The 72,089-nt window shown below is 36.6% G+C and overlaps 1 long non-coding RNA gene across 1 annotated transcript; it reads right to left on the reverse strand.

Annotated features, from left to right (window-relative positions):
- Positions 1-6,003: 6,003 nt before the first annotated feature.
- Positions 6,004-17,806, reverse strand: LOC115923045. The gene is made up of 3 exons (XR_004063739.1): positions 17,705-17,806; positions 7,714-7,885; positions 6,004-6,691 (listed from the first exon to the last, which is right to left on the reverse strand). It is a non-coding gene; the product is annotated as an uncharacterized LOC115923045 (long non-coding RNA).
- Positions 17,807-72,089: the final 54,283 nt, after the last annotated feature.

A 72,089-nucleotide genomic window follows, 5' to 3' on the forward strand; every position in this document is an offset into this window, starting at 1 on the left:
ACTACAGAAAAAAATAAACCTTGTCGTGCAATTCAACAGGGAGAGTCATCATTGTCATCACCAATGTCATCATCACCCCTCCCCCTCTTCTCTCTCTCTCTCTCTCTCTCTCCCTCCCCCCCTCTCTCTCTCTCTCTCTCTCTCTCCCAAGGCGGTATAAATCACATGAAGATAAATGTTTGTCACATTTTAACAATAAGTTGATCGGCATTGATGACCAAATAATAATCACCATAGTTGTTCAAGCAATCAATGTACGAGAAATTTTGTGAAAAAATAGCTTAATATTCAGGTGGCTTAGTGAAATTACCGTTACTTGCCAGATCAAAAGCACCATTTTTGGTATAGTGCTTCCTTAGGACCTACTGAACGATAGTAGGGTAGGAGCCTCGGCAAAAATATCATTTAAGGGTGTGGGCGGGGGCGTCGCCTCGTAGACCACATAAAATTCATAAGGTATTATAACATTGAGATTTGTAGTACAGTCATCCTTTTTGGTACAGGGCTTCATTAGGACCTGCTGAATCAGTGGTGGATCCAGGGAGTGGCCCGGGGAGCCCGAACCCCCTCCCCCTTGAGGTGAAAATTTTTAAATTTTCGACACTCCACCCCCCCCCCCCCCCCCCCACTGAGCGAATTTTCGGCCGGCGCGATTTTCTAATTTTGGGGAGCAAAACAAATTTAAAAATAGTGCTCACTACCCCCCCCCCCCCCCCCCCGATCCGCGCCTGTGCTGAATGATGGTAGGGTAGAAGCCCCCGGCATAATTATTCATATATGTGCGATTGGGGGCCCCATGGGTTTCACAAAAACCCAATGTTATATTATCTTATAAAATATTTGGGGGCTACGAGGCGACGCCCCCACCCACACCCTTATATGATATTTTTGCCGGGGCTCCTTCCCTAATATAGTTCAGAAGGTCCTAAGGGAGCCCTGTACCAAAAATGGCATTTGTACAGCAACAAATCAATGTTGTAAAATTATTTGGGGGCTCCAAAAAGACGCTCCCGCCCCCACACCCTTTAATCGATTTTGTTGCCGGGGGCTCTTAGCCTAATATCGTTTAGTAAGTCCTAACGAAGCCCTGTACCAAAAATTGTGCTTTTATCCAGCAAATAACGATAATCGATAAATTTGACTATATTCGGGTATAGCGGCGACTAAACAGCTTTGTAAAAACTTCTTCCTTTCATTTTGTTGTTGTCTTTTCTTGTTCTTTCTTTTCTACACTTTACAATGAATATGTCAAATAACGCTTCATATAGTAAATGAGCCTGAAGAAAGAGACTATGAGCCACTTGCGTAGTTCAATTTCTTTATTTGCGTCGATTGCAAAAGAGTCAATAGAGGGCTTTTTCCACTTTAAACAACGGTACGTAGTCTCATAATTCTGTCGCTGTAAAATTGGAAGTAAAATATCCGAAGTAACTGAGACAAACCCCTATTTTTTTTCTTCAAATTTATCTTTAATTTTGTTTTGCAGATGAAAAATTTCGGGATGGGTCGCATATCATGATTGTTGAATAATAACAACACTCTCTATCATGATATTTCAAAGTGCATGTGTATTTACGTTTTTAATACCAATGGTTTAAAAAAAGGGTACTTTTCCGCTTTTTCTTGTTAGTGTCATAAACTTATCAATTGGCTTCATTTAAAAGAATTTTTTAACAGTTTTGTTTGTTGCATGATGCCTAATCTGCAAATTATTCATCAGGATAATCTTCCATTTAAAGAAAATATTTGTTCTTCTTGTTTTGACATTTGATCGATGGTCGTCTAATCGGACATATACAAAAGGAGCGGGGGTTCATTAATTTTTATTAATAACATCAGCTAAAACGGCCTATAGGGCTTAACTGCAGAATTATCCACCATCCATGATAATGAATTAGGGTTAGGATTAGGGTCAGTGACAGGGGCTGGGTTAGAAGTAGGGTTAAGCTAGGATTGGGGTAAGGTTAAGTGTTATGACAAGGGTTAGGGGTATGACTAGGGTTAGGGCAATTTTAGGACTACGGTTGAGGTTACAATTAGTGTTGCTCTGTTCAACCCATGCAGCTCATTTTGGATTACCTAGAAATCCTTTTTTAAGCAGGTTAAATTTAAGATTAAATAATTTGAAAATATTAATACATTGAGGATTGCCGTCTTTATCCAATTTTGTTTCCCTGATTATCAAAATTAACTATTTTTCAATCAAAATGCAATTGTTGATGAAAAATTCAAAAAAATATCCATACTGCCCCCCCCCCCCCGTAACACGCATCCAACACAAATTATCCCCCCTTCTGAATTTGATCGCCGTAAAGTCGATCGATCGACACAAATAAGGAAGTGGCGGGTAGCATTTTATTTAAAACATCAGGCAAACTGCAGAATAATCCACCATCAATAATAATGATTTTAGGGTTGAGGTTATGGTCAGGGAGAGGGTTGTTACTGGGGTGAGGTTCAGGGTTTAGAGTTAGGGTTAGGACAAGGGTTAGGACTAGGGTAAGGTTACGGGTTAGATCTAGGGTTAAGGATTATATCTAGGTTTAGGACTAGGGTTAATGTTACAATTAGTGTTACAAATTGGTTTACGTTCAACCCGTTCAGCTCGTTTCGGATGATTTATAAATTCAGTTTTTAAATAGGTTCAGCAAGGATGAATTAATTTGCAAATAGTAATCAATGAAGATTGACCGATCTTGTTTCCCCGATTATCAAAATTAACCATCTTTAATTAAATCTATCATCTTTACTTAAATCTAATTGCAACTTTTAATAAAAAAAAGCATACCCACCGTGCCCCCCGTTAATACACATCCAAGCCCATCCAAGCTCATCCAAGACACATAAACGGACACCAATCCCCCCCCCCCCCGAGGCCAACTAGCTATAATGACCATTATTCATAAAGACCGCTATTTATTAGGACCATTATTATAAGAACCGCTATTTATAATTTGAGAAAAGGGTAATTATTCATAAGGATAGCTAATCTTAATCGAAGAGTGTCGATATTTATCATTTGAGAAGAGAGTAGCTATTCATAAAACAGAATGAAGGTCGCTCTTTATAATGCGGAATGGGGGTCGCTATTCATAAAAAAAAATGAATAAGCAACAAAATGACAAGAGAGTTAATTGTTGGCTAGGAGCACCCCTATGGCTGTGGCGTATTTATTATGGAAAGCAACGCTTTTTTCGGATTATGAATATCGACCCTCTTCTCATATTATGAATAGCGACCCTCATTCTGCATTAATTATAAATAGTGCCCCTAAATTTATCTTATGAATAGCGGTCCTAGTGACCCCCAATATAAATTATGAAAAGCGACCCTCATCTCACATTATGAATAACGGTCCTCATGCTTTTATCAATAGTTACCGCCTTCGTGTTTTATATATGCAGTTCGACGTTATGAATAGCGAGATTACCCCCACACCCTCTGGTGTTGAAGATTGGAGGCCTAACCAAATATTGAAAGGGGAAAAGACGGGGGAAAGGGAAAAATCAGAAAATCAAGGAAGATAAGAAGTGGAAGAGAAAGTAAAAAGGAGATGATACGACACCCTACGGGCCCCGTCCGACGCCCTGCAACTCACTCCTACACCCCAAACTCTCACTTTTGCTATGCTACATCATCGCATGCCCTCATTACAACATACAGAGCCACAAACTGACTTATACACACAATCGCTTTCCCTCTGTCGTCTTACTTCCATCATTATTCTTCTTCTCCATGTCTTCACAGTTCATCTGTTCCATTCTTCTCCACCCCCTCCCTCTCTCTCTCTCTCTCTCTCTCTCTCTCTCATGCATTTCTTCCTTCTTCTTTTTTTTCTAACTTAACCCTCTCTCTTTAAATTGTTCTCTCCCTGACACTTTCTCTCTCTTTCAGTATTGTTCAATTATGTTTCTATGATAGATCCTCATATATTGTGTGTGACTGTCATGAATTACATTATAGAATATGAATAGGCAATAAATTTGCATTTTAATATGGTTCAAAATCAAACAAATCTTCAGTATTTACTTGTCACACACTCAATTAATCAGTCTCGATTTCTATTTAAAATATGAATATTCCTCACTTAACAATAATTATAAAAAATAATACTAATGACGAATCTATTCTATTTTTATCATCAATTTGTTTGCAAGTATGGAATAAGTAATAAGTTGTCACCTATTGTACTGTGTATTATTTGTACTTGTCTATATTAAGTTTTGTTGAGAGGCTTTTTAAAACTGAGCTTGTAAAACTAATTCTACTACTACCACTACTACTACTACTACTACTACTACTACTACTACTACTACTATTACTACTACTACTACTACAGTCAGAAATATCAACATGCACACCAAACAAAAAATAAAGCACATACAAAACAGACTTTGTTTGGGTATTCCATGATGAATACTTAAGTATAATACCTCCTACAAAATGTGAGGAAAAATTGAGTTTTGTGACACATGCTCCTACTAAAATTGCTTCACAATAGTTCCCAACATTAAATGAATTACTAACTTTAATCCTGGACCAATACTATACCTAACCCTAAATCTTGCTTAAATATTAATCTAACCTTAACCCTAACCCTACAATTTTGTTAAACTAAAGCCCGGAACAATTGTCAACACAGCAATTCTCGAATTGCAGCAAACCAACATCGTGTTCCTGAAATCATATTTACTACATGGTAATTTTTCTTCATTTACACTATTATATTTCAGCATGACCTATGTACAATAAAACCGGTCTGTTTGTATATTTTGAATGGAATGTATAGCACTATTATCCCCACAAAAAATAGCAAATGTTATTGAAATAATGTATATATTTACACAGGTGATATATCAATAGCCTCATACAGAAGCTATGCCGTAAACATGTTTACAACTTTACAATGCTTTCATTTGTTACATATTTAATGTACAAAGAGCAATAGCTGCAGTCAGGTTTAATACGCCCACACAAATATGGATGTGTTGCCCACACCTGAAACATAGCACAAGAGATAATAAGGCCAGTCAAAGTAAATAATAAGAATGAAGTACCGGTAGGCACTTGGTCACCTTTGAATTCAGAAAACTTATGGAGCTTTTAATAACTAGTTTGTGATATTTAACATGGTTACAGAAAAGAAAAGAAGCCATATAGGAATTTAGATGATGACAGGGGACTAATAATTGTCACCTCTTATGTTTTAGTACAGTATTCAACTTTTGCAAGAAATAATTTCAAGGAGCTTGTAGAATGGTAATCATCTTGCTATCTAGCAACACATATCAGAAAAACCTGAACAAATAGTTAGGCAGGGGGTTACCAACTTTTGCATGAGCTATAAGACACTACATGTAATATATGCCTCCGTGGCGCCTTAAAGTGATCTCATTTGGTTCTTGTGTACATACACATCTTTAAAAAATAGTATGGTTGAATGCTCAATATTTTTGCTTGTTTGGGTTTATTTTTTATGTTGAAATCATCTTGTAATACAAGCTTATAAGTGGTATACCATAACCATTCTCATATCCTTTTATCATTATTCTAATCATTTTACAAACTATTTAAATCACATATAAGGTTTATTAGTTGCAAGATGATTGTACACCTGAAGTTGACTTTTCCTGAATGCCATTACGATAATACCATCAAATAAATATTATCTAATGGACTTTACATAAAGTGCTAAATTATTAATGCAGTTTTGGCAGAGATAAGGTGCTCAAAGGATATCTTTTGGCACCCATTTCCTTCATCTGATGCCTAAAATAAAATAATAATAATAATGATTCCGCTTTTATATAGCGTATGATGTCTCTAAGTGCTTTACAGATATATTATTACCCCGGTCATCAGATTCAGGCTTACCCGCACACTATGTATGCACATTCTCTACTTCCTGGGGATCATTCCAGCCAGGTGTCATTTTTACAAGTGCACACTTGCTCATCTAACCACATTAACTTTCGCATCCTACATACCGGTAGCTCTTTTCCATTTTCGTAAGGAATTTTGTACATCATAGGGCCGGCAGAAATACATCTCACTTTTCAGAATACCTACGCTTATTCTTTAGGGTGAGGTTTTGTGAGGTTTCCTCTAACAATAGTGGATGATCGACCTTTCACAAAAATTTGTAGTATAATGAAACAAATGGATATCCCACATTTATCAAACTACACACCCTATTTGTTTAACTTGTATAATCTTAAATTGTTTGCTCTAATTCAAACCCAAATTAAATATCATCAAAATACAGTGATATTGAGTTCTGTAAACTCTTAAAAATTACACTTTTTCAAATTTGTGTAACCTCCAAGAAACTTGCAAATTATTTTAAATAATTAAACCCTTTAGATATAAAGTGTGAAATTTTATAGTCATAGGTTCTGAAACTTCTTTGTAAGAAATCAAAATATAGCGCTCTTTTCGATTGCCACAGCAGGAGCTTTTTTTTTCAAATCAACACTAGTGAACACATATTTTTTTACTTGAGACAATTAAATATCTGGAATTAAACATTAAAAAAATATTCACTGAAAAATCTCCATTTAATGTCTCGTTGAATCAACCTTAACCTTAGGCTGATCATACCAAGGGCCATGCTATTAGCCTCTGCCAGGTCCCTCTCAGTGCGTGTGTGAAGCTGCGTAGACCTTGTACTTAAAGGGATCCCATATGAAATCTGTTGGTTTGAAAAATAAAGAACAGAGCTTCCATTTATTTTTTGGTCTCAAGAACAGTGTGAACAGTGCTAACAATAATATATCTTGGAGTACAATTCATTCAAATGTCTACAATTTCTTCCGAGATGAATTTTTTCCCTATCATACCATACCATACTATCATATCATATAATATAATATACAAATATTGTCTAGTATTAAGTATTCTACAATTGTTGTAATCTTGTACCTGTACACTGTATTGCCAATACTAACAAATGGAAAGGTTCACATTGTTTTTCCCCAATAATTATCTATAACATAACAATCTATAAATTGTATTATATGCAATGCTCTACAATTTCTATGTGGATAAGTCACAGTACAGCATATATCAAATGAAATGACTTTCAGGAACAAAACAATAACAAAGTTGAGTTATTATCATATACTAGTATATATTCTAAGTAAAGACAAATATACTCAAGAGTTTGGTTTGATCGGTCATTTTCATACCGTAAATACATTTCATGCAAAAACATCTTCTTTACCTGCCTCTTAATAAATCATTTCATTCTCCTGCTTTGAAAAATTGTATTTCAATAATAAACACTTTCAGAATACCAATACCACACATTACGTGTTGTTAGGTCAGGCAGGCCATAATGTTTACCCAACCTACATGTAGCAACAACTAATCCTCACAATTTGCATTCTGACTACCGGTATTGAGGTACAATAATAGAAAACAGGTGAATGTACATGTACATGTAATAGCTCATCGCAAGGTACACGTACATGTATGTTTACATTTGAATACATTTTGAAAATTGTCTACTACATGGGCATATTAGTCAATTATGATCCAAAAGCATCAATTTTTACATCCATTCATTGAAAAACTACATTGTACATGCATGCAGCACTTAATAGCCATCAATAAAAAAAATTGTGAAAAAATGGGGTAGGAGTCTTAAATACATGTACCTTGATCATTGAACACCCCTAAGTTTTTGTTACAATCCATCTACATTGTACATACCTCATAGATTTGCTGCTACTGTTACACTGGATCAACTTGATCTACCACTTTTTTCAAAGGATAATCAAGAGCCCCTTCTCACAATCGGTGGAGTACACATGCCATTTCTCCTTTATCTTGACAGTGACCTTGTGCCTTTGCGTTGATTGTCATCAAGTGTCTACCTGCCCCTCTGAAAAATGAATAAGCATTTTAAGAATTATAAAATTATATCAAATATCTAACATATCATACAGATTACATTACAGGATCAAAAGAAAGTATTCTTATAATATTTCAGTACACTACATACATGTACAGTACTGTATGTGTAGGTGATAGATCAATATGTCTACATGTGTACATGCTAAACCAATTAGAAATTTATTTGACAAAGCCAAAGAAATCCATGTTATGTAAGCAAAGGATATACAAATCTTCCAATAAATATTTGCGAAAAGCATCTCAAGTATACAAAACAGTGATAATTACACAAATCTTGTGTATGTGAATATTGTTGAAGATGTACAGTACATGTACATGTACACCCTGTATAGGAGGCAATTCAAATTTCATAAGAATGTGATTCAATCTCTGTATGACCATAGGATTGAATGTACATGTACATGTACAGAGTACTACAAAAAATTGCCACATTAAAGCTAATGTCAAAAGGACTTCACAGAGGATTTGAAAAGACTAAAATGTGATTTAAGTTTCATGAGCTGCTATGTAAAATGATTCAGCAGTGTACTGGAGTACTAGCACTATTCTAAAGGATTTTCTCAGTGTCACATTATAAGACATTATACAAAGCAATATTTTTGAATTTTTAACTAACAATTTCCTACTCGATTTGGTTTTCCTACATTCTTGTATGGCTGGTAGTTTGTCTATCCACAACATGTACTCTCTAGGTGAAATTTTACAGGAACCAGTAGTGAATTTGATCTTTGTTTGCTTTATTACCTTCATGTATACAGTAGCAGGTAATTTTACATGTACTTGTACCATGCATTAAAATGCATATTTGCCCGGTCCGCAAACTAACAGTTTTGAGCGGGCAATATTTCCTGATAGTTTCTCTCTTTCGGGTTTCACCATTCACTTTGAGTACAAAGATTGTGTTCCATATTGGACCTTTCAAACAGCTAAAATCGCCGCAAAGTTTGAGCAGACTATCATGCGGCGCTGTAGTAGGGTATAGTGACCGTACGTGATTCACAAATGAATAGGTAATAATTATAATCTTTTGGGAGATACAGTGATATGCATTTATATGTACATGTATTGCCCTTACTGAATCAGTGAAGGCAATACAGGGTGTATTACCTTGTTTCTCCCTCAAGGCCAGTAATATTATGTAAATGACAATCATGTTAAGCTCCAATTAATGACAGGTTATGCCAAACTATACCATTTGAGAACCCTTCATCCCAAATCTTCTACATAGGTGAATTTCACATATCTTGGGGGCAAAGAATGTGATCCATAATACATGTAGCTATTCATAACCATGTACAGTATCATCATGATATTCAAACTACATGTATCATATCAAATGTAATACATACCAACATATTTGATTTAGAGAGGCTGTGTTGTTGTGAGGAAAAGTTTTTGCCCTGAATTTTTGTTAACATTTTTATTTACATAAGGGTGGTGTTGATATGCTTACTATTATTTACATAAATAGAAAATGAATTAATGTGACACCTACATGTACAGGGTGTATATCAAGATTTTTTTCTCAAAACTATTGCAGCTACAATGTACCATTTAAAAAAAAGGTAGGCTATTTGCTTAGAAGTCAGGGTCAGCAAGACAACCATTATTGGAAGACATTGGAAGATCACATTACCAAAACAAAGTATTCAGAATTTTGAACCACATTGCTCACTTCATCACTGTATGGAAAGAGAATGACTACCGGTAGTCTGATTTGATTTACATTTCTTTAAATATAGCCCAAAAGAATACTGGTACTATTTACATGTTCAGTGAGATGGAGAAAGGGAATGGCCCATCAATCGTAACTGATACCACTTAAATCTATAATGCAGCCTCACAGCTCACTGAACATTGTATAATAAATTGAAACAGGATTTTCCAAAGATTAGAATTTTATACTACTCAAAATAGTAGGCTTTTGACCACTTCTATTGCAGGTACAGGCCATAGTTCATCCATACTTCAGAGTTGAAGCTGCCAGGAGAGGAATTTAATCTATTTCTTTTTATTAGTATACAAATGTTTTAATTTTCTAATTATACCTCAGATCAAAACCTGTTTTGCTTTAAAAAGTGATTTGAAGAAAGACACTCGCAACCAATTTCAACCAAACTACCCGGTAGTAAATGGAGCTTCAAATTTAGATTGCATGTAAATGTCACAGATATTAAATATTTGAAGGAAATATGCATTTCTGAAACAATCCACCCTGTTTAGAAAGTTGGTTTTTGTTAATATCACTTATGAGAATATAATACTATCCTTTTTTATTCTGTAATACGTGTAGACCTATTTCTCTATGCAATGATACCCAATTGATTGTGGTGCTATTATTGAGAGTTATCATTTTGAGAGTTTCACCAGTTCTTTTGGATAACAAGACATCTGTTTAGGTGCAGAAATCTACAATCACTATGGAAATTAAGGACAAAGAAAGCGGACAAAATATACAGTTCCTCATTCTACCCTCAACAATTGCTATATATGGTAGACAAAGGAACATCCCTTCACTGCTATTATGTAAAAATGTGTAGAACAAAATGCATGTGACACCCGTTCTACAGATTTTTACATAATAGCAGTGAAAGGATGTTCCTTTGTCTACCATAGCAATTGTTGAGGGTAGAATGAGGAAATGTATATTTTGTCCGCTTTCTTTGTCCGTCATGTTCATTGTGAATTTCATTAATGTACATGTATGTATTTTAGAATCAACATTAATATTAAGAGTCACTATTTGTTTTGCAACATTGTCACTTACATGTATCATGTTTCCCATTCAGCAGTATACTGCACATATCAAAGTTACAAAATCCATATTATTTAGGCACCAATGTAAACAGAAATTCATTGGTTAAAGAATGTTATGCAATGCTATGCAAATGATGAATTAACAAACAACAAACTTTTAAAAGTACTCATACAATCATGTTGACAGAAAATTAAAATTAAAATTGCAGAATAGGCAAGGTCCTGAAGTTGGATGTCTTTTGATATTCTTGTCTACTGAAAATAAAGCTACAGGTATTTAAATTCTGTAATACAGCTTTTTGACAAAGCTTTCACAATAAGAGATAACATCATTTCCTACACTGCAAGACATAAACAATAAGGTGTCTTCATTTTTGTTGCCATGCATTAACAAATTGTGTTATGTTTTGAGCCTGAACTCATATCACAGAATGTTTGTTGTATGATTGCTAAATGTTGGTATTTTTATACACTCTACATGTAAAATGGATATTCATTATTCAACATTTGAAAAGTTCTTTAATACAATAATATCTCTAGGGTTGATAAAATGTTACACTTCTATTCAACATTAACCACAAAAACATTTTTAGCTGTTGGGTGAAATATTTGCTCACTGTGTTAAAAATATTTCTACTAAGAGTTGTTCAGTAATTGAAGTTATGAAAATAATACAGGTAATCACTATTCATTCCATATTGTTGTTAACCAATTGACCTAGCCAATGACTTTGACTCACTCCATATTTAAAAACATCATTACAATTTTTAAATATTGACTTTTGGATGATGAATGAAGTTTATAATGATGAATTTCATGGCTGTTTGATGAACAACACATCAGCAACAACATCAAAATATAGAGTTGTTATATTCAGTGTACAACTGCATGCTTCTGCTGCAAAGTATCAATAATGTTGTTGGATCATATAATATACCAACCTTTATAACAAGTTGAATCCGTAAATAAAGAAAGATCAGAGAAAAAATTGGTGAGAGTTTAAAAGAAAAAAAAAAAAAAGAAGGAAAGTTCAAAGAAATTGATTTAAAACAAGAAGAACAAAATTTTTAGAAAGTTGTAATCACTTAACATTCACAACCAGCAATGTACAATACCCTGTAAGTCATTCTACTGGGACATAATTGTAAATCTCCATTCGTTTCACACTTTTAAAACAAAGTTTCCAGTATACCAGTCCCTTTTCTCTCAGAGCTGTACTAAAAATATATTCAGAGAGCTCAATAGGTCCTCCAAAAATGAAGAGGTTCTATCATAGTCATATTACATGTGCAAGTGTTGAATGATATTGGTCCAACATTACATCACTATACATGCCCAATCATCAATTCAAAAATTTGAAATTCATATACAGACTACAAATTTCAAACATTAAAACCTTACTTATTACTTGTCTGAGTTTGTTCAAACTTTCACCAGCCTGCTTCTAAATTTTTTCTGTTTCCTTCAGAGCATCTTACTTTTAGGGTTACATTTCCCATAAAAAAACTATTACTATCAATACTTGCTAATGGCTCTCATTACCTTTAATATCTTTACTAATTAGATAAAAAAGGGTCACAAAATAAGCATTAAAATTGTAACTTCAAATACGGTACTCTTTTGGTGTTGAATAACTTGAACACCAAGTGTCATGTGATGGTTTAAAGGCTTTAACCTTTTTACCAGGCAAGTCTTCAATAATATTCCAATTACCGGTATTTATACAATATCTTTTATTGTCATTAAATTGTTTCTGGAATTAGTGCTGTGAGTTTAGTGTGTAATTTCCATTCAGTGCACACAGCCAGTTTATCTTTGCGTGTACACAGTTATGACATTTACCAAAAACAAAAGCAGTATTTCAGCTAGGTACATTTGTACATGTATAGTATGTTGTACAGTACATTTACGACCAGCAATCCAGCGCGCATTCACAACAACCATTTTCTCTGTAAAGTTGTTACAGTAGTAACAGTACTGCACACAAAATCATCATGCTCATGGAATAGTCAGACCGCAATGATTGACATATTAGCGAGTTTTCGCTCAGCAACATACAGACCTTCGCGGACGCAGAGCACTCAGGTTTACGGCCGTCGCATACAGACTGCCCTCAATACAATATGTGGTTTTGCTTTTCGGTGAATGCGTACGTATTTCTACGGAGGTATTGCATTTGCAATGCCATTAGGCAATTTTTGTAATGTAACCAAATTTAATGCAAACGTCTTTGTGAAGTGCCTCGATACAAAATATTTCTTTCACCTGATAAGGATAATAGTATTTCAATAGACAGAATCCAAACTGCATACATTAGTTGTTGCCAGTTCGACAAACATTAGGGGTATTTCGCAAGCTAATTGCGGACAGAGAATCTGCGGTTCGTGTGCAAAATCAAGAAGCTACTATAGTAACAGCAGGGTGATCGCTGAGGTACTGAAATCAAGAACGGGTTTTGGCCAAATCTATGGGCGTTCTCAATGACGCCCCAAGTGAATAAACAGCCAATCAGCAAGCTTGTACCAAAGATGGTTATGAGAATTTTGTCGTCTAATAACGAAGGATGACGAATTTTAACGGGCGGATCTAGCTTCTTTTCTATGGCGTGGGCGGGCGGGGTTGACATTTGAAAAATCGCACCAACCAATATTTTGCTTAGTGGGGGGTAGGGAGCACTAAAATTTGTTTTCAATTTGAAAAAAGTGCCAACCAATATTTCGGGGGGGGGGGGGGGGGGAGAGGTAGAAAGCACCTTGGCCAGCCAAAGGGGGGATTTAAACCTCCTAACCCCCCTAGATCCGCCCCTGGCACAAAGGACTCTTCGGTGAATTTTGTTTCTTCCGATTATTGTTTCTGAACAGTAACAACATGAATATGGATATATGAATTGTTTTAAAACTTGATGATAAATTATTGTTGAAATTTGATAAAAAGCCGTTTTGTGGCTTGGTTGAGACAAGTTGTGCTAGTCCTGTAGTCCCGTCTGTACTGTATTGCGTTGAAGGGAACAGGCCATTTTCGTAATGTAATCAAATTTAATACATACTGTACGTCTTTGTGAAGTTCCTCAATACAAATTATTTCATTCACCTGTCTAGGATTCGCAATAGTCAGAATGCAAACTGCATGTATTAAGTGTGGCAACAACTAATGTATGCAGATTGGATTCTGTCTATTTAAATACTATTATTATCAGGTGAATGAAATGGTTTGTATCGAGGCACTTGATTCACTTGGGGCGTCATTGAGAACGCCCGTAGATTTGGCCAAAACCCGTTCTAGATTTCAGGGCCTCAGTGGTCATCCAACTGTTACTATAGTATCTTCTCGATTTTGCACACGAACCGCAGATTCTAATTCCGCAATGAGTTTGAAAAAAATTGCCTATTATTATTACCATGACGGCAAGAGAAAAGACTCAATGGCATTGGAAAAGTTGTAACTGTACAGGTGTAGTAACCATACTGCACACAAAACCATTGCGCTCGCTGGAAAGTTAGATCACAATGATTGGCATTGTTTGCATGATGACAAGAGAAGAGACTCAACGGCATTGAATCAAAATCGTACAGTGTATGGAAATGATTATTCAAGGAAGTAGCAGTGGAACTTAAACTTTATTTTTAGACTGATGACATTTTTGTGAAATATTGACTTCAGACTCTTATAATGCTGAAAAACAGGTGATTATTTGTTCTTCGTTTATCTGTTGTGTAGTGGTGGTTCGTGCCTATACACGGTCGCAGCACTATTCTGGATAATAATTTAGTCTGGTTCTGCATAATAATTTATCAAATATCTTCTACACATTCTTACTTTTTTAAAATTATCTTCAGAAGCATTCATAGAATTCATTGCGTATCAACTATCAACCAAACTACATGTACAGTAACTCAAATGTCATCCAAGAATGGTGGTGTTGAGTTCATTCCTTTTTCTTTTCAGGAGATTTTTGTCCCCTTTAGGGCCAATTAAGTGTCATCATTGATTTGACGGTATTGAAGGACTCAGATGGAGGAGTTATTATGTGGTTACTTAATTGGAAAATTGGAAGTGATCAGTTGCATCACAATAAAGAATACCAGGAGTTATACTGGCACATACATGTACATCATTACATATTAGTAAAGATTTGTTCAATCAGAGATGCAGTCTTGTTTAATAGTTACCCTGGTATAGAAAATGTGAGTAACTCATACCAACAAAATCATTACCACTATTTGGCATACATGTACATGTACATGTACATGTACAAATATAAATATGGTCAATGTTAACATTAATCCTTATATACCGGTAATCATCTAGTGTATAAGTAAATGTTTGCATGTTTGATTTGGGTTTCTGAATATTTAACTACTATCAGCTTGCCAATTTGATTATTTCAGTAAAAAGAGATTCAATATCATCTGACTTGAGGAGGCGCAATAGCTCAGTCGGTAGAGCAGTGGTCTCGTAATCCGGTGACCCGGGTTTTAAACCAAGGCGATGTGCTAGTTTGGTAAGGCATTAATCCTCACTACCAGGTTCCTCGGAGAGGACCTAAATCCGTCGGCCGTCTGGTTGCTTACTTACAAACATTTATGCATTCTTAGCAGTCAGATAAAATAACCATCACATTGACCGAGTCATGATGTCATCTCTAACAGTAATGTCAAGAGAATCTGAAATACCGTAAACATGGCATAGTGTAACCTTGTTTATTGAACAATAATGAAGTACTTTCATGAATCCATGTTTCAGAGAAAGCTAGAGAATGAAACCTCAAATACTACCAATATATTCACCAATCTCATTAATTTCTATGGAGGTTCCTTGAGTGAAATAAGGTTATACATGTATGTTAATTTGTCCTAATTAGGAATTAAAAACATCTAAATTAGTAATACAAAATGTACGTTTTCTGCATGCAACAGAAAAACAAAATTAAGTATTCTTTTTTTTATCAATATTTATCCTCAAACACAACTTTTTTGAAAATCCTTGCAGAAATGTGTTTTAAATGACATCCTTGTCTTTCACATTATGATACAATTTAAGTGAAATTTTGTCATCAAATTTTTGGCAAATTTGGGGCTCCCAACACTTTAGAGGGGCTTTAAACTGCAAGGGAAATGTTCACTATGGTTCATTGTACAAGATATGTACCAGCCAAATATGTAGTTGGGGGTATGTATCTAAATTATCCATTGCAGGCAAATGATCAAGATCTTCTTTGCATGAGATTAGCTTTTTTACATTTTTGTTATAATTTATTAAGGGGATGAGTTCAATAACTCATCCTGACTTGTCCTCCCAGTGGTTTAGGATGGGATCTTGTTGCGGATAGCAGACCAGCATTTTTCTTTTGATAGGGTCTTCTTGGATTGATTTTTTCCAGTAAGTTTTCTTCCACTCAAAGACCAATGCACTTTGTATACAAGTTGAATTTAGCTGTAATTGGGCAAGATTTTGTCTCTATACATACAGATTAGTGAGGGGAGGCTATGCAATGCAGTTTGTGTGTGATCACCCATCTTAACTCGCACAGAAGCTTCAAGAAAAGCATCAGATAAGCTGAAAGTACATGTAAGTCCTTCTATTTCGATGTTCTACAATTAATGTTATTTTCATAGTACCGGTATAAGAAAATTAGATTCATTTTGTTTTCAATCATTTTTTTTCTATATCATTTTGTCTAGATTCTGGAGTAAATCTCTAATTGACCCCCCCCCCCCCCCAACCCCCTCCATTGTGCATATGCCAAGGATAACCGTAAATGTGTCGGTGTATGGGGAAGTTTGACAAATGTCAGTTTTATTTCAAAATTCCCCATACCAGACAGTTATTTCTGTCTATTGGCGAGAGAGATGCCAAGGCCAAAGGTCTCAATGACTGCTTTGAGGATGATTGCATCTGTGCCATATTGTTAGCACTTACAATTACATGTACACTGAATTCAGTTCCGTCGTGAGTAATTCTCCTGCTCGTTTGCTTGGAGTGACAAGATTTTGCGTGTATTTGTAGTATCACGTTCTTCAATGGCAGTTTGCATTCTTTCCATTTGTATTTTTTTCATTTGTAGAGGTGTAGATCTATGGACTTATTTTCAGCTTACTGTATCTGTCCAGCTCCAGTTTGTGAAGCTACTGAACTGTGCAGGATGGGTACGGCGCTCATGCACACACAAACTGCATTGCATAACCCAGGGCCGCCAACCCTCCCGCATTTGGAGGGAGTCATATGCCACCACACTCCTTTTCCCGCCGTCCCACCAGCTCGTAGCAGGAGACTCTCGCCAACATGCCCTTCCTCCTGCTCTCCCGCAAGCTCCTGGTTTATGAAAAAACCTCACGCCAGACGTGTAAAATAAACCAGCGTACTTGTATCATATGGATTTTGTTTGCTCATGGGGGGGGGGGGGGGGGGGGGTAGTGGGCACTTCTTACCCTTCCCTGTTGAGCTCCCCACAGCCACACTCAGTCAGCTCTGTATAGAGGCAGTCAGTGAATATGGAGGAGCCTGACGTAGTTATTTATCATGTTTAGATCTAGATCTATAGTATAGGCTACATGTAGCTAAGCCGAGTCTAGGCCTAGGCCTACACTGTAGTAATTAGTAGGTCTAGGTCCTAGAAGTCTATAGCAGAACAACCATAACCATTGATATCAGACTTTTCAGAGACCAAAGGCAAAGCAAAGGCAAGGCTTTCATCGGTCCAACATCAGGAACATGCAGGCTAGGTTCGCGCTCATCGATTGACGAGTGCTTGTACTAAAATGCATTAATTAACTGACTAACGAAGTTATAGTCTCATCTTCTTAGGCCACCGCCGGCAGGCGGCCTGGCAGGCGGCCTGGCAGGCGGCCTGGCGGGCGCAGCCGGGCTCAATTCATTCAACCAATGGTGGTGATTTGGGGCTTTCCCTAGCTCTAGTCTGGATACTGCGTTAGAAGCACACAGTTTCAACTAATGAAGCTATGATAAGATATATATATATTTAATCTACTACTCTTATTGACAACTAAGGAAAAACCAAAACAAACCTTACCTTAAAACATCTCGAAAACACCATTTTAGCGGCTTCTGTGGCGTGATCTGTCTTTGAGGAGGGCATGGGACGACGGATCGACGATGAACTAATAGTAATAGACTAGTCTAGTTCTAAGCACACGCAGACCGCTATTTGTGACATTAAGCTGATCAAGTGTGTCTCATGACTCTCATCTCGACTCCAACTGACCGTCGACCCTACGGCTATCCCCAGTGGCATATCTAAGGGTGGGGGGGGGGGGGGGGGGAGAGGGGGTCCCTCCCCCCTGGCCAAAAAACTGTTTTCAAATCAAAATGAAGACGGGCGTCCTCCCCTGGGGTGGGCACAAAAAAAGGGGGTGGGGGTGTTGATTTAAAAAAAAAAAAAGCAGTGCTCAATACCCCCCGCCCCCCCCCCCCCTCGTTGCTCGTGTGTCAATCACGGAACTTCCGTGGTGTCCATCAGAAAGATCACATAATGTTGTTGTTTTATAGTTTGTATTGGCGTGTATATTTAGACTGCAATAGTCTTTTCACAAGCTTGACGCAAACATTATTTCCTATAATTTCATCGTCATTTCTCTCCATCATAAACTTTAATAATGTTATATTCCAATCCAACGTCTATTCTGATTAAGAGTATAGCAATTTAGAACAACAGTCTTAGAAAAACATAAAAATTGACCGGTATAATAATAGGCCCAAATTATCCTATTAAAAAAAAAAAGTTTATGGTAATGTTAAGACTTTGGAACTGTTCCTTAGTCTATTTTAGCAGTGTTGAAACCGTCGATACCCATGTACATGAGGCTGTGTTTTAGATGAATGGTCGAAACTAAAATTTATGCTGAACAAATAAAGCGACCAAATAAATGAAATGTTAAGCTTTGCTTATGATTGCGGTCTCCTGCACTTTTCCAACAGAATAGTTCAGATAATACTTTAAATTTATGATAATATGTTATGGAAGTAATAAGTTTCGTTATTATATGTACATATATTATGTACAAAAAACATTTTGACATTAAGAAATTATTGTTTGTTTATGTTTTATTATACCTTACATGTATTTTATGTTCTTTGTTATTCAGTTATATTTTATTTGGAAAATATGCAGAAATAAAATCAAATAAAAAATATACGAAATAAAACGGGTGATAATAGTGAGATGCGCCTACAATTTCACATTATTTTATTCTGTTCACCCCACGATCCAATTTGATGTCTGAGAAAATTAGACTAACTTCCGGCAACATGGAAAAAAAAAATCATTACTGCGTATACTATAGTAGGTAGTCTTTAATAATCAACAGGTTACGACGTTACATGGTTGAATGTTGAAACGAGATGTTGTATATGGTCAATTTCTCTCTCTGACAAAATATACTGCCACATCTTTAGACACACGCAAATATTCCTCATGCTCCCTAGGCCCTGCCGAGGGCTAAGTCAATCAGAGATTATTGAGACTTAATATAATATTTAATTATTTCTGTTTTCAAGACTAGTACCATTTATCAATACATGTGTAGGCCATTTCACAATTATATACTTTCCACTTGAATAGCAACAATAAGCATTATCATAATTTAAGACTAACAAAATATATATTATTACATTAGCAAACCAAGGAATTTGTTTTTTCCAATAAAAATATCCTTATTCCTGTACATGAACTTCAAATTGGCTACTTGCCTGGTTGCTGCAGAAAGAATAGATACGTATGTGGCTAAACGTCATCATAAAGCTTGGCCTTTTCTAAAAACATACTTATAATTGTACTTTGATGATTGTGAATAAGCAAAGAATCAATAACAATAAATAACAAAAGATCGTTATTGATATGTATATTATCAAACAGTATTTATGTCAGTATTTTGAAGGGTACGACATTTAAAACGTGTACCAATATCTAAACAAAAATATAAGATTTACATCAAATTGGCCACATTTAACACCCTTCTGTACACATATAATTACGACTCAATGCTATTGATACAATACCTATCACAAGCTGGATATTTTGTAAAAGCAGTACGATATGCATTGTGCAATTATTCCACAATAGCTCAATATGTCATTGAGAACGCGGATCATATCGCCTGAAGGATTCTATGTCGATTGAAGACCTGGCATCTCTAGTGAAAAATAGGGTTCGATAGTTAGGTTTTTGTGAAAAAAGGGTTGAGATCCTTCTCCAAATTGGTTTAGATTTCTGGCTAGACAGAAAATCGAATGACGGACTGGCACATGATGACAGTTTTAAAACCCCCTCTGGTAAGGCGCCACTCCACATCTGCCAAATGATGCCAGCTCCGATTATACCACACTCTACTAAAAAGGGATCAACCCTTTCTTTAAAATCCAAAACAAACTCTCCAAATGTTCCGTTCAATTTGCATGGGTACGTCTGATGAGGCAGGGGTTCATGTCTGGCATCATTGAAAGGATATCCTATTTTGGAAAGTATGACCCAGATACAACCAGCGAATATGTATCCTATAGGGTAACAAAATTTCCCCGTTTTGATGAAGACAGCGTCGTAATAAGAGGTGAAAAAGAACATTGCAATGACTAGTAAACTTCCCATCGTTCCATTCAGAAGAGCTTCAACGGCAAAAGAGACTTTCCTTCTGTGCATCTCACAAGGCTGTAAGATGCACAAGACAGCCCCAACTATCACAACAACATTCCTGGCCAAGGACACAATCGCTAATATGGTAAAGATTCGCAGAAGAGATTTATGTGGACTTTTGAAAAGCGGCGTGGCATGGAATTCCGTCTCTTTAGTATATCCTGGAAAACCTCCAGGTTCGCCATTTTGATTGTTTGTGTGATCCGCAACGGCGGTAGATGTATAACGTGTATCTCCTGTGTAAGACTGCTTATTAGGAGTTGTATGTGGCGTTGAGTGGTTTCCATTCGTACTGATGTTTAGACATTCAGTGACTTTGGTCCTTTTCTTAGAACTTGTAGTCAGTGAACTGATTCCAAGATCAGTCGGGTCATGGTTTTCAGACGCAAGACTCTCAGTAGAAACGGAAAAACTGGTTGACGGGATTACGAATGACGGACTTGTACATTCTTGGACAACGCCACTGTTCTCTTGTTCAAGCGGAAAAGTTAGTCCCATACGTGTGTCAGGTACCTCGTCGCTTGCCAGGATGCCAACAGCTCTGGCGCAATGACGGCAGCGCATTGGCCAAAACACTTCTTGAGCCTGATGGTACGCAGTCATACCGCGCATGAATCGAATCATGATGATATCACCAAGTAGTACGATTATCATCAACCCTGTACTTGCGACCGAGTAAGCCACATCATCTACGTCGGGTGTAATGTCAAAATGGCTGGCAATAAGCGAAGGAAAAACATTGCAACCAATCCCCAAACTGACAACGAAACAAATCACTAACGTTGCGTCGAATGGTGCTAATTGTGCAAATTGTTGATCCATTTTTGTGGTAATTTGACGACTGAATTCCTGTCTTGTGTGTAACACGCTTACGATAAAAGTTTATCTCAATTACTTAGCAAATTAAAATGGAATCCAATGTCCACTTTCTTTAGACTTGCCCTCCCCACAGGGGGATCCAGAATGAGCTGCAGTTGAGTATAAGAGGAAGTGTCATGGTCAATATGTACTAATATATAATAAATGATGTTATTTAGTATCGGGATCATTGAGCTTGCATCTTCAATCATTGGACTACGTGTATTTGACAAGAAACCCACATAATTACACTTACAATTCGAACTTTCGAAGACAAAAAATTTTCGCAATCAATCTCTGTTTAAATGGGCAAAGTATTCCTCAATAATTACAAAACAAATTTAAGTACTGCTGGTAAACCATAAATCCTCGATATCTCCTCTCGTAAAAATGCAATCAATATTGTAGTTTAGAGCAGGAAAGTGAAAGTCAATTTTTACAAGCAAAGATGGCACTGCAGGGGTGGCGATCCCGGGGAAGAGGGGGACGGGGGAACACGTTCCCCTCCCTCAATTTTGTGAGGGGGATCGTCCCCCCCCCCTCCCCTCCGGAAAATTTGAAAAAGTACAACAACAGAAATGTATAGCAAATACTGACTAAACACATTTTCGGGCTCTGAAGGGCTAAGGGGAGCCTTCCAAAGTTGCGACTGTGCCCGGACGCGAACTTTTTTTCCTACGAACTTTTATACCTGGCGCATACTCACACACGAACTGTTATACTTGACGCATGCAAAGAGGTCACAAACAATTAGACTTTGATTATTTATTGCTTTGCCTCACTATTTATAAAGGTAAAAAAACTAAATAAACTGAGATTTGAACCCTCACGGCAACTCCAAGGTTCTATTAGTACCACACTGTCCTTACCGATTGAGCTAACTATGAGTTGACGAAAGATTGGTTTGTATAATTACTTTCACCCTATTGACCGCCCTACCGGATTCCACGTGCACTGCGCTGGTTTCCTTCGCGAGTGCGCATGCGCAGATTCCCCTCGCGAGCTCAAAGTTCGTAGGAATTTTTTTTTTCGCTGCCCGGACGCGTCCGGGCGCTATGAATAGAAAGGTCGCGTCTCAAGAGACGCATTTAGGCGCGAAGGGACGCAAAGGGGCGCAAAGGGGCGTGACAGTTACCCTGACCTGATTCTTGCAAATGAAAAGAAACTGTCTATTGTTGGTATAAACCCGCTCTATTCTTTTTGCGCCCTTTTGTGCCCTACCAGGCGATGGAAGATTATCTCTCCCGCCATTGTTCTCGCTCGTGATGCGCGATGCACAACGGTACAGCTTAAACTTGCAATACAGAAAGTATTTGTCAGCCAAAGCCTGCAGTCTTCCCCTCTTCCTGTTCTCGGTCTGATAAGCATCCCATTGTTTGTAAAAACTTGATGTATTTTTCTCGCGTCGCGATCTATTCTTCTCGCGCCGTTTTGCGTCGTAACGGGCGGGGTACTAGGGACTTTTAGATTGAGTGGACGAGAACACGACGAACGCCGACTGATCATGCGTGTCAACGTACTTAACTGCCCATGTTGACTACAATTAGAAATCTGTTAGATTGCACTCGACGATGATGCATGCAGGAAGTAACACTATGAACATCACGGACAAAGAAAGAGGACAAAATATACAGTTCCTCATTCTACCCTCGACAAAAGAACATTCCTTCACTGCTATTATGTAAAAATGTGTAGAACAGGTGAATATGCATGTGACATCTGTTCTACACATTTTTACACAATAGCAGGGAAGGATCAGTTCCTTTGTCTACCTTAGGAACTGTATATTTTATGCGCACGCGGCATACTAGTACCTTGAGCATGTAAAGGCGCTATATAAATACCAATATGTATGTATGTACTAGATTTAGGAAAATCAAGGTTGACGCATTCTCGAGCGCCGTCTGAGACGACGTAACGCATGTGCAGTGCCTTAAAATGACGTCACACGTTGCAGTCAAAGCTGTCGACGTGCAAATCTAAAAGTCCCTATTATCTTTTCTATCATTGTGGAAGCTTTGCGATGTACATTGCTACAGCACAGCCTGAACTTGTCTGGTGGAAGCGTTTTTGTTTTGGGGGGCAATCAACACACTCGTTCATCTTGATCAGAATAAATTATGATTTTTTTTTCTTCTGTTGTTGGTTTAATACGCCTCCTTTTAATATTCGTGACGACTATATGAAATGTGAAATAAAGATGACTATGTACGATGAATGGTTGCTTAATTGCGAGCTTGATTGTCCCCGACAACAAAAAGTTAAAAAAACGAATGAGTGAATAAATACATGTATGCGGTTATAGTCGGCAAACTGATGACTGTTTGGGACGGTTGTGTGTGTTTGTAATTCGAATGATTATCAACATATTTATATAATTTTCACGTCGCGATATTATTCTAGCGTCGTAATGGACAAAGGAATTATCATTCTCTCCCGTCATTATTCACGCTACGCGTAGCACATTGCCACAGCCAGAGCGTGGAAGAATTTATATTTTGTCAGTCAAATCCTGTTTTTTTTTCTCCTTTCTTGACTTGGTTCTAAAAACAACCCATATTGTATTAAAATAAAACTCGATGTATTCTTTTTGCGGCGTGTCTTTTCGTCTCATGCCGTTCTTTGCAATAGTCAGACGAGAGAGTTTGACATTGTTTTGGTAATCAATGAACTCATGGTACGTCATGATCAGTAAAGGAAAATCTTTATAAAATGCATTATAACAATACTAATGGTAATAATAACAATAATTCTAAAGTGACTTTTTTAAACACTCTTCCATACCCTCCCACAAGTTAGTATAGATATGAATAGACGAAAATATGAACGGATGTATTTTCTGATATTTCAGCTGTTTCTGAACCGTTTTTGATCAAGTTACGTTAATTCTATCATTAACAAAAATTGTATACTCTTTCTAATTTGACAAATTTTCGCAAAATAAGTATAATAAAATTGGCTGCGTATAATCGGCTTTGCAATCTGTATACAAGTTCATGTATAAACAATGTTACGAGAAGCAATTCAACGAATTGCCATGGCCTGCTTTTGTTCTAGAACGCACTACGCTTTTTCGATACCACTTGGCACGAATTCAGCACAATATATACGTATTTCAATTCTTCACAACAATGCCCTAGATCTAAAACTGGCCGCGGCTGCAACCCCTCACGCCCCCCCCCCTTCTTCGCAAAGAAATATTCGATAAAGTTTCTTTGGAACAGAATGATAAACTAATTTTTCTTTTGTAATGCATGCTCTATTCTCTATTCTTACGATTTAGGTATAATTTATTTTGTTGATTTGAAATTGGTAATCTCCCTCGGTCGCTATGCTCTCTCGCATAATAACTTTCCATTACCTTCGCCCCTATCGTTTACTATGCTCCCTCGTCACTCGCATTTACCCCCCCCCCCCCCCTCCGGTCATGAAAAGAAATCGCCGCCCCTGGATGGCAGATACATTTCACATAGATAAAGTGCCTGCAAATTTAAGATACACTTCTAATGACGGTTGGGTTAGAAGGTGAGTGATGGGAACAGCCTGTGTGAAGTAAAATAAGAAATTCACCATTCAAAACATGATGAAATTCTTAAACTTTCGGAAATGTCACTATCGACCAGATGCAAATCGAGTGTTTCTATTCAAAAATGGCCTAGTTAACAATCTACACCTCGCCATGACAAATTGAAATTGTAAATCCCTTGCTCATGCTATACTTCTTCCTGCACGAAATGCATAGATATTCAACCGCATACGTTTGCATACTCTTGGAACTTAATATAAGTCCCATAATCGTCGTGTTCATCGATGTTTTTTTATAAATATGTGGGTCTTCTGAAGTCGTGTTCGGAAGGAGCTGGATGTCTACCAGCTCTTTCTTTGAATTCTCCGACATGTCGAAGTACTCATGTATGCATCCAAGGTCGTTGCGTCGAAGACCATACTTCTCTTTGCCAGACTCCCGTCTTTCGGGTCCAATTAGGAAGGAGAGCGGTGGAGATCTTTCCCTTTTTCGAGTATACGCTCGAACGCAGACCAGTGAACCTAGGTTTGGGGTAAGTGGGTGGCCCTCCAATCATTCTGGCCCTTGCGATTTTACCTTTGTGGGCAGTCTTGGGTTGCCAATCACCATTCGCACTTAACTACTGTAACTACCAGGTAACCAGACATGTACTACTGTATTAAAGAATGGATCCATCTGCATAAATTGTTCAAGTGAAAAAACGACAAGTAACACTTTATTAATTTATTTCAACTAACAATGAGGCGTGCGAGTCTATTTCATATGCAATTCATGCCAGATATGATTCAATTCAAGTATGTATGAGACGAAATTATTTTAAGAGCTTAAATATTAATTATAAAGACAAGTGTTGTCACTTTTGTCCGACAACAGATAATTTACCTAAGTAATACTAGCTTAAAGTATTGATAGTATATGCAGTGGTATGTTAACAATTCTAGGGACAGGTTTATGATGTAACATCATTAGATCACTAGCAACCGAATTCTACTCCAAAGTGTACCTTTTCTTTCCAACGAAAACATGACAAGTAATTCTATTCCGGACTAAACACACAATAGTCTCTAATTAGGTGCTTTCAGTCTAGGCAAACCAGCAACCATCCAAAAATTACTCTAATCCAAGTTTGAGTAACAATATTCGATTGTCAATCTTCCTGTTGCCAGATATATAATCTACCTTCATGGTCACCGCTCAACGGGTATTTCTCTAACGGGTCCCTAGTCTAACATGCTAGCTCAATATGTCGGCACCCATGTGACTTTAAATACAGAGGTTTCTACGATGAGATTTCAAATTCCTACTTATCGGCAACTACGGAATTAACTAATCAATCTTTAAAACGTATTTTAATCTAAAGAGAACCAGTTTATCTAAGAATTCACTCCTTGCTGTCTGTTAACCTGCATTTAAAATTCCAATATCGATAATTATCACAAATTGTTATGAGCTGTAATAAACTCTAAGTAATTATAATCAACGTTTCTTACTGTACACATTCTGATTGCCTAGAGAGAAAGAGAGAGAGAGAGAGAGAGAGAGAGAGAGAGGTGCGAGTTTACAGATTCACAATCCAGTGCACTCATATTTAGATCAACTATTTATATTTTATGTACACATAGGAGCAAAAGCATTTTTAATTAAAGTAAGAGACTGATTGCATTTGTCCTCGACATATACATTAACGAGGCATCTACTATCTTACAGATATACATGTTCGAATTGTTGTCCATTTATACTAAAATGAACTAAGATTAAAACTTAAACCTAAATCTGCAAGATGCCTCATATATTATAAGGCACTGGTGACATTTTACGTTATAGAGGTCCAAAGCCTCTCTGTCCAAATGTTCATATTTTGAGAAGTCTCTGGTACTACACCTTATCTGGGAGGAGCTCACAATTATAATCAATACATGACACATATTTGTAAAGCTTACCATCATCCATGCACAAAGAAGATGAAAGACTTGATGCGTGGCTGATGATCAACGAAAAGGAGTTAAGTCTTTTGTCAACTCTGTTTGTTTCTAAATTACTTTTTGGTACCCTTTCTTCATATGCATCATATGAGTTGCATCAAATGGAAGAGGAGGACGTAAACTTTACATATATGTGTCATTTATTAATTATAATTGTGATTAGGTTACGATAAAACATCGATAATTCTCGGTTTCGTAACCTGTTAAATATTTTGGAGTCTATGTAGGCTAAATCTAGAAATTTTTACAAGATTTAAGCTGGAATGTAGAAATAAATAAAATTCGTATTAAATGATATTGAAAATGTTGGATTGAATATGAATGATATTGCTAGTGAAATATCTTTGCTTCGTTTGTCATGGATATCTCGTTTCTTTAATCATAATGGCTCTAACTGGAAAATATGTTCAGATACTGGTCTGATAAGATATGGAATTCGCCACTTTGTTTACAGTCCAATTGAAATATAAAAGATGTTTATTTATAATGCTCTAAACATAATTTGCCATAATTTTATGCAAACGTTTTCTTAGGTAAGAAATAAAATGTATTGATATGTTAAAAGTAAGAAGTATTCCAAATGAAATTAGTTGACAAAAATAGTAACATTACTTTTAAGAAAATTTGATTACAAATAGTATTGGGAATGACTCTACATTAATTATTAAAAAAGTGAACGCACAACAGCTCCTATTTGATTTTGAATATACAAGATTAAAGAAAACATTTCCAAAGTGTTGGTTTAAGTGTTGTCAATGATTTTAAACATGCATGTGATATTTCAAATCTTATAGAAATAAAAAAAGGGGATGAATTAATTTGTTGTTGTTATGAAAGTAAAATATTATTATCGTTTGTTAAAAACAAAAGAAGTCAAGAGAACCAATTGTCATTAATTTTAGGAATTCCTTTATAGATTTAAATAATGACTTTGTTTGGAAGGATGTATTTTCATTTAAATTAAAGCAAATTCGTAATAATTTAATTTAATAATGTTCCCCAGTCCACAAAGTAATGATATTCCGCGTTTTACAGGAAAATGATGTGACCGTTTATTCGCTGTATACGATTGGAAATGGAGCAGGCCGATAAGTGGAACGCCAGAAGCAATCTCGCAACACCATTCCAAATAGATTCGCGTGTTCATAGAAGAAACAGTGGGATATGTAAACAATCTTAGAAATGTAAATGCAGTGATATTGATTAGAACTCCGAGTAAGAGTCCCATGAACAGTTTCAGGAGAGACTTTTTCAAATCCTGTTTTCTAGGATTGTTCTGTAGGGGTACAGATTCTATGTCAGTTGAAGATCTGGCATCTCTGTTGAAAAATAGGCTTTGATAGTTAGGTCTTTGTGAACAAAAAGTAGAGATCCTCCTCCAAATTGGTTTAGATTTCTGGCTAGACAGAAAACCGAATGACGGACTGACACAAGTCATGTTGACCGTTTCAAAACCCCCTTTGGTAAGGCGCCACTCCACATCTGCCAAAGGATGCCAGCTCCGGTTATACCACACTCCACTATAAATGGTTCAACCATTTCTTTAAAATCCAAAACAAACACTCCAAATGTTCCGTTCAATTTACATGGGTACGTATGATGATGCTTGGGTTCATTTCCGGCAGCATTGAAAGGATATCCTATTTTGGAAAGTATAACCCAGATACAGCCAGCGAATATGTATCCTATAGGGTAACAAAATTTCCCCTTTTTGATAAAGACAGCGTCGTAATAAGACGTGACAAAGAACATAACAATAACAAGGTAACTCCCAAGAGTTCCATTCAGAAGAGCTTTACCAACAAAAGAGAATTTCCTTGGGGATACCTCAGAAGGATGTAAGATGCACAAGACAGCCGCAACTATCACAAAAATACTCCTGGCCAAGGACACTATCGCTAATATTATGAAGACTCGCAAGAGAGATTTGTGTGGACTTTTAAATAGAGGCGTGGCATGTAATTCCGTCTCTTTATTATAACCTGCTGGATCACCATTTCGATTTTTCGTGTGATCCGCATCGGCGGTAGATCTACTGCATGTATCTCCGACGTGAGACTGGTTATCGGTAATGGTCTGTGTCGACGAGTGTTTCTTGTTTGTAAGTATGTTAGGGCTTTCAGTGACCGGGGTCCTTCTTCTAGAATTTGTACTCGGTGAACTGATTCCAAGATCAGTCGAGTCATGGTGTCCAGACGGAAGACTCTCAGTAGAAACGGAAAAACTGGTTGACGGGATCACGAATGACGGACTTGTACATTTTTGGACAACGCCACTGTTCTCTTGTTTAAGTGGAAAAGTCAGTTCTATACGGGTGTCAGCTGGCTCGTCGCTTGCCAGGATGCCAACGGCGCTGGCGCAATGACGACAGCGCATTGGCCAAAACACTTCTTGAGCCTGATGGTGTACAGTCTTACCGCGAATGAATCGAATCATGATGATATCACTTACCAGTACAATAAGAATCACCCCTGCAGTTGCGACCGAGTTAACCACATCCTTTACGTCGTTTGCATTGTCAAAATGGCTGGCAATAAGTGAGGGGGAAAACATCGCAACTAATCCCCAAACTGACAACGAAACAAATCACTAACGTTGTGTCGAATGGTGATAATTGTCCAAATTGTTGATCCATTTTTGTTGTAATTTGACGATGCGATTCCTGCCTGATGTGTAACACGGTTACGGTAAAAGCCTATCTCAATTATTCCAGGTCCACCTTTACTCTTTTCGTCAAGTGTTAGGTTTTGTGGATTCGCTCTTCCCACAAGGGAACCTTAAAAGAATTAGATGCGATGGAGTATAAGAGGAAGTATTACGGTAAATATATATATATATACTATATTCAAATAAAAACTGAAACTGTGATAAAATTACGAATAAAAAATGTGATTTATGTAGTATCGGGATCATTGATTCTGTTGTTACATGTTTTCCACTTTTCCCCAACTGGCATATCGTCATTTTTTCCATTGTACTCTTTCTTCTAGGTTTCATTGTCAATGTCCCCATTTCCTCTCTCTCTCTCTCTTTCTTTCATTCACACAAAAACACACACAAATTTCAACAGCATGTACACAGTTTATGAACTTTCAGGTTAATCAAGCCATCACTGTGATCAAAGATAAAAAGGTAATAGCTACCCCCCCAAAAAAAAAAAAAAAAAAAAAAAAAAAAAAAAAATAATAATAATAATAATGATAATAATAATAATAATAATAATAATAATAATAATAATAAATACATAAATAAAATTTAAACTAAATAAAATAAATAAATAAATAAATAGATGAATAAATAAATATATAAATAAAATACAAAAACAAACACAAAATGATAATAATTAAATAAATAATTAAGATATAATAATAATTACTTAATTTATAAAATTTTCACAAAAAATATCAGCCTGAGATATTTGAATCTTCTTCATTTTAAATTGTTTTTGTAAAATTGTTTGTTTTGTCATGTAAATTGAACTTGCATCTTCGTTCCTTGGGCTGCGTATACTGTTAATGACAATGAACCGCTACAATTACGCTTACAATTCGATTACAGCAGTTTTACATGATTTTTTATTCAATGTCTGTTTAAATATGCAATGTATTCCTCAATATTTACAAGTCAAATGCAATTACTGCTAGCTGGTAAACCCTCGATTTTTCCTCTCGAAAAATTGTATTGAATAGTGTAGTTTAGAGCAGCAAAATTAACGTCAATTATTACGAGCAAAGATGGCATATACGCTTCTCATGGATAATGTGCATGCAAATTTATTATACAATTTTAAGGATGGTTTGGCTAGTAAGTGAGTTATGGGGAAAGCTTGTGAAAGTAAATAAGAAATTCACTTTCATCGCATGATGAATTTCTTCAACTTTCCCACCCGACCAGATGCAAATCAAATTTTTCTATTGCAAAATGACCCGGTTAACAATTTACACCCTGCCGTGATCGATTGGACTTGTAAATCTCCTGCTCATGCCATATTTCTTCCTGCTAGATATGCATAGATCCTCAACCGCATATGTTTTCATACTCTTGGAACTCAATGTGAGTCCCATACTCCTACGGTGCATAGATGTTGTTGTAAATATGCGGGTCTTCTAATGTCGTGTTAGCTCATCATTGGTCTTCGCCATGTTCACGTAATAATAATAGCAGCTAGTTCTTATATAGCGCTTTTCAGCACCGAAGGCCCTCTCAAAGCGCTTTACAATTATATATATATTTTGGGATTTCCCGGCCAAATTCGCGAGTTTGTCATTCGAATTCATTTACTTTGCATTTAAGTTAGCGTAGATCAGCTTTGCCATGCCAATTATCATTCAATTTTCCTGATTTTGTATTTAATTTAGGATTTTGGTCGAAGGATTTCATAGATCTGTCATTCAATTTAGAAACTGCTCAACTAGCATTCAAATTAATCGTCACTTGTCGAGGCGTCATTTTTATCATTCAAATTAACACCTGTCATTCGTATTCGAATTATGTTTATTCAAGTTAGGAATGTTAGGGGGAAGAAATGCAACACACGTTTACAGCTTTAAAAAAATGCAATTAAATACATGATATGCCATAGGGGTCTTTTCTGTTATTCCATTTATTAATTTTGAGGACAAAGCATATGTTTGTAGTCAGACATTAGGTAAAGAAGGGGCGAAATCAAGGGATATGGCATCTCTGAACGGACATGTTCATATACCCTGAAAAAGTGGGGATACAAAAACACCTACCCCAGTCACAATATTGTACCCTTCCTCCATAATGAAATTGTGATAAATTTATGATGAAACACAAGACAAGGAACTTCCTTACATGAAAATTTACACAAATATTGAGACCACCAAGTCCGTATAGATGTAAGTCTCTTTTTTTAACAATCAAACTTAAAGGCTGATGAATATCTGATAAATCTAAAAGTATATAAAGAGTATAAATGCTAAAAAATAAAATAGGATGAAATACACATGAAAAAACGATCTTGAAAGAAAAAGAATGAGCTATAAAAAGTGTTTGATAAACGAGAAATGTATATTGACCATTAATTATAGTGCACAGAGTGCTAATTTGAATGCTACAAATGAATTAGAATGCAAGAAGTACACCGTCGCGAAGTCAGAAAATCGTGTTGCGCTAAATCGAATGACCAAATAGCGAAATAAGCACTTTGTTCATTAATTGGAATGAAACCTACATAGATTCTAACGAAAACTTTATAGATTTGAAATCTAGAAAAAAAGGAATATAAACCCGAGATATACCCGACAGCACTAAAACCGTCGAATTTGAACGCAAGACAAATGATTTTGAATGACAAAGTCGCGAATTTGGCCGGGAAATCCTATATATATTACCCCGGTCATCGGATTCAGGCTTTCCCGCACACAATATATGCACATTGTCCAGTCCCTGGGGAGTATTCCAGCCAGGCGTCACTTTAACAAGCGCACACTTGCTAATATATCTAAGCATATTAGCTTTCGCATCCTACCGGGTACCCATTTAACACCTGGGTTGAGAGTGGCAAATGTAGATCAATGTCTTGCCAAAGGACATTAGTTCCCCAGTGGGAATTGAACCGCGGACCTTGTGATCCACAGTCCGGTGACATATCCACTCGTCCATGACACATGTAGACACCATGATCATCTAAAGAGGCCATTTCCGACCACACAACTGTACGGATACAGGACTAGTCATCTTCGGAAGGAACTCAATGTCTACTAGCCCTTTCTTTGAATTCTCCGACATGTCTTAGAAGTCCTGTGTCCATCCAGGGTTGAAGAGTCGAAGACCATACTTCGCTTTGCCAGACTCCAGACTCCTGTTGAGATGGAGAGCGGTGGAGATCTTTCCTTCGTCGATCATACCCCCATACGCAAGCCAGTGAACTAAGTTTTAGAGTTAGTGGATGGCCCTTCAATCATTCTGGACGACCCTTGTGATTTTACCTTTTGGGAAGTCTTGGGTTGCCCTTACTCCAGTCGTCTGGGTCCCACTAAGAAGGAAAGCGGCGGAGATCTTTCCTTCGTTGAGCATACCCCCATACGCAAGCCAGTAAACTTAGTTCTGGGGTAAGTGGGTGGCCCTTCAGTCATTCTGGACGACCCTTTGTGATTTTACCTGTGGGCAGTCTGGGGTTGCCAATAACCATTCGCACTTAAGTACTGCACTAACGTGTAAACAGACAATTATTACTGTACTAAAGAACGAATCTGTCAGCATAAATTTCAACTAAAAATAAGGCGTTCGAGTCTAATTCACATGCAAGTCATGCCAAATATGATTCAATTCAAATTGTATGCAATGCAAATAGCTTAAATATACATTACACTTTCGTCCGTCAACAAATAACTTACCAAAGTGACACTAGCTTAAAGTATGGAAGTATATGCAGTGTTATGTTAACAATTCTACGGACAGGTTTATGATGTAACAGTTTTAGATCACTAGCAACTAAATTCTACTTCTTTCCTACGAAAACATGAGAAGTAGAATTCTATTTCGGGCTAAACACAGAATAGCCTCTTAAGTACTTTCAATCCTGGCCAACCAGCAACCATCCAAAGACTACTCCAATCAAAGTTTAAGTAAAAATACTCGATTGTCTATCCTCTTGTTGCCAACTACATAATCTACCTTCATGGTCATCGCACAGCGGGTATTTCACTAATAGATCCCTAGTCCAACATGCTAGCTCACTCTGTCGGCACCCATGTGACTTTAAATACAGAGGTTTCCAATCTCCACTTATCGTTAACTCCGGAATTAACTAAAACATTTTAACGTACTTAAATCCAAAGAAAACCAGTTTACCTAAGAATTCGTCCCTTGCTGTCTGTAAAGCAGATGTACACCTACATTTAACTGTCCAATATCGATAATTATAACAATTTTTTTAGCTGTAATTAACTATATTAACCAACGTTTCTTACTGTACACATTCTGAGTGCCAAGAGAGAGGGAGAGAGTGAGAGAGAGAGAGAGAGAGAGAGAAAGAGAGAGAGAGAGAGAAAGAGAGAGAAGTGTGTGTGCGTTTAATAACAGATTCACAATCCAGTGCACTCATATTTAGATCAACTATTTACATTCAATTTACACATAGGAGCAAAGTCATTTTAAATTCATTTAAACGAATGGCTGTCTTTGTCCTCTTCGGAAAGATAGACGAGGCATCCACTACCTTACATTATAACCAAAGTTATACCTCAAGTTACAGGTATGAAATGCACGTTCAAATTAAAATCAAATAGTTTTTCATTCTTAATACTTTAAGAGATGGAATTCAATGAGAAAAATATGTGTTTCCGTAATTGATTAAGCAAACTAACATAATCTCTTCGTGCTGATTTCTCGGCCATGTCAATAGATGATGGATGAGGTTACACTGAAAATCGAAAGTCTTTGCATTTTTGTTCAAATTAAATTGTAAAAGATTGATTCCATAAATATGTGACTGCTATAATTAATTTATTTCTGAGTATATATATATTATAAGATTGGTTGTTCCTCATGTAGTCCTGAGGCCGACATCACGTTCAAGCTCTAACTTAAGATTGCAGTCTCCTGCATTTTTCAATTTTGAAATGATTTGTCAACTGTGTAGGTTTTTATAAAGGTATATTTGATTTACATTATGATACGATCATATGTATTTTTTAACTTTTGTTATGTTTAAAAATGTAGAAATAAAATCAAACACACAAACAAACAAGTTTATTGTGTTGGGGCAATGCGTGTATTTCCTGGATATTTGAACTCGATGAAGAGTTAAAATAGTTTCACCTTTTAAATAACAAGTACTTGATTCAAGTGCATATATATATATATATATGTGTGGCGTAGAAAGAAAGTGAAAGTAAATCTTTGACACCGATCACAACTAAATGTCCTATGATGATAAAATTAAAAATAATTCCATACCATGGCATAGTGTAATGAATTTCAGGGCATTGCTAGGATACAGAGGAGAATAATAATAATAATACTAATATCAATTTATATAGCACTTTATAAAAGGTAACACCGTCTTTAAGCGCTTTGCAGATATTATTCCCCCGGTCATCGGAGTCATGCACGCACAATGTGAACCATCTCTACTCCTGGGGAGTATTCCTACCATATGGTCACAGTGATAGCATAGTAATACTAGCTACTACTACTACTACTACTACTACTACTACTACTACTATGTTTTCTACTACTCCTTATGATAATAGTAATTCAAATAACAACAACAATAATGATAATGATAACGATGATAATAATTATAGTAGTTAGAATAGTATAAATAATGATAATGATAATAATAATGATAATAATAATGATATTACTACTCCTACTACTTCTAAGTGCAACATTGGAAGCCAGAGAACAATATTATATGAAAAATGGATATAGCATGTTCTTTTCAGTATTTAAGTTTTCTCTCACTCTTGTATGGTATCATGATATTTTAATTAAAGCTAATTACAAATGTTTTACATTATCCTGAAGGGTTATGAGCTTGCGCAGTTATCCATTTTGTGAGGATAGAGTTGCAGCAAGGTAGTTTCAACTCTTTGGTAATATTTACGACCGTAATCTAGAGGAGAAACCATGACGAACATTGGGCGGCCTTGTTTTGAGACGTTTCAATGACATCTGTACATATCCCATGATTACTTCGTTTGTGAGTTACACAGTTATCATTAAAACTGACAGTCAAGAGCAGTCTGTTCACGCTTGTTCTGCATACATATATCTAGGCTTTGCATTGCTGAAACGCGTGTATTTACTCATTTCAAAACTTACAGGTGATTCCTGCATTAAAATTGATGAAGCATTTGCCTCAGGGAATTGTTGATATAAAACCCGCATATACATAATAATTATTACCGCTCATAACCGGTTCATCGGATTGTTTTCCGGAGATTCTTGGAAAACGTTTAGGGTTCGAGCTGCACCTTGGAGTTCGTTGTGAAATAATAAACCAACATGATTTTTCGGCGATTAGCAGCCATAACATACGTGATGCTGATGATTGTGGTTGAGCATCACTCAACATGGGGAAGTGAGTATCAAAACATATTTTATTTCTTGTTATAATACCAAACACTAAATTTTTGAAAGTACATGCACAAGCATGAAATGATAATCACGATGGTGAGGGTGATGATGGTAACGATGATGAAGATTATAGTAATAATCGTGATAAAAGTGATGGGTATGAAGATGAAGATGATGGTGATGAAATGATGATAATATAGCAATAACAATAATATAACGACGATGATGATAATAATTAATAATAATAATAAAGATAGATTTATTGACCGCATAATAAACATAATTTTCTCTTAAAAAGATAATCATACTTTTATTGTCAATTCTTCTTCTTCTTCTACTACAACAACATATACTACTACTACTACTACTACTACTACGACGACGACGACGACGATGACTAGTTTCAAGTTTCAAGTTTATTATATAACTTTATCAAAGATAACATAATTGAACATAATGAACAATGGTAATTATTATAACTAAACATACAGTATAGAAAACATAATGTACATGATAATAGTTATAACAGAGAATACAATCATATTAATCAATCAATAATGTGGGGGATCTAGGCCTACTAAAAAGCAAAGCTTGTATTATATAGGTCCCGGTTCATGTGTTTATATATACATAAGGGTATCTGAATTAACATATTTACAAAAGCATATAGTTACACGAGGGTTATCTTTAAGTGAATTATTTTACTAAACATTTCGTAAAAAAATCAAAAAAAAGGAAGAGTTCTGTGCTTTCCCCAACATAAACAAATATATATACACTGTCGCTCATATAGGTGGAATATTTTTGTTTTACCCCAATTAATGGAATTATTTTAAAAATAATTACAAAATAATAGATCTAGATAAAAGTATACATTCTCAGATTTTATTGAATAATAATTTGCAAATGTGTGTTTTGCGTGACTGCTAAAGCATGTGGTTGCTTCTATGCTTATCAAATAGAGGACCTACGCCCTTAAGTCATAAATGACAGTAATGAGGATTAATACCCCACAAAAGGGCACTAATATAGCACATCGACACGGTTTTGATCCTGGGGCCTCACAGTTACGAGGCCATTGCTTTGTCACTGAACCATGACTGTACGCAGCGGGGGCTAGGGTAGGAGGCAGTTTCCATAAATTAAAAGAAACAGAAAAAGGAATAATTTTCCAATAATTTATTGCATTTTACCCCGGTTCCCAACATAAAAAAATCCTCTGTGTGCCCATGCCTTAAGCCATAAATTAAAAAACATTGTACTCGTACTAAACTAAACTAAATTAAATTAAACAAGAAACACTAACGAAAATCATTACAAATATATTCAAATATCTCCTGCCATCCCTACTGTTACAACCTGACCCCACCCTTATCACCCACCCTGCTAACAATTAATTTGATTAATTTAAAAATATTCTACACATTATCTTGTTTATGGCAAAAGCCAATGTGATTGCGAAATTTGAATATGAAAATAATTAAAGTACTTTTGAACATGTTTATTAAACAAATTTAGTGTGCCTAACTGACGGAGCTTAAGAAGTAGTTCATTGTATAACACGGATCCACGATGTAAGAATGTACGTTTTCACTGATTGGTTCGTGTTTTCGAAAGCATTAAATTGTCATTGTATCTTAGCACGTAACACTTTTCGTTAAATAGAAATTCATCAGTCATATATTTAGGTGCTAGCTCATGAAATGTTTTAAACAGTAACGAATACATATGTCTCCTGCGTCGAGATTTTAGGGTTTCCCAATTCAAGGTTTCGTGAATCTGCTAAATAGATATATGTTCACCAGGTTTAACTTTAAGAATAATTCTTCCTGCCCGATTCTGAAGCCTCTGAAGTTCATCAAAATGATTATTATTTGTAGTTTGCCAAACAGTATCTGCATAGTCAAAGTGAGGTATAATTACAGATGTATAAATTAGTTTCAGATTTGACTCATTAACCCTTTGCTTACGGGAACCTGGTGGTCCCTGTGTTAAGCCTACGGGACCTATAAAATTCAGTAGTCAACGGGTTAATAAAATACATCAATATCCTCAAGAAACCAATCATTTTCCCAATTCTTTTGTTCAATTGCTCTCTATGAATATTCCACTTAAGTTCACAATCTACATTTTTACTCCAAGATATTTGAAACATTTTACTTGATTTAGCTTAGTGGCATTTACCTCTAAATTGAGAATATCACGCTTAGAAAGCATAAACTTTGTCCCTAAAAGCATGCATACTGTTTTACTGGACTTCACAGAGAGTCTATTTGTATTCATCCAAGATTGTAGATTACCTAACTCTTCGTTTAAAACTGATTAAATCACATCTACATCTTTGTGGGAATAATACATAACCGTGTCGTCGGCATAAAAGTGCAAATTGCATTTCGCGAAAGACCTAGGCAGATCGTTTATAAAAACTAAAAATAACAGTGGCCCCAGTATTGAGCCCTGAGGTACTCCGTAATCAAGGGTTAATTCATCTGACAATGTTTGTCTTATGGAAGTTCTAATACGTCTTTTCATTAGATAATTCTGAAACCATATTAATGAGGTTCCTTGTACTCCAATATCAGAAAGTTTTTAATTATAATTTGGTGATTGACAGTATCGAATGCCTTATGTAAATCGGCAAAGACACACCCAGTATATTTCCCTTGATCAATTGCTTCAAACCATTCATCAGTTATTTCAATAAGTGCAGTAGTTGTGGAATGTTTGGACCTATTGTTTCTTCACTAATACATCATTAGTTTAAAAATATTTGTGGCTTACACCCAGTAAACAAGGTCGATTGATCGATCTGTAATTGAAAAACAAGTCAGAAAAATCTTACTGGGTGTAAGCCACAAATATGTTTAAACTGTTGCAATTTCTCCCAGGAAGCATTACATTTATAAAAAGTTATTGTCCTATGGCGGACTAATGATTATTAATAAGTCAGAATGAATCAGGAGAGTCTTGGGTATTTGTTTCTAGTTCATCGTGACTGTGCCATGGACCAGTGATGGCCTGGTGATAGAGTCGCTGCCCGGCAAGCAGTAGATGGCAGGTTCAAATCCCGCTTGTTCCAAGATTTTTCTGACTTGTTTTTCAATTACAGATCGATCAATCGATCTTATTTACTGGGTGTAAGCCACAAATATGTTTAAACTATTGAAATTTCTCCCAGGAAGCATTACATTTATAAAAATAAAAAAAATACATCATTGTCATTCAAGTAATTAAGTAATTGTTTTTTATCAACCCTCTCTAAAAGTTTCGAAACACAGGGCAATAATGATATTGGCCTCTAATTATCTGGCTGACATTTGTCACCTTTTTTGTGCAATGGTATAATATTTGCAACTTTCCACTGGCAAGGAACTACCCCATCAGTTAATGACTTATTAATAAGGTATGCTATAATTCTAAAAATTTCTGTAGCACAAATTTTCAATATGTAAGAACTGATCCCATCCAAACCAACCGATTTCTTATTCTTTAGGCTGTATATTTCTTTTAACACATCTGCTTCAGAAACTAAAGAAAGCTCAAATAGTGAGTTTTGCATATCATTATCCAGACCTGCCTCGTTACATACATGCGAGACATTAGCACCATTACATGCATATAAGACATTAGCAACATCGGCAAAATGATTATTAAACCAATTTGCAGTTTCAAAAGTATTATGTGACGCAGGAATAGGTGATTTAGAGCTCTTGTTGGGTAGGAGAGATTAAGAGTTGGCCATGTTTGATTTTTGTCTATACTTTCAGTTAATTTTCGATAAAGTATTTCCTTTTAAGTCTTCTATTTTCGAATGTAGCTTTATTTGGTAATTGTCTATATTCTTTCCAATATACATCTTTTTTAAAATCATTTTTTGCCTTCTGTTTCATTTTGTCACGCTTCTTCATTAGTTCAAAAATCCATTCATTCAACAACGGTGAATGTTTCTTTCTTACTCTTTTAGTTTTGAGTGGCATGTACCTATTAACTACACCCAACAAAAGTTCTTGTCTTCCATCTACGGCGTCATCTATACTCTTAATTTCTTTAACATCAGACCAATTAAACTCATTGATTTCTCTTTTAAAAGTATTCAAAGAACTGCCCCATTTTACTTTTGATAAGTGCTCCTTCTTTGTCTGATAATTACCCCTATTTAAATCAGAGAGGCGCCCATTTTTCTTTAACAAGTGCCCCTTTTCCTTTGTAATAATTGCCCCTCCCCCTTCTGATAAATGCTCATTTTGATCTCTAATGAATTCTCACTTACTTCACTTAAGCCGTCCACACCATCACTGGGATGTATGATGGCTTCTGTTTCACTATAGCTTGCCACATCTTCCTGTCTTCTGTTAGCCTAGTGGCTTTAGTCAGGGAGTCAACTTGTCTGTTTTTGCAGTCCGCCTTGATGCAGTCTGTCCATCTCTTAGCTGGTCTTCCCCTTGGGCGTTTGCCATGTACATTTCCGTTGAGAAGGATGTGGGGGTATCTTTTTGAATTCATTCGGTTGATATGTCCAAAGTATCTCAGTCTTTTTGAGGCAACCCTGTCAATGATGGTTTCTTCCATATTCAGTTGTGTTCGTATGTGTGTGTTCCTTAGCCTGTCAAATCTGGTCACACCCATGATTCTCCTGAGGCATGCCATCTCAAAAGTGTGAAGTCTATTTTCATCGACCTTCTTTAATGTCCATGTTTCTGCACCATATAACAGAATAGACAACACCAGGACTTTGTACAGTTCTACCTTTGTTGAGCAGCGTATATCTTTTGATGCCCAGATTTTCTTGAGTGCTTGAAATGCTCCTATTGCCTTCCCAATGCGGTGCTTTACCTCTTCCGAGCAGGATCCTGTCTGGCTTATTGTTCCTCCCAGGTACGTGAACTTATCTACTTGTTTTAGCTGTTCTCCTCCAACGTTTATATTCAATAGTTGAGGCTGTTTGCTTATGGCTTGTACTTCTGTTTTGGTAATGTTTATTTTCAGTCCAAAGTTTGAGCTGCTCTGATGTACTAGGTCAACTAATGTTTGGAGGTCTCTGTCATTGTCAGCTATAAGGACTATGTCATCAGCAAATCTTAGGTTGTTGATCAGCTGTCCCTGTACTCTTAAGCCGATCTTGGTGTCATGTATTGCGTAAAGCATCACAGCTTCGAGTAAGATGTTAAAAAGTTGTGGGGACAGGGCGCATCCTTGGCGTACCCCAACTGTGGTTTTAAACCAGTCGGTCAGTTCACCATTCACTCTGACTGCACTGTTTGATTGTTGGTAGAGTGCTTGAAGTAGGTGTATGTATTTTGATGAATATCCAAAGAAGTTCATTGCTTTCCACAGCCCTTCCTGCCAGACTGAGTCAAATGCCTTTTCGTAATCGATGAAGCAGCATAGGAGACTTTGATTTCTTTCAAGGCGCTTTTCCATTATTTGTCTGAGGGTGAACAATTGATCCATAGTGGAACGTCCTGGTCGGAATCCAGCTTGTGCTTCGGACAGCACTTCTTCTTTTTTCTTCATGATCCTTTGCTGGAGGATGATGCTGAACACTTTCCCTGCATGGCTTAGCAGGCTAATACCTCTGTAGTTTCCACAGTTGAGTTTGTCTTTTTTCTTGTAGATTGGTGTTATTATGGTTTTTCCCCAGTCAGCCGGAAAAGTTTCTTCCCGCCATATTTTATTGCACAATTTGTGGAGTATGGTGATACCTATTGACCCAGCAGCTTTCAGTTCCTCTCCTGTGATGCTGTCAAATCCCTCTAATGAATACCCCTTTTCATCTTTTGAATAAATGCCGTTTTAAACCTTGACACGTGCCCCCTTTTCCGTTTAAATAAGCGTTCTGTTTGCCTCTGATTGAATGCCCCTTTCCTTTTCAATAAAAGCTACCTTCCCTTCTCATAAATGCCCCCTTTTCACCCCTGATAAACCCCCCTATTCAAATCTGAAAGGCTTCCCTTTTCCCTTATCATAAGGGCCCCTTTCCCATTCTTATAAGTGCTCCTTTTCATCTCTGGTGAGTGTCTCTTTTCAGGTGCGAGGAGTGCACCTTTTAACCTCTGATAATATTGAATTGCCTTTGTTTACTTTGACACGTGCCCCCTTCCATTTTTCATTATTGCCCCTTTCCCTTCTGATAAGTTGTCATTTTCATCTCTGATGAGTGCCCCTTTTCATCTCTGATGAGTGCCCCTTTTCACCTCTGACAAGCGCCTTCTTTTATTATGACATGTGCCCCCCTTTCCGCTCAATTAAGCACCTACTTTCCTTCTTATAAATGCCCCTTTTCACCTAAAAATTGTATATTTTAAATTTTAGGATTCCCTTTGTAGGTGCCCCTTTTCGTTTACAATAAGTGTCCTTTTTATGTTGGTACCCCCTCCCGTTTTGTACGACGCTCAGTCGCCCCTGCTACTACTATAAACTAGTTATTTTAATATCGTGTTTATATGACACAAAAGCAAAGACCTTGAAGAAATCAACGCAAGTGCATCTTCAAAATTCTTTTAAAAATCCTACAGAAAACATGTTCGGATTACCCAGTACCTCATCGTCATGTTCGCTCATTTCAATAGGTGATTCACAAGGCTATTGAAAATGTCTTACATTGATTTTTCCGAAATTCTTTGCGTTTATGTTTACAGGTGGCTTCTCCTGTGATTTTGGAACACTGAATCGCATTACTGGCAGAGGACTACATGACTGTAACGTCACACAGGCTCATAATAGAGGATAGCGTGTCATCAGTGGAAATGACTACCCAAGTAAATACTGGCAAGATACAACAGGGGAGGGAAATGGTGAGCTTTCTAACTTGGATAACAACCATGCTCCCATGGCTACCAGAAGTTTTTAATTGTATTTAAAAGAGTCCTATTTCTCAGGGCACATTCATCAGAGGCGGATTAAGGGTTAACTAGCCGCCCTCCTTCGAATACCAATGTTTGTGTCCCCTATTTCCTTTTTTAGTGTTTTTTTAGCGTGTCAACAAATTTCTAGGAATTTGGAAATTAATTCTTTCTTTACAATAAGTGAAATTTCACCTATTGTTGGCAAGCTTTATTTGTTGTGCTGCGACACTGCACCAATAGATATATGCATTTAGATAGATATCACATTTTAGGAATTTTGTACCCTCTCCTTTACAACATCCTAAATCCGCCCTTAGATGTATCAAGGTAGAAGAAGAAGAAAAAAAATCAATTACAAAAAAATTAAAAAAGGAAAAAAAGACACAAATGACTTCAGCTATCCAGTAAAATAAAAGTCAAAATGTATGTAATCTCTTTGGTCCCAACAGAGGCTGACTGTAGGTGTTATATTCTTGTGTAATTTTCCTGTTCTGCATTTCAAGTAAGTCCATCTTTCGATGTTTATTTTATCCCGTACAGGGGGGTTCTTCATCTCTTGGACAAGAGACCAAAATGGCAGTTCCATATTTCGATTGCCACACTTTCAGATGTCCACGCCCTTCACCCGGCTTTCCTTCTACTACAAAATCTTTGGCAAAGGACGAAACAGACTGAGGGTCACACTTTGTGATGAGGACATATTTGACGTCACTGATAAGAAGGGACTGTGGATTAAATCTCCGGATCTTCCAATCTGCTGTTACGAAGGCGGGTGGAATTGGCCAGAAGTGAGTTAACGGAATATATAAGGCATATGATGTCACATAACACCTATCCAACGAAATTTGAAAAAACATTGTTTTAAGAAATAAATTCTTCCTGTAAAAAAAAATCAAATTAAACAAAGCAAAACAAAGCAAAAACAACAAGAAGAAGAACAAAAGTCAAAGTATACAAAACAAAAACCAAAAAAAATAAACATGTACACGCCAACACACACACACACCCACCAAACACACACACACACATCCACACACACATACGCTAACACACACACACACATATTAATAACTTTTGAGGACCTTTTTTCTGCAGACAGAACTTTTTTAAAGATACTATGTCCCGTTTGCAGCCAACATTAAATTATTTAGAACTTTGCAGGAATTATGAATATGTCATGTATGTCCTATCTGTGTAATTTAAACGTTAGCAGTGTCCTATTATTCAAATTATGCAAGGAAGCCCAATTACTTGCTAGAATTCACTGTCAGACACTTTTGAGTTACTGACTGGCCTTTTTCCGTCTTTGGCAATAACATACAAAATGAGCTTTAAAGTGTCCATGAGCATTTGTCTACATCAATAACCCACTTCTTGTAATGGCCAAACTTAAACTGATAAAATCGTTGTACAACGTAAAACGTACGACCATTTGGTACAATGGTATGGAAATCAGACTATTACTTACTGGCTCTATAGCTCTTAAGTCGATTCGACAACTAATAGTCGTTATTTTTCTACTTAAAGACATTTCCAAGCCCCCTGTTTTTTAGGGAAGTTCTAAATTAGTATTATCTTTCAAATGCCGTTGGAATTTAACCTTTTCCTTTTTTGGCCTGCAAATGGGACATAACACCTTTAAGGAAATTTTCAGGCAATTTTGGTTTGATCATAAAATCTTATTATCTCTTTAAACTGCGTGCTGTTGGTTTGTCATATTTTTTATTACCGGAAAACTTGAACATACCAGTTTAAATACATATATTTATACAATTTGTAAAATAGAAATTTCTTTGATGATAATCTCTCTCGAAAAATGTAAATGCAATATTCCACTCTACACGAATGCTCTGGTGTTATATCCTCAACTACCCTTTAGATATCGTTCGAAGTTACATGGACTGCCCAGACAGGGAGGATAGCGGTAGATGAGATTTCTGTGGCTAGCGATGCAAGTGTAGAAAGAGGGTACGGAAATGGTATGTCTAATACTTCCTTGTTTCTAGCTATAAAAACGCTTCGATTTAATTGACCCTTAATTGGAGATACTTTCAAAATAATTAGCAATAAATATTGAAGAGTTTCAAGATCTGTTATGTCAGAGGTTTTATAAACGTGTTTACATCTGTCATAGAAAGATTGTTCTGCATAGAAAACACGTTTAACAGTTTCATCATTACACTAAGCATAATTGCTTGAGTGGTTGCTTTTATTAACTGATGAAAGCGAAAGTGTATTTCCATATTACGAAGGATTGCATCCATTCTCAACGTTATGATTGTGAATAATAAATAACATTTTCTGAATGGATGTGATTTCATAATGCACTAGATGGTGTGAATCATATGCCCCCTCTCCCTTGTGGTAATGTCATGTTAGAGCTAATATTACTCCAATGCTCATAACATTTCGTAGCCTTAATTTTCAATTATTTGTTACTTCTTTTGCTACAGTCTTTATTTTTCTCAACCACACTCATTATTTCCATATTTTGCCCTTTTTATGCGCCTTGTCACTTATTACCACTTATAATTCCTTTCAATTTTCTTTTCCTTTTTTTTTTAAACCGCTGGGCTTTTGATACTTAAGATTTGAATAGGTTTAGATGTATATTGTCTCATCCTCGATTCACAAGAGCAATTCCTGTCTTTTCTTGCCGCCACCATACGTCGCCTTTACCAATGTTAGATGTAACATATTCGAAAATTTGACTAATCTTGTATTTTATATGATATAAATCAAACGTAGATATTTGTAATATTGTATAACTTTTAAAAATCCATTGTCTCCTTTAATGTTGTTCAGATGGAGGAAGTTGCAAAGTACATACATCGAGCTCACCAACAACTACCCCTCTCCTATCCCCAACACAGCATCATCGAAGTATTAAAGGCGAGGCATTGAAGACCAGATCACCGTCAACATCGTTGCACTCGCAGGCGAACTATTCATCTCCTCTTCCACATGTGAGCATCACCGATACTGGTAGAACCGCTTCTATTAATATGTTTAATCTACCTTACAATTCCAGTGAGTCCAGCATTATTCCCCCAAAGGGTAACATCGGCTTTTTTGATCTGGTAAAAACTTTTCCAACCAATGTTGCATTTTTGGTTCCCACTTGTACTTCGGTGATAGTTGTTGTTTTGATTGCCGTGTATCTCACGAGGAAGTATTGTTGCAGTTGCCGAAGGGGTTCCAAGCCTTGTGAACAACAAGTCAGTTTGGCCACACTGGCAAAACAGAAAGAGGGTGCAGAGGAATCTACATACCAGTCCTTGAATGAGCCGTCTAAGTTATCTCTGCAGAAGTCCAAGTCACAAGACACACCAGGGCTGTCAAGCGGCGAGGACTGCCATGTCTATAGTGACTGTTTAGACGTGAGACCCATTCAGATATCTTTGAGGTTATCGGCAGAAAGTAGTCACGAGCGATGTGACCGCCCACGGATGTCAGCAGTACACACAGGACAATCCAAGTCTGCCCGAAAGGTAAATTCGCAAGGGCCGTCCAGAATGACTGAAGGGCCATCCACTTGCCCCAAACCTAAGTTCACTGGTCTGCGCCCGAGCGTATGCTCGACGAAGGAAAGGTCCCCACCACTCTCCTTCTCAAAGGGACCCGAACAACGGGAGTCTGTCAAAGAGAAGTATGGTCTTCGACGCACCGACCTCGGATGTATACATGAGTACTACGACATGTCGAAGAATTCAAAGGAAGGCCTAGTGGACACCGATATCCTTCCGAAGATAACTAGCGCGACAGTTGTGCGGTCGGACATGGCCTATTCAGATGATGATGGTGTCTACGAGAACAAAGCGAAGGTCAATGATGAGATGATAGGTAACCCGAATTCAGAAGACCCGCATATTTATAACAACACCGATGAACACGAGGAATATGGGACTTATATTGAGTTCCAAGAGTATGAAAACGTATGCGGTTGAAGATCTATGCATTTCGAGCAGGAAGAAATAAAGCATGCTATGAGCAAGGAATTTACAGTTCCAACCGGTCATGGCAACGTGTAAATTTGTAACCGGGCCATTTTGAATAGAAACACTCGTTTAGGATCTGTTCGGTAGTGAAATTTCATGGAGTTAAAGAAATTCTTCATGGGAAGAATGTTGAATTTCTTATTTTATGACACAAGCTCTTCCCATCACTTACCTACTAACCCAACCGCCCTCAGAAGTATATCTTAAAGCTGATACTCTAAGACAATCCCAAATACTGAGATAATTACATAAATAGAAAGCTTTTAACCCCCATAATAACACCAAATGGTGTCCACCCGACAAAACAAGTTTAGAATAATGAATTTATTCGAGTAAACTCTACCAAAATATCTAAGTCTGAAACCCGGAAGTGCACGTAGAGTCGGGCCTCTATCCGTGACGTCACGAACGGGAGTCATGGGCTCAGTGAGAGTGAATGGCAGTGATATCCCTACGTAAATGCTATCCTGTCAGAGCTTAGATTTGTTGTTGTTAAGGAGTATATTTGATGGATTTTCTGTTTTTATTTGAATGAAGAATAACGAAGCAACATTTTCCAGTCGCTGATTTCTTTTTATATCCTCATATTCACCTATTTGGTAGAGATTTAAGACGAGTTTACTGCTTAGGAATTAAAGTTAAATCGTGCACTTATGAATAGGCGGATGCATTATAAATTATTGTCATCAGATGTACATGAGCAGTTTTGTAAAACGAATAGGTCTAGAACTATGATAGTACTTATCATAGATGTGTGTGACTGCCTCAAAAAAGGATACAGTACCAGTTAAACATTTTATGTTGTAAAATATCAAACTTGAACGAGATCATGCAAGCGCGCTTCCTCTATAATATTTTGGCGAGTGATGCGGCTCTTGCATGAACGTTCGTGGAGCGAGCAGAATCGGGAGGTAAGACCAAGCCGCTGCTCTAGGCGCTGCTTGCTTGTGATGGAACGTACGTGCGCTAGTTATATGTTTATCGGCAATTGCAAGAGAATGAAAGTGACGTTGCCAGCTAAGAAAAACAACTAACAAAGACTTGCTCCTGACTACCGGTGTCAGAATTGGTAGATGAAGGATGTTCAGGGCCAAGGAAGGCGAAAGACATGGGAAAAAGGAAGAAGAAACCATCGGGAGATCGCTGCAGTGTATGGTAATGAACTGTGCATGGGTAGACAGCTACTGTTCACTCCGTGCCTGGGCCGATTTCAACACCAAAACAAAATTACATGGTGAAAATATCGACTAATAGCACATCGTTGGCATGTATATGTCATAATTTTTAAAAGGGGAATTGATATTAATACTATGAAGTACTAGGGGAAGGTAAAGAATTGTACATAGAATTATGATTTATTAGACTTTTCAGCCTTTGAAACAAAAATATGCAGAAAATCGTATCACTCTGCACATGTTTGCTATGGAACATCCGGGTACGTGAATATACTCTCTCCCGGACGTGAGGTCATAAATAGTAGACCAGCGTCGTGACTGATTTTCTATGCAAAGAGAGGCGGATATTTTAGACATTTCAATTGAGGATTTCGAGTAGACAGAATTTCTTTGTGATATACTAAGTAATTGAAAAACTTAAAAATAACATATACTTGCCGTAGGTAACAAATTAAGGGACATTTATTTGCTTAGAGTATCAACTTTAAAGATTCGCACCAGACCTGTACAACCAAATTGTCTAACGATCTGCACGACATACTGCAAACATGTGACAGGTACACACAGTCAACAATGCACATTATTCGCACTCGTCTCTTGGAGCACTCTCTCTCTCTCTCTCTCACATCCTCTACCACATTACTCCCATAGGTAGCGAGCAATCTTAAGGCACAATGACAATGATACGTGTCTGATATAAAGCCAGACAATGACTTTGTTATCTAAGTTCTCAATCATGCTATCATGTCTAAAAAATGTAAAAGTAACAAATCACCATTCGCACTTAACTACTGTAACTAATGTCTTACCAGACATATATTCCTGTAAGAACGGATCTGTCAGCTTAAATTGTTCAAGTGAACAAATAACAAGTTACACTTTATTAATACATTTCAACTAACAATGATGTGTTCGAGCCTAATTCACATGCAAGTCAGGTCAAATAGGATTCAATTCAAATATGTATGCAACGAAAATAGTTGAAGAGCTTAAATATACATTATTTACACATGTGTTGTCACTTTTGTCCAACAACAAATAATTTACCTAAGTGATACTAGCATACAGTATGGAAGTATATGCAGTGTTATGTTAACAATTCTAGGGACAGGTTTATGATGTAACAGTATTAGATCACTAGTAACCGAATTCTACTCCAAAGTAAACATTTTCTTTCCTACGAAAATATGAGAAGTAATTCTATTTCGGGCTAAACACGAAATAGCCCCTTAATTACTTTCAATCTAGGCTAACCAGCAGCTATCCAAACAATTACTCCAATCCAAGTTTGAGTAAACAACTACTCAACTGTATATCTTTTTATTGCCAACTGCATAATCTACCTTCATGGTCACCGCTCAACGGGTATTTCACTAACGGGTCTTTCCACCCCTCACCCTCCCCTTAGTCTAACATGCTAGCTCACTCTTTTGGCTACCCATGCGGCTTTAGATTCCAAGGATTCTACGATAGATAGCCTCGAATTTATAATTCCTATTTTTCATATAATCCGGAATTAATTAATCCATTTTAAACGTACTTTAATCCAAAGAAAACTCAGAATTCGTCCCTTGCAGTCTGTAATTCGGTTGTAAACCTACATTTAAAATTCCAATATCGATAAATATCACAAATTGCTATGAGTTATAACAAAATCTAAGCAAATACAATAAACGTTACTACTGTACAAATTCTGAGTGCCAAGAGAGAGAGGGAGAGAGTGAGAGGGAGAGAGAGAGGGAGAGAGAAAGAGCGAGAGAGAGAGAGAGAGAGAGTGAGTCAGAGAGAGAAAGAGAGAGTGCTTGTTAACAAATTGACAATCCAGTGCACTCATATTAAGATCAACTATTTACATTCTATTTACACATAGGAGCAAAGTCATTGTAAATTCATTTAAAAGAATGGCTGCTTTTGTCCTCTACAGATACATTAACGAGGCATTCATTATCTTACAGATAACTAAAGTTATACCTTAAGTTACCATGTACAGGTATACAATATACATGTTTAAATTGTAGTAGTACTAAAACAATTCTAAGATTATAATTCTTAATCTAAGGTCTAGAAATAGGTTTCGGAATTCTGTTACAAGTCATTTGTTGAATCAGTCATGAATGAAATATCAAGTTGAATAATTTGCATATGTACACAATTTATATGTTACATTATTAGTTTGTATATCGTAAGACATTGTAGGGTATTCTTGTTTTTTAAAGTATCGATTGTATTAGTAAATTCTTTATTTTTTGTTTTGTTTCCTAAAATGATTTGTACCAGAATACTTTGTTTAGCTGTTTAAGGGGTTTGGCTCGACTAGCCCATGTGCTATTATATGGCCCCTTATACCAACCAATAGTTTCTCTTCTTGTTTATGTAAAATCATTGTATGAAATGTTTGTATTGCTGTTGGTTAATAACTTAAATCAATCAATCAATCAAATCAAATATACAAGATGCCTCATATATTATAAGGCACCCATTAAATTTTACGTTATAAAGGTCCAAAGCCTCTCTGTCCAAATGTTCATATTTGGAGAAGTCTATGGTACTTCACCTTATCTGGGAGGAGCTTACAATTATAATTAATTAACAACACATATCTGTTAAAGATAAAGGTGAGTTCTGGTTTTAAAAAAAATCAGAGAAAAATCTCACAGAATCAAACGAAACTTACACTGAATGTTCAAGATTAAAAATAAATGTCATTTGCCAAACAGTTTTGGTAGAAAATGTATACTGGCTGAGTAATGAGTAATTACTTTACCAAGACTGGGCCAAATTTATTATGATTTTGATGACTCCTGAACTCAGTACACACAAATACTTACATGCTACATGATCAACTTTTTCTGATCCATTCCATATCTTTTCATTCACAATGCAATCGGATGACCATAATCCCCCTCTATCTATTAAAAGCTAACGATCGTCAACGAAAAGGAAAAGGAGTTAAGTTTTTTGGCAACTCTGTTTTACTACGGCAGGCAGCCAGTAAAAGCGAATTCGTTTATTATCGTTTACCAATTATTATGGAAATGCAAGCATCACTTTAAACCAACAGAACCTGTGTTATTCCTGGTTCATTTTTCCTGATTGAGGTGTCAAATGAAAGGACAGAAAATGAACTTTCTGGAAATGTGATTTTATCTTTGAAATTCAGATACCGCCCGCCAAATGAAATGTTGGTACCCTCTTTTTAAACTGTTTTAAATCACTCATGAAAAATGTATCGTATGATTTCTATTATTAAAGTTAAAGAGGAGGATGTAAGGATTACAAATATGTGTTATTTATTAATTATAATTGTGATTAAGTTATGATAAAACATCGATAATTCTCGGTTTCGTATTTTCTGGGACGCACTAACCTGTTGAATATTTTAGAGTTTGTGTAGGCTAAAAAAGAAATTGTTACAAGATTTAAACTGGAATGCAGAAATAAATATAATTCAGAATGTATTAAAGATAATGAAAATGGTGGATTAAATATGATTGAAATTGCTAGCAAATTATCTTAGCTTCGTTTGTCATGGATATCTCATTTCTTTAATTATAATGGCTGTAAATTGAAAAATATGGTCACATACTGGTCTGATAAGATAGGGGGTTTGCCACTTTGTTTAAAGTATAATTGCAATATAAAAGATAATTATTCATTATGCTCTAAACATAATTTAACAGAAATTTATGAAGATCTTTTTATTTTACTAGGTCAGAAATAAAATTATTTGATATGTTAAAGGTAAGAAATATTCCATATGAAATTATTTGGAAAAATAGTAACATTACCTTCAAAAAACAAATATTGTTTTATCGAGAATGGCAAGATGCTGGTTTATTGTAAATACATAACTTGATTACAAATGGTATCGGGAATTTCTGTACTTTATTTATCAAAACAGTGAACGCACAAAAGCTCCTATTTGATTTTGAATATACAAAATTAAAGAAAATATTTCCGAATTATTGGTTACATAAATTAAGTGTTGTCAATGATTTTGAACATGTATGTGGTATTTTAAATCTTAAAGAAAAAGAAACAGGGGATAAAGTAACTTTGTGTTGTTATGAAAGTGAAAGATTACAATCGTTTGTTAATACAGAAGAAGTCGAGAGAACCGACTGTCATTTTTTGGGAATTCCTTTCTAGATTTAGATAACGACTGTGTTTGGCAGAATGTATTTTCATTTAAATTAAAGCAAATTCGTAATAATAAAGTTTAACAATTTAATTACAAGATAATTCACAAGTTTATTGCTTCAATACAAAACTTATATAAATTACAAAGTGTGAATAATGATTTATGCAGCAATTGTGGGCATGTTGATTCAACATTTCACTTTATGTTACATAGCAAGGACGATTTTTTTTTATAGAAAATTATATACAATTTGATATTTAACCTATTCCAAGTAGAAACAAAAAATATTATTTGTAGGTAAGGTCTTAGGAAACAAGGAATATACTCTCCTGAATGTTTTTTTTAAATTATGCGCAATATGCAATTTATAGATGTTGGGTTCCAAAGATTGTCATTGGTTCTGTTATTTACCCGCATGCTTTTTTTCAAATCGTTAATAAGATTCAGGTAAAGATATGAATGTGTCAGCAAATAAAATACTACTTAGCTGGAAGATTAATTGAATAAACTAATTTAACCTTTGTTTCATAAAAAATGCGTTTACTTCGTTTTTAGTTGTAGTTACAAGGAGTCTTCATGTAGACACTGTGGAATTTAATATTGCTCCTGCTGTTTCATATTATTTGCCGCGCTATATAAATTCTCTTCATTCTAAGGTCGGGAAATTTTGTTTTGTGACACTTACAACTTTGTAATTATCATATACTTCTCTGAATGCCTCAAATGCCACTAAAGCAAAATGAATACCAAATAGACTTACGAAGGGGTCCAGGACTGTACCAATGGTCCTCCCATTTCCATTGCCGAAAAACAATTCTAACTCAACCCAAGGACGAATGCTCGTGTTTCCTAATACCCAGATGGTTAAGCTAAAGATTCCCGTGTACATGGAACAAAACAGAGTCCATTTGATTTTCTTGATATCGTCAAAGAACTGGCGTTGTGCTATGAACAAAAATAGCGTCATGCGCCACGTCATGTAAATTTTAAAAAGAGCATACAGGATGGAGAAGTAAGCTAGTGTCTGGTCGTCGCTGGAAGCTGATGTGGTAGAGACCAAGAAGGTGATCGCTCCGATAAGACGGGATATGCTCAGAATGAATATCCCTCCACAGCCTAGCACCAGGATGCGATCGCTATTCCCCAGTCCACGAAGTAATGATATTCCGCGTTTTACAGGAAAACGTTGTGCCTTTTTATTCGCTGTATACGATTGGAAATGGAGCATGCCGATAAGTGGAACGCCAGAAGCAATCTCGCAACACCATTCCAAATAGATTCGCGTGTTCATTGTAGAAACAGTGAGATTTGTAAACAATCTTAGAAATGTAAATGCAGTGATATTGATTAGAACTCCGAGTAAGAGTCCCATGAACAGTTTCAGGAGAGACTTCTTTAAATCATGTTTTCTAGGATAGTTCTGTAGGGATAAAGATTCTATGTCATTTGAAGATCTGGCATCTCTGGTGAAAAAAACGGTTCGATAGTTAGGTCTTTGTGAAAAAAAGGTTGAGATCCTTCTCCAAATTGGTTTGTATTTCAGGCTAGACAGAAAACCGAATGACGGAATAGCACAAGATGACAGTTTCAAAACCCCCTCTGGTAAGGCGCCAATCCACATCTGCCAAATGATGCCAGCTCCGATTATAGCACACTCCACTTCAAAGGGTTCAACCATTTCTTTAAAATCCAAAACAAACTCTCCAAATGTTCCGTTCAATTTGCATGGGTGTGTTGGATAAGGAGGGGGTTCATTTCCGGCAGCATTGAAAGGATATCCTATTTTGTCAAGTATAATCCAGATACAGCCAGCAAATATGTATCCTATTGGGTAACAAAATTTCCCCTTTTTGATCAAGACAGCATCGTAATAACAGGCGAAAAAGAACATTGTTATTACGAGTATACTTCCCATCATTCCATTCAGAAGAGCTTGGACGGCAAAAGAGACTTTCCTTCCGTATGTCTCACGAGGTTGTAAGATGCACAAGACATCCGCAGTTGCCACAAAAATAACCCTAGCCGTTGACACGATCCCTAATATTGTGAAGATTCGCAGAAGAGATTTATGTGGACTTTTGAATAGCGGCATGGCATAGCATTCTGTCTCTTTATTATATCCTGGAAAATCTCTAGGTTCGCCATTTTGATTTTGCGTGCGATCCGCAACGTCGGTAGATCTACTTCGTGTATCTCCGATAGGAGACTGGTTATCGGTAATGGTTCGTGGCGCTGAGTGGTTCTTTTTCGTACGTATGTTTGGGCTGTCGGTGATTGGGGTCCTTCCCCTAGAATTTGTAGTCGTTGAACTGATTCCAAGATCAGTCCAGTCATGGTGTCCAGACGCAAGACTCTCAGTAGAAACGGAAAAACTGGTTGACGGGATTACGAATGACGGACTTGTACATTCTTGAACAACGCGACTGTTCTCTTGTTCAAGTGGAAAAGTTAGTCCCATACGTGTGTCAGGTAGCTCGTCGCTTGCCAGGATGCCAACGGCTCTGGCGCAATGACGGCAGCGCATTGGCCAAAACACTTCTTGAGCCTGATGGTACGCAGTCATACCGCGAATGAATCGAATCATGATTATATCACCCAGTAGTACGATTATCATCAACCCTGCACTTTTGGCCGAGTAAGCCACATCATCTACGTCGGGTGTAATGTCAAAATGGCTGGCAATAAGCGAGGGAAAAACATTGCAACTAATCCCCAAACTGACCACGAAACAAATCACTAACGTTGCGTCGAAAGGTGCTAATTGTGCAAATTGTTGATCCATTTTTGTTGTAATTTGACTATGAGATTCCTGTCTTATGTGTAACACGCTATAAAAGCCTTTCTCAATTAATTTGCAAATTAGAAGGCAATTCCAGGTCCACCTTTACTCTTTGCGTTTTGTCAAGTGTTAGGTTCTGTGGATTCGCTCTTTCCACAAGGGGACCTTAGCGTAATTTGATGCGGTTAAGTATGTGAGGAATTGTCATGGCAATAAATACTACTTTTGAATAAACATTGAAACTTCTCAAATTTAGAATAAACGATGTGATTTAGTATTGCGATCATTGTTTCTGTTTCTCTATGCTCATTTCCTTTTTTTCTCCATCTTGCATATCGCCGTTTTTCTTCTTTTTCTTCTTTCTTTTTGTTTTCCTTGTCAATGGGCCCATTTCCTCTCTCTCTCTTTCTCTCTCTCTCTCTCTCCATCTCCCTCTCTGTCTCTGTCTCTCTCTCTCATACCCTGGTGCTTTAAAAATGGTTTCATTTTCGCATAATCTAAGCCATTAATAACACGCATCTGTCTATACAATCAATTGATCGTAAACCCCATTATTGCCTAACATCCATACATAGCAATATTCACATTTTGCAATATGAATATAGCTTTAAGAAATAGAAATCTAAAAAATTCGAATGAAGAATGAATTGAAATGACAAGAAATTTCAATCCCAACTGAACCACCCAAAATAATAAATATGTACATACCTCATGTTTGTAGTAAATGTATTTATACTTTTTTGAGAGCTTAGAGAGGTAGTCATAGATATAATGACATTTAGATCATTGAAACTGCCGTTTATTTTTAATTACGATTAATTTCCCTGTCATTAAACCAAAATGTTGACAAGCAGGAAATTACTTATGGACAATAACAAGTGTTTTAATTACATTTCTCCCTAAAGTACCTCTTGAAACTAGCACAATATCATAAACGGGATATGCTCTATTTATATTTATCTCTCTATATATATCTATCTATCTATCTCTATCTCTAACAATTTATCTGTCTATCTACTGTATTATTCGCTCTCTCGTAGTCCATTGGGAGAAAATGCCAGGGGGTTGTCTTCGCACTTACCTCAATATATATTTAACAAAAAAGCATACAATACTTGTTTCTTAATTGCTCAGGTCATATATTTTGTTATGGATTTTAATGTAGATGGTGTTTTTTCTGTTCTCAAAGTGTGTGGTTATGATGTGAAGTCTGCGTTTTATTTCATTAAACCCATCAATTTTTTTCTAAAAGCTTGTTCAGGTATGACACAGCAAAAGCGTGCTGTTATTATGTGTTAATGATGACGTACAGCCCAAATCGCACTAGAGATATATACCACCCGTCGTCGACACTGACCACTTCCGGTTGGGAGTTAGTTGTTAGAGGTGACACGAAGGTCTTTTTGGATATTAATCGACAAATAATATACGATCAGTCGCCGATTAATTTCTAAACATTGACCCAACGTCGACAATAAGTTTTTTAGGGAAGAGTGGCACATAGATTTAACTATGCTTCATTGCTAATTCTATCATTACCATTTTGTATTGTGATTATTATCATTATATTGATCATCTTCATTCGGTCATACTTTGTTTTCATAATGTACATGAAAATCAAATGAATTTACAAAAAAGATATGACACGAAGACCCAGGTCTTCTGTGGGGTAGGAACATTAACGCTTTAATAACCACACAATAAGCATGGTGTAACGAAAGAAATACAATTTTACGAACGTATCATAAGAGCTCAACACGGATAAAAGAAACATGCACATTAGAGCAATTAACTTCTGCATTTCTCCAACTTATAACCGATGATATCATACCATCAAACGATATCACCAACATTCTTCCTCATCGAGTGATTACAAAATCAATATCATCATTCAAAAGAGGCTTTCTAATACATACACATAATGGCATAATAGCAACATTGAAGGGGAAAATGTAAACACTGTCGCTCATATAGTTGGAATATTTTTTTTTACCCCAATTTATGGAATTATTTTGAAAATACTTTATTCCTAATAGATCTAGATAATAGTATACATTCTCAGATTGTATTGAATAATAATTTGCCAAAGTGTGCTTTGCGTGACTGCTAAAGCATGTGTATGCTACTATGCTTATCAACTAGGTGACCTATGCCCTTAAGTCATAAATGACAGTAATGAGTGCTCTTTTGTGGGGCATTAATCCTCATTACTGTGGATGATATAGCCAGATGATGACTTTGGTTCTCATCATGCTATCTAAAGAAGATGTATTAGTACCAATCACCATTCGCACTTACCTACTGTAACTAATGTGTAACCAGACATGCATTACTGTATTAAAGAATGTTTCTACCAGCCTAAATTGTTCAAGTGACAATTCGTCGCTGTTTTCACGAAGTGACGGTAGTGAAAAAAATTGCATTCACTTTGCGTGACAATTTTCCTCACTACCGTCACTTCGTGAAAACAAGGACGAATTTATTAATACATTTCAACTAACAATAAGGCGTTCGAGCCTAATTCATATGCAAGTCATGTCAAATATGATTCAATTCAAGTATGTATGCAATGCAAGTAGTTTAAGAGCTTAAATATACATTATATACACATCTGTTGTCACTTTTGTCCGTCAACAAAACAATTGCCTAAGTGATACTAGCTTAAAGTTTGGATAGTATTATGCAGAGTTATGTTTACAATTCTTGGGACAGGTTTTTGATGAAACAGTTTTAGATCACTAGCAACCGAATTATACTCCAAAGTGTACCTTTTCTTTCCAACGAAAACATGACAAGTAATTATATTCCGGACTAAACACACAATAGTCTCTTAGGTGCTTTCAGTCTAGGCTAACCAGCAACCATCCAGAAATTACTCTAATCCAAGTTTGAGTAACAATATTCGATTGTCAATCTTCCTGTTGCCAAATATATAATCTACCTTCATGGTCACCGCTCAACGGGTATTTCTCTAACGGGTCCCTAGTCTAACATGCTAGCTCACTCTGTCGGCACCCATGTGACTTAAAATAAAGAGGTTTCTACGATGGGATTTCCAATTCCTACTCATCGGCAACTTTGCCATTTTTAAACGTACTTTAATACAAAGAGAACCGGTTTATCTAAGAATTCATTCCTTGCTGTCAGTAACGCAGTTGTAAACCTGCATTTAAAATTCCAATATCGATAATTATCACAAATTGTTTTGTGTTGTAATAAACTCTAAGTAATTATAATCAATGTTTATTACTGTACAAATTCTGAGTGCCGAGAGAGAGTGCAAGTTTACAGATTACAATCCAGTGCACTCATATTTAGATCAACTATTTACATTCTATTTACACATAGGAGCGAATGTATTATAAAATTGGTGTAAAAGAATGCCTGTCTTTGTCCTCTAAAGATACATTAACGAGACATCTACTATATTACAGATAATTGCTTGTACTTTCAGTTACCATGTACAGTATAAAATACATGTTCAAATTGTTGTAGTACTAAAGATAAACTAAGATTTAAACTCAAACTTAAATCTGAATCTGAATCTACAAGGTGCCTCATATATTGTTAGTGCCAAGAGAGAGAGAGAGAGAGAGAGAAAGTGCAAGTTAACAGATTCACAATCCAGTGCACTTATATTCACATCAACTATTTACAATCTATTTACACATAGGAGCAAAGACATTTTAAGTTCATGTAAAAGAATGGCTGCCTTTGTCCTCTAAAGATATATTAACGAGGCATGTACTATATTACAGATAACTAAAGTTATACCTTCAGTTACCATGTACAGGTAGAACATATACAGTACATGTTCGAATTGTTGTCCATTTAGTACTGACAATAAACTAAGATTTAAACTTAAACCTAAATCTGAATCTGAATCTACAAGATGCCTCATATAGTATGAGGCACTGGTGACATTTTATGTTATAGAGGTCCAAAGGTTCATATTTGGAGAAGTAAGTGGAACTTCAACATATGAGTCTGGGATGAGCTCGACAAAAAGTTATGCGAAGGTGTGGCCAAAATCAACAGACCAATTAGAGTGGCAACTGAGCAATATTTACAGCTCGACGCTTCTATTTAGTATAACAAATTACGTGCAACATAAAAACATGCTGATTGGTAATTTAAAGGTAATACAAAGTTTTGGGAAAATTGGGTGGATATTGATTCTTTACAATTTTGATATATGCCCCTGTGGATGTATTCAGGGCACTAAAAAAATTAGCCCCTAAAACACTTCTGCTTTTGAGAAAAATTGAATATAAAAATTTACCGGTGCTCCCGGTAAATTTTGATAAATTTTAAATAGCGCCTACGGCAGTACAATGGTAGCTGCGACCATGAAAATCACAGAATATGTAGTTCTGATATATAATTTCCAAACGGGAATAGCAAATCGGTCGATTTTAGTCAAGAAACATTGTTTTCATAGCTTAATTAATATCTTGACCTTGAGAGGGAGCTATACAACATAAAGAGTTTATTATTGACAATTTCATAACCTTAGACTTGATTTCAACCGCGACAACAATCACTGACTATTGTAGGATCGCTTATGCTTCAAGCATGTTCATTTGAACCAAATTCATGACCCCATACCGAAACTTTGTATTACCTTTAACATACGCAGGTATGAATATATTTATATAAAAACATCTTTTAAATCTTACTACATGTACATTTGTTTGAATAAACACTCGAAACGCTCGAAACAGATGAAACTGAAAATTGTGGATACAGTTTTTCACGATATTAAAAACGACATTATATTTATATGGATCAACCTGTTAAATATTTAGGAGTATATGAATTCGAAAATAAGAAATTATTACAAGATTTAAACGGGAATGTAGAAATAAATAAAATTCGAAATGTATTGAATTATATTAAAAATGGTGGATTGAATATGATTGATATTGCTAGTAAAATATATTCGCTACATCTGTTATGAATATCTCGTTTCTTTAATCATACTGGCTATAATTGTAAAAATATGTTCAGATACTGGTCTCATAAGATATGGGATTCACCACTTTGTTTACAGTCCAATTGCATTATAAAAGATATTTATTTATTACGTTCTAAACATAATTTGACAATTGTTTTAAAATTGTTTATTTTAATTTTTTACTTGGTCAGAAAAAAAAAATCATTAATATGTTAAAAGTGAGAAATAGTCCAAATTAAATTTATTGGAAAAAAGGTAACATCACCTTTAAGAACAAAATATTGCTTTATCAAGAAAAGCAAGTTGCCAGTTTATTGTAAATTCATAATTTGATTACAAATGGTATTGGGAATGTCTCTATTTTATTTATCAAGAAAGTGAACGCACAACAGCTCTTATTTGATTTTGAATATACAAAATAAAAGAAAAAAATTCAAAAGTGTTGGTTACATAGATTTAGTATTGTCAATGATTTTGAACATGTATGTGATATTTCAAATCTTATAGAAATAGAAACAGGGGATAAAGTAATTTGTTGTTGTTATGAAAGTGAAAGATTTCCATCGTTTGTCAAAACAGAAGAAGTCTAGAAATCCATCTGTCATTTATTTTAGGAATTGTTTAATAGATTTAGATAATGACTTTGTTTGGAAGGATGTTTTTTTCATTTAAATTGAAGCAAATTCAAGAGGACTCACAGGTTTATTGCCTCAATAGAAAACTTATATGTGGCAAATTGTGAATAATGATTTATGCAGCACTTGTAGACAAGTCGACTCAACGTTTCACTTTATGTTATATTCCAGGGATGAAATTTAGTTTTTGTGGAGAATAATATGTAATTTGATATTTAACCTATTCCCAGTATAAATACAAGAAAGAAAAACAAAATATTTGTAGATAAGGACTAAGGAAACAAGGTATACTCTCCTGAATGTTATTTTAAATAATGCGCAATATGCAATTTATAAATGTTACGTTCAAAAGATTGTCATTGGTTCTGTTATTTAACCGCATGCTTTTTTTTTTAATTTCAAATTGTTGATAAGATTTTATTTTTAAAGATATGAATGTGTCAGCACATCAAAAAATACTTAACAGAAAGAATTGTTGAATATACTAATTTAACCTTTGATTCATGACAATTGCGTTTACTTCATTTTTTAGTAGTAATTCTAAACAACAAAATTAGAAGGAGGCTTAATGTAGACACTGTGGAGATTCTAGTATTGCTACTACTGTTTCTTATTATTTGCCGCGCCTTATATATTCTTTTCATTCTAAGGTCGGGAAAAATTATTTTGTGACATATACAACTTTGTAACGATCATATACTTCTCTGAATGCCTCAAATGCCACTAAAGCAGAATGAATACCAAATAGACTTACGAAGGGCTCCAGGATTGTTCCAAAGATCCTCCCATTTCCATTGCCGAAAAACAATTCTAACTCAACCCAAGGACGAATGCTCGTGTTTCCTAATACCCAGATGGTTAAGCTAAAGATTCCCGTGTACATGGAACAAAATAGAGTCCATTTGATTTTCTTGATATTGTCAAAGAACTGGCGCTGTGCTATGAACAAAAATAGCGTCATGCGCCACGTCAAGTCAATTTTAAAAAGAGCATACAAGATGGAGAAGTAAGCTAGTGCCTGGTCGTCGCTGAAAGCTGATACGGTAGAGACCAAGAAGGTGATCGCCCCGATAAGACGGGATAAGCTCAGAATGAATATCCCGCCACAGCCTAGCACCAGAATGCAATCGCTGTTCCCCAGTCCACGAAGTAATGATATTCCGCGTTTTACAGGAAAATGATGTGACCTTTTATTCGCTGTATACGATTGGAAATGGAGCAGGCCGATAAGTGGAACACCAGAAGCAATCTCGCAACACCATTCCAAATAGATTCGCGTGTTCATTGAAGAAAAAGTGAGATTTGTAAACAATCTTAGAAATGTAACTGCAGTGATATTGATTAAAACCCCGAGGAAGAGTCCCATGAACAGTTTCAGGAGAGACTTTTTCAAATCATGTTTTTTAGGATTGTTGTGTAGGGGTAATGACTCTATGTCAGTTGAAGATCTGGCATCTCTGGTAAAGAATAGGGTTCGATAGTTAGGTCTTTGTGAAAAAAAGGTTGAGATCCTCCTCCAAATTGGTTTAGATTTCTTGCTAGACAGAAAATCGAATGACAGACTGGCATATGATGACAGTTTCAAAACCCCCTTCGGTAAGGCGCCATTCCACATCTGCCAAATGATGCCAGCTCCGATTATAGCACACTCTATTACAAAAGGAACAAGCATTTCTTTAAAACCCAAAAGAAACTCTCCAAATGTTCCGTTCAATTTGCATGGGTACGTTAGATGAGGCGGATGACTATTTCCAGGAGCGTCGAAAGGATATCCTATTTTGTCAAGTATGACCCAGATCCAGCCAGCGAACATGTATCCTATAGGGTAACAAAATTTCCCCTTTTTGACGAAGACAGCGTCGTAATAAGAGGTGAAAAATAACATTGCAATAACTAGGTAACTCCCAAGAGCTCCATTCAGAAGAGCTTTATCAATATAAGACACTTTCCTTCTATATGTCGCACTAGGCTGTAAGAAGCACAAGACAGCCGCAACTATCTCAAAAATACTCCTGGCCAAGGACACGATCGCTAATATTATGAAGATTCGCAGGAGAGATTTGTGTGGACTTTTAAAAAGCGGCGTGGCATTGAATTCCGTCTGTTTATTATAACCTCCGGGTTCACCATTACGATTTTGCGTGAGATCCGCATCGGCGGTAGATCTAATACGTGTATCTCCGATGTGAGCCTGGTTATCGGTAATGGTTTGTGGCGTTGAGTATTTAATATTCGTACATAATATTATGTTTGGGCTTTCAGTGACTTGGGTCCTTCTTCTAGAATTTGTAGTCGGTGAACTGATTCCAAGATCATTCGAGTCATGGTGTCCAGACGCAAGACTTTCAGTAGAAACGGACAAACTGGTTGACGGGATTACGAATGACGGACTTGTACATTCTTGGACAACGCCCCTGTTCTCTTGTTCACGTGGAAAAGTCAGTCCCATACAAGTGTCAGGTAGCTGGTCGCTTGTCAGGATGCCAACGGCTCTGGCGCAATGACGACAGCGCATTGGCCAAAACACTTCTTGAGCCTTATGGTTCACAGTCTTACTGCGAATGAATCGAATCATGATGATATCACCTACCAGCACGCTAAGAACCAACCCTGCACCTCCGACAGCGTAAGCTGCATCCTTTACGACGGTTGTATTGTAAAAATGGCTGGCAATAAGCGAGGGGGAGACATTGCAAATAATCCCCAAACTGACAACGAAACAAATCACTAACGTTGCGTCGAATTGTGCTAATTGTTCAAATTGTTGATCCATTTGTGACGATGAGATTCCTATCTTATTTGCAACACGCTTGCGATAAAAGCCTATCTCAATTACTTTGCAAATGAAAAGGCAATTTCAGGTCCACCTTTTCTCTTTAAGTTTTGTCAAGTGATGGGTTCTGTGGATTCGCTCTTCTCACAAGGGAACCTTAACATAATTAGATGCAGTGGAGTATAAGAGGAAGTATCATGGTCAATATATACTACTTTTCAATAAAAACTGAAACTGTTATAAAATTATGTTGCTCATAAATATTTTTTTTTATCATTTAACGTACAAAAAGTAAGACATTATCCGATTCCTTAAGATCGTATTTCAGTGAAATTTAACTACAACTACCCTTTACAAAGGGTGTATCAAGGAAAACCCCAAAGAGGGTATGGAAACAGCAAAACTAAGGATTACGTTACAATGTTTAAAATTGTTCGGCATAACCGATAACAAATATTGAAATGAACTTTACGCACGAAATATGTTTTGCTTTTCTTTTTCAAATGGCAATCAGTCACTTATATCGGGTATGACCACCCCTGACACGGATCAGTGCGTTGAGACGTCGCGGCGTGCTGTCAACGAGCTTGTTGATACTGTCACTGGCCACATCGTCCCAATCGTCGATCAGAGCCTGAACTAACTCCTGTAGAGTTTCAGGAATATTGTCCCTGTCATTAATGGCTCGGCCTAGGGCGCCCCAGGCATGTTCAATAGGGTTCATACCAGTGGGGAATGGGCATGCCATGGCAACTGCTGAATTCTCGCACTGCAGGTGCTCAGTGTGGTCTAGCGTTGGCATCCTGAACCCGGAAATTGTTTCCATAGACCCTTCTTGCGTGTGAAAGATAGTGGTTCTCTAAGATGTCCCGATACACGACGATGTTGACGTTTTCATCCGGAACTACCGGTGACGTTTTATTGCCATAGTAGATTCCAGGCCAAACCATCAAGGACCCGCCACCATCTTGAGTCGTTTTCCAAACACAGTCATATCTGAGGATCTCTCAAGGTAATCAACGCACCCGTTGCCTTCCATTTGTACGCTCAAGGACGTAGCAGCTCTCATCCACGAAGATGCCATGTCACCAGTTTCCTAGCTGTAGTCTTCTGTGCCCCCTAGCCCGTTAAAGTCGGGCATCTCTATGTCTAACCGTCAGGCGTGGACACTTGGTCATTCGTCTAGCCCGGTTACCATGTTGAAACAGTCGATGATTGACAGTTGAGCGGAAGACGCGGATTCCATAGTGTCTTCTCCAGAGACGACGAAGACGAATTGTTGGGATTTTTCTGTTCTGACGGCACAGATTAAGTAACCGACAATCATCTCGTGTGCTGGTCAATCGTGGTCGACCTGGAGATTGCCTTGGCCTCAAATCACCCTCCTCCCGATGAAGTTTGAGGATTGTAGAGACAGTGCTCTTTTCGATATCCAAAGGAAACCAGCGATATCGAATTGTTTGTTCCCTTCCAGGTGGAGCGTAAGCACACTTCGGCGGACAGCCAATGGCGTTGGACGAGGCATAGCTTAGAGAAACTTTGTACCAAATTTGGGTCAATATGATACAGTCTACTTTGAACTTTGAACTTGTTGCACATAAGCCTATGAGAGGTATTAAGGGACATAACATCGAAGCACGGTGCCTCTTATAGCTTCAAACAAAAGGCTCACGGAATGCATTATTCTGCAACTATTTATTATACCTGGTATTGGAGACACATTGTACATTACGACAAAATTGGCATATAATGATTTCTGAAGTGTAAAAATTGAAAAATGAACAGTGTTTGATAAACAAAAATATATTCCAACAGTGTAGTATTATTAATTCTGTTTTTACATGCTCATTTCTTCTTTTCCCTATATTGCATATCGCCATTTTTCCATTTTATTATTTCCTGTTTTCATTGTCAGTGAGCCTATTTACTCTCTCTATCTCTCTCTCTCTCTCCCAGACAAACACACACAGTTCATGAACCTACAGGTTAATCAAGCCATCATTGTGTTCAAAGAATAAGGTCAAAAGTAAATACCCTGGGGGTCGTTTATCGAAACCGTCATAACTACAAGATGAACGACATCCCGGCACTGTCGCTCAACTTGTCCGCTATTAAAGTGTTTCACAAAACCGTATTTGCCAAGATGAGCAACAACTTCCGCGACCATTCCTTTTCACGACTTATCTATTTAGAACGCCATCTGAAAGCAACTTAAAGTTAGTCTATGGGCAGTCAAAAAATTAAAACTGAACTTTTATTTTAAAACTTATTTCTTGATCTTAAAGCTCTCATTTCACTGATCAGTTCTTATTGGTGTTAATATTAAATCATTATAAAAACATACAACCTGTTCTTATAAGGCTTTAATACATAAACGAGTACGTACATCGGTCTACCATAGAAAAGTCTCCGAAGATCGAACAGTCTGTAATTACAGATCAATTAGAATAACGGCAATTTTCGTGAAGGTATTTCTCAAGAGATTTTCCATTTTCAAGCCCAATCTTTGTACAACTCATATCACATTAATTTGTTATGAATTAAATGTTCAAGTTGTGAGTCATAAGATAAATATTTTTTAATTATTGTCCTAACTTTGAAAAAATTCAGGGTCTCCTTTCCATCGGTTATGAGTTATGGTATCCTCTTACATGCAAATTTCCATTCGGTCGTCGCCAAAGCAACCAGAGGCGGCCCTCCCGGGGGGGGGGGGGGGGGCAGGGGGGGGGGCACAGTGCCCCCCCCCCACTTTTTTAGATACCCCAAAAGTGCCCCTTTTTTTACATAGGAAAAGTGCCCCTTTTATTTTGTAAGAAGTGCCCCTTTTACATAGGAAAGGTGCCCCTCTTACTTTGACAAGTGCCCATATTACTTAGTAAAAGTGCCCCTTCCCCCTTTTCACCTCTGACGAGTGCCCTTTTTATTTTTGACACGTGCCCCTTTTCCTTCGATATGTTCCCGTTTTCGTTTGCAATAAGTGTCTATTTTCCATTCTCATAAATCTTGAAATTATCTTGAATAAGTGCCCTTTTTTTTATCTCTAGTAAGTGCCTCTTTTCAGGTACGAGAAGTGCCCCTTTTCACTTTTAATAAGTGCCCCCTTCACCTCTGATAATTGCCCTATTCAAAACTGAGAGGTGCTCCTTTTACTTTGACAACTTCCCATTTTTTCCTTTGTAAGAAGTGCCCCTTCTCCTTTTAATAACTACCCCTTTTTTAAAGTCGGATGAGCACACCTTTCATTTTAACATGTGCCTCTCTTATTTTCTAATAAATGCCCCTTTTCCTTATGATAAGTGCCCCCATTAAAAAGAGAGAGCTCCTTCCCCTTTCCATAACTACCACTTTCCCTTTCTAATAAGTGCCCCTTTTCCTTATAAGTGCCCCCAGTAAAAAGAAAGAGCTCCTTCCCCTTCTCATAACTGCCCCTTTTAAAAATCTGAACGGTGCCCCCTTTTCATTCAACAAATGCACATTTTCCTTTATTATAAGTGCCCCTTTTCAACTCTGATAATTCCCCTTTTAATAATGATACGTGCCCCTTTTCCTTTCTAATAAGGGACCTATCCCCTTTTCACCTCTTATAAATGCCCCTATCAAAATCTGATGGGTGCCCCTTTTCCGTCAACAAATGCCTATTTCCTATTTTCGTAAACGCCTCTTTTTTATCACTGGTGAGTGCCTCTTTTCAGGTGAAAAAATGACTCATTTTCACCTCTTATAATTCGTCCTTGTTTTCACGAAGTGACGGTAGTGAGGAAAATCGTAACGCAAAGTGAATGCATTTTTTTTCACTACCGTCACTTCGTGAAAACAGCGACGAATTATACTTTGTACTTTGACACGTGCTCCTTTTCTTTTCTAATAAGTGTCTTATCCCTTTCGATAATTGGCCCCTTTTCATGTAATCATTAAACGAGCCCCTTATTTAAAGCGACTAAGAGCAATTTCCCCAAAAGTTCGCTCGCTGCGCTCGCTCGCATTTAAAGATGATATAATTATGTTACTTATCAAAGGCCTTTTTCAGTCTTCCGTTATGAGAATGTGCTTATAACCCCATCACGATTGGCTTTTTCCTCTTTATAAGATGTAATTTTTCGCACTGCGATCTCACAGATCTTTAATTTTTTTCTCGCTTGCTTCGCTCGCTCGTAAATGCATATTCAGACATCACACCCTACTGTAAAATATGATGCTTAAGCGATATCTTGTATGATGTATGAGGGGAAACAAATATTGAAATCATTCCTGATAATGTAATCACAATGTAGGGGTATATACCAATGTCTAAAAAATTGTATATTTTCGCTTTGAGATTTCCCACTGTAGGTGCCCTTTTTTTCTCCAGAAAGTGCCCTTTTTTGTTGGTGCCCCCCCCCCCACTTTGGAAGTCACTCGGCCGCCCCTGAAAGCAACCTTGAGTTTCATCGATTGTTTACATTCGTACATGTCATTAGTATCATATTTGTTCATGCATATTGGATATTTGATACATTTGTGTTACCACTAACTTAGATTTTTTGCTTTTCAACCAATTTGAGTGAATTATGCCTCATAATCTAATTTGGTAATTCAGGATAAAATATGATGGGTCGTGGCAGTCTGGTAGAGACTATATATTTTTAGCCGATAGTATCGAAATAATGAATTTGTTGCTGATCATGGTTTTGTTAAATGGTTTATCCAGTTCCTCAAATCTCCGTAGGTCGCCGACAAGGATATGAATGTCATGGAGTTGGTTTCATGAAACTACCGCCTCAGGGTTCTTAAGATGGTTTCATTTCCGCATAATTTAAGCCATGAATGACACGCATGTTTCTATTGCTATAAGACCTGTCTATACAATATATTGATCGTAAAACACATTATTGTCGAATATCCATACAAATATCAATATTAGCATTATGCATTACGAATATAGCTTTCAGAAATAGAAATCTAGAAAATATGAAGGGAGATTGAATTGACATGAAAAGGAATTTCAAGCCCAACTGACTAATCAATGACTTCGTATTCATAATAAAAGAATTTAAACTTCTTTCAAAAATACCCAAAATATTGAATATGTACATATATTATGTTTCTCAGAGCTTAGAGAGATTCCATAAGTCATAGATATATTTAGATTTAGATCATTGAAACTGCTGTTTTTTAAATTCATGATTAATGTCCATGTCATTATTAGTTAGGGTTGGTGAAACTAAAATGTTGATATACAGGAAATCACTTGACTGGTATTGACAATAAAAAGTGTTGAAATTAAAATATCTCCCTAAAGTACCTCTTGAAACTAGTGCAATATCATTAACGCGATATGCTCTATTTATACTTATCTCTCTCTATCTATCTATCTCTATCTCTAATTGTTTATCCATCTATCTCTTCCTCGCTCTCTTGTAGTTCATTAGAAGAAAATACTAAGGGAATTTTGTCTTAGAGAGATTCCATAAGTCATAGATATATTTAGATTTAGATCATTGAAACTGCTGTTTTTAAAATTTATGATATGTCCATGTCATTATTAGTTAGGGTTGGTGAAACTAAAATGTTGATATACAGGAAATCACTTGACAGGTATTGACAATAAAAAGTGTTGAAATTAAAATATCTCCCTAAAGTACCTCTTGAAACTAGTGCAATATCATTAACGCGATATGTTCTATTTATACTTATCTCTCTCTATCTAACTATCTCTATCTCTAATTGTTTATCTATCTATCTCTTCCTCGCTCTCTTGTAGTTCATTAGAAGAAAATACTAAGGGAATTTTGTCTTTGTGTTACCTTCAATATATATTTTACAAAACCATAATAATAATAGCTCACATTTATATTGCGCATAATACTTTGTTTCTAGGCGCAGCACTTTATTACCCTGGTCATCGAATTCGGGCTCATCCGGGACACAATGTATGCACATTTCCCACTCCCTGGGGAGCATTCCAGCCAGTCACCATTGTACAAGCGCCACTTCCTTATCCAATCACATTAACTTTCGTATCCTACCGGGTACCCATTTAACAATCGGGTGGAGAGTGGCAAATGTAGATCAATGTCTTGCCAAATGACATTAGTGCCTCGGCGGGACTTCAACCGCAGACCTTGTGATCCACAGTCAAGGGACATATCCACTCGACCACGACACCTCTACTTGTTTTATTTCTCATTAATGAATGTATAATAATATGTTATATAAATATTAAGTTTCGCTATTATGTACATAATTGAAGAAAAAAAACATTTTGCTAAGAAAACATAAATGCTTGTAAGAAAGCAACCACGAGGGACCTAGTAATGCGGATAAATGCCTTACCAAAGGGCACTAGCGCATCGCCTTGGTTTCGAACCCGGGTCACCGGATTACGAGACCACTGCTCTACCAACTGAGCTATCCCGCCTCCTCAGAAGTTATTATTGTTATATTTTGTATTATACCTTACGTTTATATGTTCTTTGCTATTCTGTTATTATATTGAAGTCTGCTTCTTATTTCATAAAACCAATCAATTTACTCTAAAGGCTAGTTCAGATATGACACGAGAAAGGCGTGCTGGTATGACGTAAACACTAAGTCACTCTAGATCTACATGTACGACCTGTCGTCGACTCCGGACAACTACAGGTCTGGAGTTTAAGTCGTTAATAGAGGTGTCAGGTAGAGGTTTTGAGAAGTCTTTACAAGGTTGTCAGCGGCCGGCGATTGGTCTCCAGAGAATTTACCTGATGTCGACCCAACTGGTCATGACAAGATTTGTCTTGGTTTTACAAGGGTAGGCGACAGTTTTCAGATTTACTGGGGACTGATCGCTTAATGATCTTCAGTGCTTGATGACTATTTCCGGGCGATATTGTGTTGAGAAAGAACAGCAACAGAATAAACGTGCATATTAGAGCAATTAACTTCTGCATTTCTCCCACTTATAACCGATAATTTCATACCATTATACGATATATACTAGCAGTCTTCCTTGTCAAATTAATATCACCATTCCTAATAAGTTTCATATTACAAACATATAGTATACTTGCAAACTAGCAATTTTGGAAGGGGGAAATGTATATATTATAGTTATTGTCATTATTATTATTATTATTATCATTAACATCATGATTGTTATTTTTTAAAATTATTATCATCATTACTTTTCCACCACTCATAAACCTTGAGGCCTGTTTGGGAGAGAGGTAGTAATGAAAGTGTAATGAGGACGTTGTGGGTCTATTTGTCTATCTGTGTGGAGTAAAAAAAAAAAAAAGACAGGTGTATTTTTTTCTTTTTTTGAATTTGCCGGGGGTTCGGGATATAGACTATATAGCACTTTCTCTCACATCCTCACATTCTTCCCATAGGAGGCGAGCAATCTAAATGTACAATGGCATGGATAAGTATCTAAAATAGGCCAGACGATGACTTTAGTCTCTAAGTTCTTAGTCATGCTATCTAAAGAAGATGTAAAAGTACCATCCCCATTCGCACTACTGTAACTAATGTGTTACAGACATGTATTACTGTATTAAAGTACGGATGTTTCAGCCTAAGTTGTTCAAGTGACACTTTATTAATACATTTCAACTAACACAAATGCATTCAAGCCTAATTCACATGCAAGTCATGTCAAATATGATTCAATTCAAATATCAAATAGTTTAAGAGCTTAAACATACATTATATACATATGTGTTGTCACTTTTGTCCGACAAGTAATTTTTACCAAAGTGACACTAGCTTAAATTATGGATAGTATAAGTATTCAGTGTTATGTTAATAATTCTTGTGACAGGTTATTGATGAAACAGTTTTGGATCACTAGCAACCAGGGCTCAATTTTTTTTCCTTCATTTTCTTTGTTTTTATTTTATTTATGGGAGCTGCCCCCTACCCTAGCTCCCAGTCATGATTCAGTGGTAAAGCAATGGCCTCGTAACTGTGAGGCCCCAGGATCAAAACCGTGTCAATGTGCTATATTAGTGCCCTTTTGTGAGGCATTAATCAGTATTATGTCAGTTATGACTTAAGACGTAGGTCCCCTAGTTTATAAGCACAGTAGCACACACATGCTTGAGCAGTCACGCAACACAAACACTCGCAAATTTGTATTAAATAAATCTGAGAATGTACACTAAATTATTACACCGTTATGACCAACAGTGTAGACAATTCCGTTGTTGTCTGCACCATCACCCGCTGTCACAACACATCCCATTTCAGGATATCTTAGAGAAGCTGCTTCTGGGATTACCTCACCAAGATTCACGAATGATATTTAATATGATATGGGTACATGATTGCAATCAATTTCCGTAGCGTGGTTAGTTGGGTCAGTAAGGGCTAGTAACTTCTTGGTAAGGGTGTGCAATTAGCCCAAAGGGTTAAAGATAAAGATCAGTTATGGTCATGCGATTGCATTGTGAAAGAAACATTGTGGAATCGATCAGAAAAGGTTGATCATCTAGCACACGGGTGGCCAACCTTTTAAAGCTCGCGGGCCTCAGCTAACGATTGGCATAACTTGGCGGGTCGTAGGTAATCTCCCCCCCCCCCCCCCACACACACACTCATGCAATACGTGTACACAACTGCAATTTTGAAGAAAAAAAACAAGCAAACAACAAAATCAGTGAGAAAAAAAACATGCTTACGTTTTTAGTGCGATTTCTGGGGCTTGAACTTTTCTGTTATGTTGTTAACCTTCATTATTATACTCTGGTGACAAGTGAGGAGATTATACACGGGCAAGCAATTCAAGAATTTCTGGAATGTACTCCGAGAGTAGCGAGAGCCACAGAATACGGCTTTAGCGGGGCAGGCAGCTAGCCCAAAGGGTCAAATACGATCTGGGCAACCGTGAAATACTTCGCTTGTCCTGGCATATAGGGATTGAGGATGTCTTAATCAAAGTTATATTCACGGGCAAGCAATTTAAAAATATATATATATACTCCATGAGTATAGAGGGCTTTAGAAAATGCCTCGCGGATTGTACTTAACCCTTTGGGCTAGCTGCCTGCCCCGCGTAAGCCGTGAGGCATTTTCTATAGCCCTCTATACA

The sequence above is a fragment of the Strongylocentrotus purpuratus genome, unplaced genomic scaffold, assembly GCF_000002235.5.
Source record: "Strongylocentrotus purpuratus isolate Spur 01 unplaced genomic scaffold, Spur_5.0 spur5_scaffold_13, whole genome shotgun sequence".
In the NCBI taxonomy this organism is placed as follows: domain Eukaryota; kingdom Metazoa; phylum Echinodermata; class Echinoidea; order Camarodonta; family Strongylocentrotidae; genus Strongylocentrotus; species Strongylocentrotus purpuratus.